The 71,982-nt window shown below is 37.2% G+C and overlaps 1 pseudogene; it reads right to left on the bottom strand.

The window, feature by feature from the left end:
- Positions 1-11,672: 11,672 nt before the first annotated feature.
- Aldoa-ps9 (aldolase, fructose-bisphosphate A, pseudogene 9) lies at positions 11,673-49,045 on the bottom strand (annotated as a pseudogene).
- Positions 49,046-71,982: the final 22,937 nt, after the last annotated feature.

The raw sequence follows: 71,982 nt of genomic DNA, 5'->3' as shown, positions 1-71,982 counted from the left end.
AACAAAATTATCAAAAAAGAAATCTCAAATGACCAGGAAGTACAAAATTTTGAAATTCCATTTCTTTTTGTATAATGCATAAGAGTGAAATTCTGTTTAGTTTTATACCCCATTTTTTGATTACATTGTTTGGTTTCTTGGAGTTTAGCTGCTTCAGTTCTTTATGTATTTCGGATATTAGCCCTCTTTCTAATGTGGGGTTGGTGAGGTTTTTCCCAATATGTAGGAAGCTGATTTGTTCTATTGATTTTCCTTGCATTACAGAAGCTTTTGAGGTTCAGGAAGTCCCATTTATCAATTCTTAATCTTAGAACATGAGCCATTGAGATTCTGTTTAGGAAATTTCCACCTATGCCAGTGAGTGGCTTTTTTCCACATTCTTAGATTCAGTGTATCTGGTTTTATGTTGAGGTCCTTGTTCTCCTTTAACTTGAGCTTTGTGCATGTAACAATTATGGGTCCATTTTCATTTTTCTACATACTGACTGCCAGTTAGACCAGCACCATTTATTGTCCATTGCATATTTTTGGCTTCTTTGTCAAAGATCAAATGTATGTAAGTGTGTGGTTTTATTTCTAGGTCTTCAATTCTATTCCATTGCTCAATCTGCCTGTCTCTGTACCAATACAGTGCAATGTTTTTATTTACATTTCAAATGTTATCTCCTTTTCCAGTTCCCCCCTCTTCCATTACTCGCCCCCTGCTTGTATGAAGACTATCTCCCACCAACCTATCCACTCCCACCCCAACACCCTAGCATTCCCCTATACTTGGGAAAGGAGATTTCACAGGACCAAGGGCTTCCTTGGATAGGAGTATTGATGCCCACAATGCCATCCTCTGCTACATATGCAGATGGAGCCATGGGTCCTTCCATGTGTAATCTTTGGTCAGTGTTTTCATCCCTGGGAGCTCTGGGGGTGTCTGCTTGGTTTACATTCTACTTCTGCCTGTGGGGTTGCAAACCCCTTTAGCTCCTTCAGTTCTTTCACTAACTCCTCCATTGGGTTCCCTGTGCTCAGTCTAATGGTCAGTTGCAAGCATTCTCATCTGTATCTGTACAGAGCCTATAGGAGACACCCATATCAGGTTCTTGTCAGCAAGCACTTCTTATCACTATTTCTCTATATTATAGCTTGAGGTGATGGATGGTGATTCCCCCAGAAGTTATTTTCTTGTTAAGAATTGTTTCACAATTCTGTTTTTTTCCCATATGAAATTGAAAAGTGCTCTTTCCATGTCTTTGAAAAGTTGTGGTAGAATTTTGATGGAGATTGCTTCTAGACTGCTTTTGGTAAGATGGCCATTTTTACTATGTTAATCCTACTAATCCATTAGCATGGGACATCTTTCCATTTTTGGAGGTCTTCAATTTCTTTCTTGATAGACTTGAAGTTCTTGTCATACAGATTTTTTATGTGTTTGGTTAGAGTTTCTGTGAAATATTTTATATTATTACTTGTTACTATTGTGGCTAACATGATGGCCATGGCCTCTAAAACCATCTGAATCAGTAAGTCCCAATAAACTTTCTGTAATTTGTGTTGGTGATGGAGTGTTATCATAGCAATAAAATATAACAAAGACAGAAGTAACTATAACAGCGTATATATGTGAATAAGCAAAAAGTGTGCTATATTACCTTCATGTTTAAAATATATATGAATATTGGAATAACTATAACATTAAGCAAAATTCACTTGATGGGTGTTTGCCGCACCCAACCTCGACCAGCAAGGAAGACACGACCACAGGAGATCTTCAAGCAGTTTTACTCAGGAACCTTGATACAACCTTCTGACCTCTATCTCTTCTGACTCTCTCTCCTCTGACTCTCTCTCTTCTGACTCTCTCTTTTTCTCTTTTTCCCTCTCTCTCTCTCTTTCTCCTTCTCTCTTCTTACTGACTCACTCTCTCTCTCTCTTCTGACTCTCTCTCCCCGGGGAACGCCTTGCACCATACTTAAATAGCTAGCACTGGCCAGTCCTAGCAAGCCACGTGGGTCATGTAGATAGGCTGTCACTATTAGGAAGCTAGTGGGCCAGGCAGACATAGCCAAATAAGGACTTGTTTACTGCAAGGACCGCTCACTGTTGGGAGGGTGGAAGGCGGAAACCAGCGCCATCTTTGAGGCGCGGCACCTCGCAACTCTCTACAGGTGTTAGAATTATTTTAGAGGCTTATGCTACTGAGGCACTGCAACATCTTTTCTGTGAGCCTCACATTCTTCCTGTTGCTATTACATAGCTCAATTTCATAAATAATATACTAATACATTATGTAAACACACATTTAGTTACTTATATTTATCACAATTTTGAAAGCTAATTAATCTTTTGATAGTCATCATTGCACATATTCTATGTGAAATCAACACATAGAGAGATTCAAAATATATCAGTATTTATTCAGTTTGGTTATAATTATTTTGAGATTTTATTCCTTATATCTCCCACAGTCTCTAGTTTGAGAAAATCTGCTATGAATATTTCAGAATTTACAAGGTATTCTTCATTTTTTCATTTATGAACATTAATTAAGTACCTTCAACATAACGGAAGTCTTTTACAATGTAGAAGACACATCCCTGAAGGATTTTTCTAATGCCTTGGAGTGCTCAGACGAGCACTGAATTTAGTAACTAGTGAAAACAGAAAGATTTGCTGTTCTGCCTTTTATCATTAGTACAGGTGGGGGCTGAATTTTAGGATGACCTGGACTTTGGCAGCTTTTTCAAAAGAAATTATGCAACCACATATTTCCTTTTGATTGTGTTAGCATGGATAATTATCACTTACTTTCAGCATTTCTGGAATTATAGTGTGTCACATTTTAAAACTTTTCTACTAGAATTTTGATTTTGTCACAATATATTCATTACAGATACTAGACATTTTTAATATATCCATTTTTTTCTTAGAAAGATAGACCTGAGAGCACAAAGCCAATTCTTGACAATCGTAATTAAATAGTAGAATTACCCACCTATTCTAAAGTCTAAATTCCCTGCATCAGAAATAGTAAAACTACTTACTTAGATATATTTAGAAATGATTACTCAGGTTATTTGTTTTACAGTAAGTTTTCATAGTGTGTTTACCCTGAAATACCCATGTTTAGTCTGTTTGCTCTCATGCTGCAGTTGATTTATGATGCTGTAGAGAATGAATGTGTTATTATCTTTATCGTCTCAGTATGTGACCACTTCATCTCCAGTTGATGACTTTAGGAAGGTTGTAGATGTTTAAGTGGTGCACATTCCCTGGACAATATTGATCACTCTAGGATAGCACTGAACATATAGCTCAACCTTACTTACTGGTCTCTCTCTGCCTGCTGACAATAGATGTTCTTTGACCAGTTGCCTCATGTACCAGATACTATGGGTTCCACGCCATATTAGGTTATATCCTTTTGAATAATAAGCCTAACTAACCATTCTTCTCCTAAGTTATTTATCAAGTGCTTCTTAACAGTATTGAGAAAAATAACTAATACACTGTATTCTTATATATTAATATGCATTGCTTATGTATTGAAGCAGTTAGTAATATTGTTATTTTAATATTTCTCTCTTTTATCCTTGGTCAGGCTAGCTAATGGTTGGTCATTCATTTATGTTTTAGAATATATTTTTTTAATATTCTATCAAGACATTTGTTGTTTCCTTTTAATTTGGTGTTTTATTAGCATCTTTTTTTTCTAGATTTCTTTTCCATTACTTTGCCACTTTGTTCTTATAAAAGATTAGTCAAAGCAGTAATTTGTCCTCAGGATGCTTCTTTAGTCTCCTCTAAGAAGTATGCTACATTTTCATTTTATTGTAAAATAATGTTCAACTTTGATCACTTCTCAGACTTTTTGCTATAATTTAAGTTTGAAGCTTAGTTTTGTCATTGAGATGGTTATGCTTTATTAATTATATATGAATTATTCAATTTCCAAATAATAGTTTAATTCAAATAACCTGTAGATATTTTAGCCTGAATTTTACTATGTCATGCTTTATATGAATGAAAACCCTTTACATTCATCAAGGTTTCATTTTATAGATCTAAATATTGTATGATGGCCAACATACATGTACAGTTGAGCAAAAAATTAGTGTTCTACTGTACCTGGGTAGACAGTAAATATCTGTCATTTAAGTTGGGTGACACAGTTGCTAAGCACATTTATAATCTTACCCGTTTTCTACCTACTCTTAATGTTACTATCAAAATACTTTGAAATTTGTTGATATCTTCATTGTATATTTGTGGTTCTCCTTATAGATCTGTAAGATATAATTAAATGAAATTTAAGCTACTGTTACTAAATACAAAATAGTTTACATGTTTAAGGTCCTCCTGGTGAATTATGTCATCCTTATGAAAAGGGGGTGTTTTGTTTCCTTTAAGAAGTCATTCTAGCATAAATTTACTCTAATATTAATATTGCTACTTTAGCTCCTAAGGGTAATGTCATAATACTATATTTTCCTATCATTTTACTATTAGACTTTTGATATTTTTCAAACATGTTTCTTCAGAAAATAGTAATATTTTCTGTATCTGAGAATTGTAATCTGTCTTTTTTTATTTGGGCTATTTAGACCAATTTCATTAAATTTTTTTACTCAAACCATTAGGTTTGAATATAATACATATCTATCAATTTAGTATTTTCCCATCTCCTCAGCATTTCCTTTTCACAGGTTTTCTCCTTTTAACACTGTTTTTATTCAAATTCATACTCTGTGTTATCTTGCTAGTTGTCTTACTTACTAGTTTTTCTATAATAAACCAGTAGCCATTGACAAGAGTTTTAATTAATTTATTATTTCTCTAGGTCTTCTATGACAGTCTGGATAATAAAAATAGCAGAAATCTACTTTTTCAGAATTATGTTGTGAAGTCCAAGGATAAAGTGAATGGCAGGTTTGACTTCATACCAAACATTTTTCTGTAACTCGCAAGTAGCCATTTTGTATTGTCTTTTCCTGTTATCTCTAAGCTAGTTACTGGAAAATCTTCAGATTCTTGTAAGGTAATGCACCGCTTATTAAAACACCACCTTTACAATCTATTTTTAAAAAATTCATCTCCTTTAGGTATCCTACATCCTCACTAGTTACAATAAACTTACCCAGGTACATTTTAAAATAAGAGTTGAGACTAAACTGGAATTTTGGTAGACTCAATTAAGCCCATAAGATCCCATAAGATTTTCTAGAGTATGCTAGTTTATAATTTTATCTTCTACTCTACCTTTTAAGGTTTTATAATATATAAATTTAAATTTCTGGCAGGGACATTATGCATGTACTGCTTGTAATCACTTGTGTGAATATGGTCACACATTGACTTCTATATTTACCATTATCTTAAAATATCTTCTTAATATCTTTATTTACATTAGCCACATTTTAGAGATATTTACATAATAATATCACTTATGGTCATTTATGTGATACAGTTCTATTTGCTATATTTGTTAAGGACATTAACTTGTTTTCTGTATGCTTGCTTTGGTATTTATAATTCTTTTAGAGGCCTATAGTGTTATCTACTGTACTTTCCCTCTAATGGGAGGCCTTTGCTGAATATCTGTAGATGAGCTATTTCTGGATTTGCAATTAATATATCTTATATTCATTTGATTTAAATATTTTTCTTAAAAATTCTAGGTTTACTGAACATAGAATTTACTGATTCCATTACAATGGCTGATTAGCAAGCCATGGGATCATTTGCTTTCCACCTCCTCTGCACTAAAATTATGGTTAATTGATACCATTCCAGGATTTTATGGATCAGTATTGGGGATCAAAACACAGTAATCCAAAGTTGTATCATAGGCATTCTTGACGTATTCATCTTCCTGGCCTTTAGGTTTACATTTTATTAAATATACAGTTTTTGAGTTTCATAGATCTCTGATTTTATCCAAAACATCTTCCATGGCTTACAAGAGGGTATGTACATGTCTTTTTGTGTTTCTCTGAGCTCGTTCCTTGACCCTCTTCACATTCCTGTAAGGTAATGCAAAGCTTATTAGAACCTCATCCTTATCTAAATTTAGATTGCATTTTATACATTGACTTCCTGTTTACAAGTCTTTCCTTTGACACATTCGTTTAATCTTTGGCTAAGGTTTCTGAAAACCTTAATTATTGTATAGTATAGTAACTGTTGAATATTTACCTAATAATTCAACATTTACCATCATTTCTGCTCAAAGCCTAAGGTTTCTTCCTTATCACTACTGCTGTTGTCATCAATTTCAAGTAAACAACTCCTTGTTGAGTTCTAGACATCTTTTTGTTTATTCTTTTCTATAGTTCTTGTTTTCATGATGAAAGTTAAAGAGAATGGAAGGGGTATTTTTTTAATTCATTTGTTTCTCAAAGATTTATTTATTATATCTCTGTGTATGAATATCTATGCACACTTTTATGTGCTTATGCTCACACATCAAGACAAAAACTCTGTGCTGTGTGCACACTTTTCTATAATTCTTTGTACAGTTGTTTTGAGATAGGGTTGCTCCTGAGCCTAGACTTGAGCTTAATTCAGAAAGCTCAAGAGATCTTCCTATCTCTTTATCTCTGAAACCTTGGATCACAGTTTCTTGTGGAAAAGCCTAACTTGGTACCTAAGTGCTGAAATCCTAATGCAGCCACCTCTCCAGTTAGTGCTTTTACATTTCTTAGACACACATCAAAATAACTTTTATTTCAGTTCTTTTACTTTTGAAATTAACACACACACACACACACACACACACACACACACACACACACACACACAGAGCACACAGTCCTTTCTAAAGGTCTATCCAATCAGTTCATATTTTGGCAAAATGAATTATTTTCTTTTATATTAAGTATCACAAAAACCAGTATTACACACACACACACACACACACACACACACACACACACACACACACACACACTTCCTGTTTTGACTTAAAGGAAAGGGGCTCAGAAAAAGCCTGGTCTTATCACTCTAACTAAGCTTAGTATATTCAGGAACAAATCATTCTAAAACAGAAATTCTGATTATGGGAATGGAAAGTTGTACAGTTTTTCTAGATAGTTTAGGAATAGCTGTCCAGACCCCTTATGCTGCTGCTGTGTCAGTTAGGGAGCATTCACATTTTCATTTTTATCCAAAGGAATGAAAAAGTTTGGGCCAGATGAAAAGGATGCACCTTTTATCTTTTGTTTTCCATGGACGTGTGTTTTGTTTGCCTATACGTAAGTGCATCACTTACTTTCAGTGACCAGAGAAAAGAAGAGGGAATCAGAACCCTGGGAACTGGAATTACATATGATTTCTCTTCCCAGGTGCATGGTGGGAAACAAATCTGGTCTTTCTGAAAGACCAACAGCTGTTTTTCGCCATTGACAAATCTTTTCAGTCCCAATAACAGCAAGCTAATGACTGCTACAACATAGGAATAATCTCTTTATCAGTATATAAATAAGTTGCCTCATATCCAAACAATAGGATAATATTCAGGGCTATAAAAGAAATGAAACAAAACATGAAACCACAAGAAAGAATTTCACATAAATTATTAACTTAAATCAGAATTTTCAAAGGATACAGACTATGATTAAAACTGCACAACATTCTGAAAAAGGCAGAATTATGAGAAGAGTGAAAAAGATCAGTGGTTGCCAGAGGGTAGAAGGAGGGGGTCGTGAGTGGATAGATGTTCCATTGAGGATTCTGGGGTATGGAAAACTTACTGAATGATACTTCAAAGATGGATACACACCATATATAGTCTCAGATCTACAAAAAATGCTATGCCAAGAGTAAAGTCTAATATAACTTATGTCATTTTCTTATAAAGGTTGGTGAAGAGGAAATTATGAAGCCCAGGTCTTTGAACTCTTGCTGTTTGAGTAGAATTTAAACATCTCAGATATTCCTCAGAGAGCCCTGTCTCATTAACTTCAGTATGGATTCTGTCAGCATGAAGACAGCATGATAAGACATTAAAATTAATTTCCTGGCAAGTTTAGATGAAATTAGATTCCACAGGATGGGGGAATATTTTTCATGGGACCTATGGGGCCATTTATTGGAGTTATATAAAATTTTAAGTAGATGTAACAAAGGTATAATATAAACTATTACCATCAAATACTGTGCATGTGCCCCTATAATGACAAATACCAGTGCACATTACTAATTCCATAGAGTAAAAGTTATTGTCATTTCTTAAAAAATTATCAGTTTTCCTCTATGTGCTACCATTTAATTTTTACCTTTATACTTTTATTTTGATCATAGGCATAAAAGTGTTAATCAATTTTTCTCTTCTTCAACATTTGTGTGTGCCTGTGTATGAAAACACACACACACACACACACACACACACACAGACATACACACACGTGTGTGTGTCTTCGCATGGGTGAGTGTCTTTGCATGGGTATGTGTACTCATTCGGTGGCCTGATGTTGATGTTTAGAAAAATCTTCCATTGTTCTTCCATCTCATTCACTGAAACAATATCTCTTTATTACACTAGAAGTTTGAAGATATGTTTAGTCTTACTGTCTCTGCATTCTTATGCTGCAATTAAAGTGGGATGCCAGATCCATTAGATATTTTTATGGATTCTTGTAATCTTAACACTGATCCATGTGAATAGTAAATAATTTGCATAATGAGCCATTACCCAGGACATCAATATTTAAACTTGGATTTAGACATTGATTTTTTGATGACTCCCAATCAGGGATAGTTTTGCCAATAATAATTATATTAATAATTTCCTTAGATTATCCTCCCAAGATTATATCATCAAATATAATACTATACATTTGGTAAGAATAACAAAAACTAGAAAGTACAAAAATTAAGCTATTTTTAATTAGTTGAATAATTAGTACACAATGTACTTTAGGTCTCTATTAATATTGTTTTGAATAAAATTTGTTCACTCTAAATTTTAAATGAATATAATCCCCCTGATATAATACTCCTGAAAATGTTGATGTAGAGGGCACAAAGTCTTTGTGTTCAGAGATAAGCTCTCGGGAAACCAGAAAGTTGGGAATGGATGTGATTAATAGCCTAATGACCTCTGCACTATGTGCATGAGAACATGAAACCCTCCTATAGGCCCTTACGATAATACAAGCAGTCAATCTATAGAACACAGTTTTTTCACTGTACTCAAATCTGTGTAAAATAAACATCCTGGTATCAAAGTCTAGGAGTGGGAAGCAGAGTCAGCTTCTAAGTCATGATGAACCCAACTTCTGTCCTGATGTTCGCAGAGAACCTCATGTGTAACATTGGTCTTTCAGAAGCTACTGTAGTAGTAGCTGCAATTCACCAGCAGCACAGGAAAAAGCCACTATTGTACATAAAGACTTTGTCAGTGAGGAATTCAAAAAGGCCATAGAAGCTCAAATTTTGCATGTACAATAATATCTAGGCTCTAGGCTTGAGGGATTGAAGTAGCAGAGGAAATTGATCCTTTAAAAACAAACAAACCAATAAACAAAAACCACCTTGCATGGAAGTCTGGCCATAGCAGGCTCTGAAAGAGAATTTTAAAGCCTTTCTCTATCAGGCAAATATAAAGAAATCTAATATTGTGTGTTGTTGTCAGAAGGACTGTACATCCTGATTATGCTCAGAAGACACATATTCATACTTTTTCTATTTTCCCTTGATTAAAGCAGTCATAGCTTTGTTGTGCTAAAAAGATCTTGTATCCTACCAATTACATTCTTTCATACATGTTGTAACAATTTCAAATTACTCCTACCTCCTTACCAATTAAAATTTAAAAATAACACAACTTCACAGAGAATACTTGAAGATAGAGTGAAACTTTAAAGCACAACCTTTAGAAAATTTCCAATTTTTTATTACAGAAATAATCACAATTTTCTCATTATACATATTTCTGATTTTACTACCTATATAACTTTATTGCTCTTTTTGCAAAATAACCAGTAAAGTTGGTTTCTTAGACTTTCTTTCTTGGCAGAAAAAAATTACTGAAGAACTTGAAGTCATGTTATAAAAATCACAAAATTGTGCATATAATTTTATATTTTTCTCTTTCCTGTAACATTACAGTTTAAGTATAAGATGTTTTTCTGTAAACATCATTTAAATATCTATTCAGCATGATCCAAGTCTTCTTGCCAAATTCTTGAATGTGGATGCAAATATCCCATTATATTGCCTAGATGATTTAAAGAGGAAAAAGTTAGCATCTGTTTATACAGGAGATATCTTCATAATAAGGAATCATGAGAGAATAAAACAACTTCATGGACATTTAGCTAGGTAAAATTATTCTGAAGCAGCATCTGCACATGAAAATACATCTTCTGCATTCCATGAAAATTACAGGGCATATTTAATTTCATAAATGAATAGTAGATGTTATGGGTGTATTTTAGCAAGGGCAATATAATATCTCAGAACCTACTAAACTGCAGGATTTCTGCTGCATCAGCCAATCTATATTTATATCTACAACTTTTTCCAAAGCCAATAAAGCAGAGAAGCTTATTCATCTCGCTAAGGGATTGTAAGCTCTATTTATTTAAAATATGATCTGGAGATTGGCTTTTTCCATTTTGATATCAGTTGTGTACCATTTTCATTCAGTGGCATCAAATGTTAAGTGTCAGTAAAACTGCCTTGTAGAAGAAGAAAATATGATGTTTCTTTGGTAATTTTTACTCAATTCCTAGATGAAAGAGGATCCTGGGAAATGAATTAGTTACATAGAATTTGAAAATGGCTTTACAATTCTGGCATTATGCCTAGAACTTTTCAGTTATTTAAAACTATTCTATTTTAGAATATTAACTAGGATAATTTAGCATATCAATTAGAGAGATCACTGAATTATGTGTAAATGGTGAATTCTATGGATGTAAAACACCAAACATGGTTACTGATTTGGACCTACAAATCATGGTTCTATCTCAAAATGTATCACATTTCTGTAACCTTATTTAAGGATGTTACTGAGGTTTATTTTTGATTGGTTGGTTTTGTTTTAGTTAGGGTTACTATTGCTGTGATGAAACACCGTAACCCAAGGTAAGATGGGTTAAAATGATTTATTTGGCTTACAGTTCCACATCACAGTTCATCACTAAAGTCAAGAGAAGAACTCAAACAGTGCAGGAACCTGGTAGCAGTAACTGATGCTTAGACCATGAAAGAGTGCTACTCATTCTTATAAAACTATAGGGATGATGATGGCACTGCCCAAAATGAGGTGGTGCCTATCCCATCAATGACTAATTAAAAAAATATTCTACAGGTTTTCCTGCAGTCTTGTATTATGGAGCCATTTTCTTAATTGAAGTTGCTTCCTCTCAAATGCCTTTAGCTTATGTCAAGTTGACATAAAACCATCCTGACAGATAATAATTCATCTAATTCTTTGTATATAGTCATTATTCTGTTTATATTGCTTTCCCCTCTACGATATAGTTTGAAAATATTTTATTAATTTCCCCCCTTAAATAGTTGTTTATTTGCAGTGGGCTGGAAGGGATGGCAAATTTAACATTCACAGAAAACACCACACATACAATGGCAGCCAGAGTGATTAAAAAAGAGCCTCAAGGCCTGTCTTCAAGAGCAAGTGGGTAGGCAAGGGTCTGGAATGTTGATGGAACAGCTTAGTAGGCATGGTTAGAGATGAAGAAAGGTTCACTGACTGTGGCTCATTACGTGGGGGTACACTTTCCTTGATAAGTGATGCTGTTGGCCAGGGCTCGCTTGATGCACTCCTCCTGGTCTGCCTTCAGGCTCTCCTTCTTCCCACCCAGGCCTTTAGAGCAGAAGCTTACAGGCCTCAATCATAGGCCTGAAAGCCAAGGCCCATGGCTTCATCAGGGGACATTAGTTGATAGAGTTGAGGTTGATGGATGACTCTTCCACACTCTGCTATCCAGAGAGGAAAGTGAGCCCAGGGAAACCAGAGGGCATTGTGCAATGAAGTGCTATTATAGTTGCTATGGCCCAACTCTTTACTAGAAAATTTCTGGGTGAAAGCACGGCAAGTGTAACCATGCTGGGCTTCAGCATTGTGCCTTCCAGATAGACATGGTGGTCACTCAGAGCCCTGTAGACAGGTGCTAGTATCTTCTCAGGTACATACTGGCCAGGCTTCAAATCATGATCCCCATCAGGGATAATTTCAGGCTTCACAATAGGTATAATGCCATTCTACTGGGAGATGCTGACATAATGCCCAGAACATTGGCATTTTTCATTGTAACAAGAGGTAAAGGAGTATGTTCCCCAATCTTTAGCACACATTGCCACTTGGCACATTTTTAGAAAAAGTCAAATATGCATATACCCTACTACAGCTCTTCTCCCATCTCAACTTAGTAATTTCTCTACATCTTTTTTTACAACCTGCATAGTCAAATTTGTGTTGCACATTTACACATGGGCATTAGTCCATCTACTAGCAGAGTAGAGTCAACAAGGGAGGTATTACTCCCTTAAAATTAGTGAACTTTTCTTCCTTGCAGCCAGAGATGGAAAGTTGTAGGACAGTCTAGATAGTTTAGCTGCTTGGTTTTGCATAGGTCTGTCTAGGACCTATAGCTGCTGTGAGTTCATCATTTCTGAGTTATTGGATGCCTTAACCAACCACTCAAAAGGAAGTTTCTCATTTATGATAGTGTTTGGTTATTCTATTGTTGTATGGAGGTCATTCACTTATTTTTAAAAAAATATTTATCACTTAAAATTGCTAGTAATTTTAATTTTTATTTCTTTTAGTTTTTAAAATTACAATGTAATATTTATTCCCTTCCTTTTTCCCTCAAAATCCTTCCATGCCCCAGTCCTTGCTTTTTAGAATCCATTACCTCTTTTAACATTAACTAGATATAGAAACAGAGAGAAAGAGAAAGAGAGAGAGAGAGAGAGAGAGAGAGAGAGAGAGAGAGAGAGGTTTCAGACAACCTTGGTATAATTTGATATCCTTTACCAAGGAAGAATCTAACATCTATCTAGAGAAGTGGAGACACAATGAAACTAATAGAGGTTATGAACCAGATGGATTTAGCAGGTATCTATAAAACACTTCAGAAAAGAATATACTTTCTTTTCAGCACTGCATGGTACCTTGTCTAAAATCAACCGTATAATTGGTGACGAAACAACCCTTTACTGATACAAGAAGATTGAAATAATCCCATGCACCCTATCAAACCACCATGGCCTAAAGCTGGTCTTCAATAACAGCAAAAGCAAAAGAAAGCCCACATACATATGGAAACTGAACAACTCTCTACTCAATGATAATTTGGTCAAGAATGAAATAAAGAAAGAAATTAAAGAATTCATAGAATTTAATAAAATGGTGAGACATCATATGCAAACCTATGGGATACAATGAAAACAGTGCAAAGAGGAAAATTCATAGCACTAAGTGCACTGGTAAAGTAACTGGAGAGATCTTACAGTAGCAACTTAACAGCACACCTGAGAGCTCTAGAACAAAAAAAGAAGCAAACTCACCAAAGAGGAGTAGACAGCAGGAAATAGTTAAACTCAGGACTGAAATCAACCAAGTAGAGACAAAAAGAACAATATGAAGAATCAGTGAAACCAATGCTGGTTCTTTAAGAGAATCAGCAAGATAGATAAACCCCTAGTCAAGCTAACTAAAGAGCCCAGAGGAAGTACCCAAATTAACAAAATCAGAAATGAAAAGGGGGACATAAAACAGAAGAAATTAAAAAAAAAATCATTAGATCCTACTACGAAAGCCTATACTCAATAAAACTGAAAAATCTAGATGAAATGGATAGTTTTCTAGACAGATACCATATACCAAAGCTAAATCAAGAGCAGATGAACTTCCTGAACAGGCCCATATCCCATAAGGAATTAGAAGTCATTAAAAACCTCCCAATCAAAAAAAGTCCAGGGCCAGAAGGGTTTAGTGCAGTATTTTACGAGACCTTCAAAGAAAACTTGATACCAATATTCCTCAAAGTATTCCATAAAATAGAAACAGAGAGAAGAGACTGCACTCTGCACACATCTCAGACGCCAGAGGAAAACACCAAACGCCACCTGGAACCCTGGTGCACTGAAGCTCCCGGAAATGGCAGCGCAGATCTTCCTGGTTGCTGCCGCCACAGAGAGCTCGTGGGCAGCACCCCGCGAGCAAACTTGAGCCTTGGGACCACAGGTAAAACCAACTTTTCTGCTGCAAGAGACCTGCCTGGTGAACTCGGGACACACAGAGGCAGAATTCCTCTAGGACCGGGCACTTCCTGTGTTTACCGGGAGTCCCACACCTACAGATCCTGGCCCGCAGCAGCTCTCTGCTCCCAGACCTCGTGGGAGAGAGACCTCACCGCCTGGTCAGGTGGGCACTCCTGAGGCTGCAGAGCGGAAGAGACCATCAACACTACCCACCCCTGCCCACATCCCTGGCCCAAGAGGAAACTGTATAAGGCCTCTGGGTTCCCGTGGGGGAGGGCCCAGGAGCGGGAGGACCCCTGCACCTGAGATACTGCCGGAACCTGAAGGAATAGACCGGATAAACAGTTCTCTGCACCAAAATCCCATGGGAGGGAGAGCTAAACCTTCAGAGAGGCAGACACGCCTGGGAAACCAGAAGAGACTGTACTCTGCACACATCTCAGACGCCAGAGGAAAACACCAAACGCCATCTGGAACCCTGGTCCACTGAAGCTCCCAGAAACAGCTGTGCAGATCTTCCTGGTTGCTGCCGCCGCAGAGAGCTCGAGGGCAGCACCCTGCGAGCAAACTTGAGCCTCGGGACCATAGGTAAGACCAACTTTTCTGCTGCAAGTGACCTGCCTGGTGAACTCAAGACACAGGCCCACAGGAACAGCTGAAGACCTGTAGATAGAAAACAACACGCCCGAAAGCAGAACACTCTGTCCCCATAACTGGCTGAAAGAATACAGGAAAACAGTTCTACAGCACTCCTGACACACAGGCTTATAGGACAGTCTAGCCACTGTCAGAAATAGCAGAACAAAGTAACACTAGAGATAATCTGATGGCTACAGGCAAGGGCAGGAACCCAAGCAACAGAAACCAAGACTGCATGGCACCATCGGAGCCCAATTCTCCCATCAAAACAAACATGGAATATCAAACACACCAGAAAAGCAAGATCTAGTTTCAAAATCATATTTGATCATGATGCTGGAGGACTTCAAGAAAGACGTGAAGAAGTCCCTTAGAGAACAAGTAGAAGCCTACAGAGAGGAATCGCAAAAATGCCTGAAAGAATTCCAGGAAATCATAAATAAACAAGTAGAAGCCCATAGAGAGGAGTCACAAAAATCCCTGAAAGAATTCCAGGAAACCACAATCAAACAGTTGAAGGAATTAAAAATGGAAATAGAAGCAATCAAGAAAGAACACATGGAAACAACCCTGGATATAGAAAACCAAAAGAAGAGACAAGGAGCTGTAGATACGAGCTTCACCAACAGAATACAAGAGATGGAAGGGAGAATCTCAGGAGCAGAAGATTCCATAGAAATCATTGACTCAACTGTCAAAGATAATGTAAAGCGGAAAAAGCTACTGGTCCAAAACATACAGGAAATACAGGACTCAATGAGAAGATCAAACCTAAGGATAATAGGTATAGAAGAGAGTGAAGACTCCCAGCTCAAAGGAGCAGAAAATATCTTCAACAAAATCATAGAAGAAAACTTCCCTAACCTAAAAAAAGAGATACCCATAGGCATACAAGAAGCCTACAGAACTCCAAATAGATTGGACCAGAAAAGAAACACCTCCTGTCACATGATAGTCAAAACACCAAACGCACAAAATAAAGAAAGAATATTAAAAGCAGTAAGGGAAAAAGGTCAAGTGACATATAAAGGCAGACCTATCAGAATCACACCAGACTTTTCGCCAGAAACTATGAAGGCCAGAAGATCCTGGACTGATGTCATACAGACCCTAAGAGAACACAAATGCCAGCCCAGGTTACTGTATCCTGCAAAACTCTCAATTAACATAGATGGAGAAACCAAGATATTCCATGACAAAACCAAATTTACACAATACCTTTCGGCAAATCCAGCACTACAAAGGATAATAAATGGTAAAGCCCAACATAAGGAGGCAAGCTATACCTTAGAAGAAGCAAGAAACTAATCGTCTTGGCAACAAAACAAAGAGAAGAAAAGCAAAAACATAACCTCACATCCAAATATGAATATAACAGGAAGCAATAATCACTATTCCTTAATATCTCTCAACATCAATGGCCTCAACTCCCCAATAAAAAGACATAGTTTAACAAACTGTATATGCAACGAGGACACTGCATTCTGCTGCCTACAGGAAACAAACCTCAGAGACAAAAACAGACACTACCTCAGAGGGAAAGGCTGGAAAACAACTTTCCAAGCAAATGGTCGGAAGAAGCAAGCTGGAGGTGCCATTCTTATATCAAATAAAATCAATTTTCAACTAAAAGTCATCAAAAAAAGATAAGGAAGGACACTTGATATTCATCAAAGGAAAAATCCACCAAGATGAACTCTCAATCCTAAATATCTATGCCCCAAATACAAGGGCACCTACATACCTAAAAGATACCTTACTAAAGCTCAAAACACACATTGCACCTCACACAATAATAGTAGGAGATTTCAACACCCCACTCTCATCAATGGACAGATCATGGAAACAGAAATTAAACAGAGACGTAGATAGACTAAGAGAAGTCATGAGCCAAATGGACTTAACAGATATTTATAGAAAATTCTATCCTAAAGCAAAAGGATATACCTTCTTCTCAGCTCCTCATGTTACTTTCTCCAAAATTGACCATATAATTGGTCCAAAAACGGGCCTCAACAGGTACAGAAAGAAAGAAATAATCCCATGTGTGCTATCAGACCACCACGGCCTAAAACTGGTCTTCAATAACAATAAGGGAAGAATGCCCACATATACGTGGAAATTGAACAATGCTCTACTCAATGATAACCTGGTCAAGGAAGAAATAAAGAAAGAAATTAAAGACTTTTTAGAATTTAATGAAAATGAAGGTACAACATACCCAAACTTATGGGACACAATGAAAGCTGTGCTAAGAGGAAAACTCATACAGCTCAGTGCCTGCAGAAAGAAATAGGAAAGAGCATATGTCAGCAGCTTGACAGCACACATAAAAGCTCTAGAACAAAAAGAAGCAAATACACCCATGAGGAGTAGAAGGCAGGAAATAATCAAACTCAGAGCTGAAATCAACCAAGTAGAAACAAAAAGGACCATAGAAAGAATCAACAGAACCAAAAGTTGGTTCTTTGAGAAAATCAACAAGATAGATAAACCCTTAGCCAAACTAACAAGAGGACACAGAGAGTGTGTCCAAATTAACAAAATCAGAAATGAAAAGGGAGACATAACTACAGATTCAGAGGAAATTAAAAAAATCATCAGATCTTACTATAAAAGCCTATATTCAACAAAACTTGAAAATCTGCAGGAAATGGACAATTTCGTAGACAGATACCAAGTACCGAAGTTAAATCAGGAACAGATAAACCAGTTACACAACCCCATAACTCCTAAGGAAATAGAAGCAGTCATTAAAAGTCTCCCAACCAAAAAGAGCCCAGGTCCAGACGGGTTTAGTGCAGAATTCTATCAGACATTCATAGAAGACCTCATATCAATATTATCCAAACTATTCCACAAAATTGAAACAGATGGAGCACTACTGAATAACTTCTATGAAGCCACAATTACTCTTATATCTAAACCACACAAAGACCCAACAAAGAGAGAGAACTTCAGACCAATTTCCCTTATCAATATCGATGCAAAAATACTCAATAAATTTCTGGCAAACCGAATCCAAGAGCACATCAAAACAATCATCCACCATGATCAAGTAGGCTTTATCCCAGGCATGCAGGGATGGTTTAATATACAGAAAACCATCAGCATAATCCATTATATCAACAAACTGAAAGAACAAAACCACATGATCATTTCATTAGATGCTGAGAAAGCATTTGACAAAATTCAACACCCCTTCATGATAAAAGTCCTGGACAGAATAGGAATTCAAGGCCCATACCTAAACATAGTAAAAGCCATATACAGCAAACCAGTTGCTAACATTAAACTAAATGGAGAGAAACTTGAAGCAATCCCACTAAAATCAGGGACTAGACAAGGCTGCCCACTCTCTCCCTACTTATTCAGTATAGTTCTTGAAGTTCTAGCCAGATAAATCAGACAACAAAAGGAGGTCAAGTTGATAAGATCGGAAAAGAAGAAGTCAAAATATCACTATTTGCAGATGACATGATAGTATATTTAAGTGATCCCAAAAGTTCCACCAGAGAACTACTAAAGCTGATAAACAACTTCAGCAAAGTGGCTGGGTATAAAATTAACTCAAATAAATCAGTAGCCTTCCTCTACACAAAAGAGAAACAAGCAGAGAAAGAAATTAGGGAAACGACACCCTTCATAATAGACCCAAATAATATAAAGTACCTCATTGTGACTTTAACCAAGCAAGTAAAAGATTTGTACAATAAGAACTTCAAGACTCTGAAGAAAGAAATTGAAGAAGACCTCAGAAGATGGAAAGATCTCCCATGCTCATGGATTGGCAGGATTAATATAGTAAAAATGGCCATTTTACCAAAAGCAATCTGCACATTCAATGCAATCCCCATCAAAATACCAATCTAATTCTTCAAAGAGTTAGACAGAACAATTTGCAAATTCATCTGGAATAACAAAAAACCCAGGATAGCTAAAACTATCCTCAACAATAAAAGGACTTCAGGGGGAATCACTATCCCTGAACTCAAGCAGTATTACAGAGCAATAGTGATAAAAACTGCATGGTATTGGTACAGAGACAGACAGATAGACCAATGGAATAGAATTGAAGACCCAGAAATGAACCCACACACCTATGGTCACTTGATTTTTGACAAAGGAGCCAAAACCATCCAATGAAAAAAGGATAGCATTTTCAGCAAATGGTGCTGGTTCAACTGGAGGTCAACATGTAGAAGGATGCAGATCGATCCATGCTTATCACCCTGTACAAAGCTTAAGTCCAAGTGGATAAAGGACCTCCACATCAAACCAGACACACTCAAACTAATAGAAGAAAATCTAGGGAAGCTTCTGGAACACATGGGCACTGGAAAAATTTCCTGAACAAAACACCAATGGCTTATGCTCTAAGATCAAGAATCAACAGATAGAGGCCTTATATCCAAAATATACAAAGAATTCAAGAAGTTAGACCGTAGGGAAACAAATAACCCTATTAAAAATGGGGTTCAGAGCTAAACATACAATTCAGAGCTGAGCAATGCCGAATGGCTGAGAAACACCTAAAGAAATGTTCGACATCTTTAGTCATAAGGGAATTGCAAATAAAAACAACCCTGAGATTTCACCTCACACCAGTGAGAATGGCTAAGATCAAAAACTCAGGTGATAGCAGATGTTGGCGAGGATGTGGAGAAAGAGGAACACTCCTCCATTGTTGGTGAGATTGCAGACTGGTAAAACCATTCTGGAAATCAGTCTGGAGGTTCCTCAGAAAATTGGACATTGAACTGCCTGAGGATCCAGCTATACCTCTCTTGGGCATATACCCAAAAGATGCCCCAACATATAAAAAAGACACGTGTTCCACTATGTTCATCATAGCCTTATTTATAATAGCCAGAAGCTGGAAAAAACACAGATGCCCTTCAACAGAGGAATGGATACAGAAAATGTGGTACATCTACACAATGGAATATTACTCAGCTATCAAAAATAATGACTTTATGAAATTCGTGGGCAAATGTTTGGAACTGGAAAATATCATCCTGAGTGAGCTAACCCAATCACAGAAAGACATACATGGTATGCACTCATTGATATGTGGCTATTAGCCCAAATGCTTGAATTACCCTAGATGCCTTGAACAAATGAAACTCAAGACAGATGATCAAAATGTGAATGCTTCACTCCTTCTTTAAAAGAGGAACAAGAATACCCTTGGCAGGGAAGAGAGAGGCAAAGATTAAAACAGAGACTGAAGGAACACCCATTCAGAGCGTGCCCCACATGTGGCCCATACATATACAGCCACCCAATTAGACAAGATGGATGAAGCAAAGAAGTGCACACCAACAGGAGCCGGATGTAGATCGCTCCTGAGAGACACAGCCAGAATACAACAAATACAGAGGCGAATGCCAGCAGCAAACCACTGATTTGAGAATAGGACCCCCATTGAAGGAATCAGTGAAAGAACTGGAAGAGCGTGAAGGGACTCGAGACCCCATATGTACAACAATGCCAAGCAACCAGAGCTTCCAGGGACTAAGCCACTACCTAAAGACTATACATGGACTGACCCTGGACTCTGACCTCATAGGTAGCAATGAATATCCTAGTAAGAGCACCAGTGGAAGGGGAAGCCCTGGGTCCTGCTAAGAATGAACCCCTAGTGAACTAGACTGTTGATGGGAGGGTGGCAATGGGGGGAGGGTTGGGAGGGGAACACCCATAAGGAAGGGGAGGGGGGAGGGGGATGTTTGCCCGGAAACCGGGAAAGGGAATAACACTCGAAATGTATATAAGAGATACTCAAGTTAATAAAAAAAAAATAGAAACAGAAGGAAGACTACCTAATTCATACTATGAATCCACAATTACTCTGATACCTAAAGCACACACGGACCCTACCTAAAGAGATAATTTCAGACCAATCTCGCTTATGAATATCGATGCAAAAATACTCAATAAGATTCTTGCAAACGAAATCTAAGAACACATCAAAACCATCATTAACTATGATCAAGTAGGATTCCTCCCAGGGTTGCAAAGTTGGTTTAATATACAAAATCAATTAACATAGATACCATTTAAAAAAACTCAAAGAAGAAAATCATGATTATCTCCTTTGATGCAGACAAAAAATCTGACAAAGTACAACATCCTTTTATGTTAAAAGGATTGGAGAGATCAGGAATTCAAGGCCCATATTAAAACATATTGCAAACCAACAGCCAGTATCAAATTAAATGGAGAGATACTTGCATCTATCCCACTAAAATCTGAAACAAGGCAAGGATGCCCACTCTCTCCCTACTTATTCACTATAGTATTCAAAGTGCTAGCTAGAACAATAAGAAAAATAAAGGAGATCAATGAGATACAAATTCGCAACAAAAAATTAAAGGTATCACTATTTCCAGATGATTTGATAGTATACATTAGTGACCCCCAAAATTCTACCAGAGAACTTCTCCAACTGACAACTTCAGCAAAGTGGCCAGGTATAAAATTAACTAAAGTAAATTAGTAGCCTTCTTTATACAAATAATAAACAGGCTAAAAATGAAATTAGGAAACAATTCTCTTCACAAAAGCCATAGATAATATAAAATAAATTGGGATGACTCTAACCAAACAAGTAAAAGACTTTTTTTTATTAACTTGAGTATTTCTTATTTACATTTCGAGTGTTATTCCCTTTCCCGGTTTACGGGCCAACATCCCCCAGCCCCTTCCCCTCCCCTTCTTGATGGGTGTTCCCCTCCCCATCCTCCCCCCATTGCTGCCCTCCCCCCAACAATCACATTCATTGGGCGTTCAGTCTTAGCAGGACCCAGGGCTTCCCCTTACACTGGTGATCTTTAATAAGAACTTCAAGTCTCGAAAGAAAGAAATCTGAGATTTCATAAAATGGAGACATCTCCCATGCTCATGGATTGGCAGAATTAACATAGTAACAATGGCCATTTTACCAAAGACAATCTTCAGATTCAATGCAATCCCCATCAAAATCACAACACAATTCTTCAAAGACATAGAACAATTCTCAAATTCATCTGGATAGGCCAAAAAACAAAAAACAAAAACAAAAACAAACAAACAAACATTAACCAGAATAGCAAAAACAATTCTTAAGGATAAAAGAATGGCTGGGGAATCACCATCCCTGAATTCAAGCTCTACTACAGAGGAATAGTGACAAAAACTGCATGGTATTGGTACAGAGACAGACAGGTTGATCAAAGGAATAGAATTGAAGACCCAGAAATAAAACTACACGCTTACACACACTTGAACTTTGACAAAGAAGCCAAAAATATACTATGGGAAAAAAGCATCTTCAATAAATGTCACTGGTCGAACTGGATCTCTGTATGTGGAAAAATGAAATTAGATCCATATTTGTCACCATGAAAAAAAGCTTAAATCCAAGTGGATCAAGGACCGCAACATAACACCAGATACACTGAATCTAGAAAAAGAGAAAGTGGGAAAGAGCCTTGAACTCATGGACACAGGCAGAAATTTTCTAAACGGAACTAGGATGACTCATGCGCTAAGATCAAGAATTGATAAATGGGACCTCATGAAACTGGAAAGCTTCTGTAAAGCAAAGGACATAGTCGATAAGACAAATCAGCATCCTATAGATTGGTGAAAACATCTTAACTAACCTCACATCAGATAGAGGGCTAATATCCAAAATATATAAAAAAATCAAGAAGTTTATCACCAAAAAACCAAACAACCCAATCAAAAAATGGGGTATAGAACTAAACCGAGAATTCACAATAGAGAAATCTCGAATGGCTGAGAAGCACCTAAAGAAATGTTCAAATCCTTACTGATCAGAGAAATGCAAATCAAAATGACCCTGAGATTCTACCTTACACCAGTCAGAATGGCTAAGATCAAAACCTCAGGTGACAACATATGTTCGTGAGGATGTGAAGAAAGAGGAACACTCCTCCATTGCTGGTTCAATTACGAACTGGTACAACAACTCTGGAAATCAGAGGAGTTTGGAGGTTCCTTAGAAAATTGGAAATAGACCTAGCTAAAGATCCAGAAATACCACTCTTGGGAATATATTCCAAAGATGCCCCACCATGTCATAGGGGTACATGTTCTACTATTTCATAGCAAACTTATTTGTGATCGCCAGAGGATGGAAACAACCCAGATGCCCCGTGACAGTAGAAGGAATACAGAAAACGTGGTTCATTTACACAATTGAATACTACTCAGCTATTAAGAACCAAGGACATCCTGAGTGATGCAGGAAAATGGATAGAATTAGATCATACCATTCTATGTGCTGTAACTGAGACTCAAAAGGGCATACATGGTTTGTTCTCTTTAATAAGTGAATATTAGCACACACACCTAAAAAAAAGTACAGAATACACAAGATACAGTCTACAGAACTCAAAAAAGTCAGCTAGCTGAAGAGTTCAAGTGAGGATGTCTCAGTCCCACTTGGGAGGGTAAAGATAGCATCCACTAAAGTAGGGAGGGAGGGATAATGGAGGGAAGAGAATGGGGTTTGGGTGAGAGGGGGACATGATCTGGTATTGGTTGGTGAAAAAGGACTGAAGCCCTGAGGGCCAGCAGAAAGAATGAAAACAGAGGAAGATGGTTGGAAAGACTCTCTATAATGTATCAGATACCTGTGCTGTGAGAGACTCTCAGAACTCAAAGTGGAGGAAACCTAGTTGAAAGTCCCTACAGTGGGGAGAGGGGACTTAATGAAACCACTTCCAGTAGAAAAACAGGGCATCAAGTAAAGGATTGGTTTGCTATCCCACAGCCAAAACTCTACCCCATAATTCTTCATGTCTGAAAGAAATGCTGGGATGACACTGGAGAAGATCCTGAGGAAAAGAAGGACCAGTGATAGGTACAAAATGGGCTCCAGCTCAAGGGGAGGCACCAAGACCTGATACCATTACTGAAGCTATGTGGCGTCTGTTCCCAACCAAGGAATAGAAGCATCTGACCCCTCTGGTTGAATTAGAAAATAGCTGTAGGAAGTTAAGTTCGGGGGGGGGGGACCAGTAGGAGGACCTTCAGTCTCAATTAACCTGGACCCCTGAGATGTCCTAGACACTGGACCACCAACCAGGCAACATATACCAGCTGAGATGAGGCCTCCAACACATATACAGCAGAGGACTCCCGGGTCTGAGTTCAGTCTGAGAAGATGCACCTAACCCTTAAGAGACTGGAGGCCCCAGGAAGTTTAGAGTCTGACATGGTGGGTGGGGTTGGTGACATCCTTATGGTGATGGGGGTGGGGAGTGCAGCGGGGAGGAGGTATGGGTTGTGAAACCCTGGAGGGGGGCAGGAGGGTAATAAACTCTGGAGTGTTAAAATAAATAAATATTTTTTTTAAAAAAAAGAAAACCACAACTGAACACAATGTAAAGAACCAGGTGTCATGGGAGCTCAGCTCTTGAGGTTACATACAAATAAAACTTTCTGCGTCTACAGCTCAATTAATGCTGATAGAAAGGAAGCAAAAAGATTTAATGGCCAGAATCCCAGGAAATTTTCTGTGAAACAGTCCTTTCTAGAAATGGCCACATAGACAAAACTTGAACTATGAAATGGCAGTATCAATAGATATATTAATATAAAGGGAAAAAATTTATTGGGGTCTCAATCTTCCAAAAAGTAAGCAACTAATGACTTCTTGGAGAAAATGAATTAGCTCTGATCTTCTTATTAGTTGTTTAATGCAAAATCATCATCTCTGAAATTATATACACACTAACAACAAAAATAGGCTCACAAGATCTTATTTGAATATTATACATCTACGTATGTATGTATACATAGATTGTTAGGTAAGTAAAAATGATAAAGAAAAAGAGGTTAGTAATTGAGAGTGGAGCCTGGGAACGGCTGGGGTAATGAATAGAAGGAAAGTGGAGGGAGAAAATGCTGTAATTCCATTAGAATTAAAAGTATAAGGTTGGGGATTTGGCTCAGTGGTAGAGCGTTTGCCTAGGAAGCGCAAGGCCCTGGGTTCGGTCCCCAGCTCCGAAAAAAAAAATAAAAGTATATATTTAATACTCAAAAACTGAAAAATTGCCACAGATGAATAAAAACTAAAAAGATACCACAATTAAATGTAGAATGCAGTACTAACATAGAGGGGAAAGAAAAAAAAGTATTTTGATGAAAAAGGAGATGAGGTACTAGTGGAATTTTATTTAATTATTTTGTTTTTCTTGAATATCTTACATATTTACATTAAAAAATGTTATTCCCTTTCTCCCATCTCCCATATCCCCTTCCCCCTCCCCTGCTACTATGAGGAGGCTCCTATTCCCCTCACCAACTCCAACCTCAATGCCCTGGCATTACCCTACACTGGAGAAATGAGCCTTCACGGGACCAAGAGCTTTTCATCCCATTGATGCTGGACAATGGCATCCTCTGCTACATAAGTGGCTGGAGTCATGGGTTCCGCCGCATGTACTCATTGGCTGGGAGTTTAGTCCCTGGGAGCTGTGGTGGGGTTTGGTTGGTTGAAATTGTTGTTCTTCCTATGGTGTTGCAAACCCCTTCAACTCCTGAAGTCTTTTCTTTAACTCCCCATTGGCATCCCTTTGTTCTGCAACCATCTTTATCTATATCAGTAGGGCTCTGCCACAGCCTCTCAGGAGACACCCATATCTGTCTCTTGTCAGCAAGCACTTATTAACATCAACATTAGTGGCTGGGTTTGGTGACTGCATATGGGATGGATCCCCAGATGGAGCAGTCTCTGGATGACCTTTTCTTCAGTCCCTGCTTCACTCTTTGTCCCTGTATTTCCTCCCTTGAGTATTTTGTTCTCCCTTCTAGGAAGGAATGAAGCATCCACATTTGGTCTTCCTTCTTCTTGGGCTTCATATAATCTGTGATTTTTTTCTTAGATACTTCAAGCTTTCCTGAACAGAACACCAATGGCTTATGCTCTAAGATCAAGAATTGACAAATACAATCTCATAAAATGGCAAAGCTTCTGTAAGGCAAATGCACTGTCAATAGACCAAATGATAGCCAACAGATTGGGAAAAGTTCTTTATCAATCCTACATCCAATAGAGGACTAATATCCAATATATACAAAGAACTCAAGCAGTTAGACTCCAGAGATTCAAATAACCCTATTAAAAAAATCAGGTATAGAGCTAAACAAAGAATTTTCAACCAAGAAATCTCAGATGGCCAAGAAAAACCTAAAGAAATGTTGAATATCCTTAGTCATCAGGGAAATGCAAATCAAAATAAACCTGAGATTCCACCTCACACCAGTCAGAATGGCTAATATCAAAAACTCAGGTGACAGTAGATGCTGGCAAAGATGTGGAGAAATAGGAACACTCTTTCATTGTTGGTGGGATCGCACCCACTCTGGAAATCAGTCTGTTGATTCCTCAGAAAATTAGATATAGTACAACCTGAGGATCCAGTGATACCACTCCTGGGCATACACCCAAAAGATACTCTAACATTTAACAAGATGACAAGCTTTCCTATGTTCACAGCAGTCTTATTTATAATAACGAGAAGGTGGAAAAAACCCAAGATGTCCTTCAACATAGGAATGGATACAAAAATGTGGTACATTTACACAATGGAGTACTACTCAGCTATTAAAAGCAATGACTACATGAAATTCTTAGGCAAATGGATAAAACTAGAAAATATCATCCTAAGTGAGGTAAACCAGTCACAAAAGAACACAAATGGTATGCACTCACTGATAAATAGATATTAGCCCAAAAATTATGGATCTTTTAATTAACTGTAATAGTTTACCAATGTTAGTGTCCTAATTTTGACAAAATAAGCACATGAATAGAAGGTAATCAAAACAAAGAATCTCTGTAGAAGTCATGTTAATATTCACAAAGCTTTCCCATGAATGTGAAAACAGTGCAAAATAAAATCTTTACACAGACACACACACACACACACACAAATGAACATACACACAAAAACAATAACAAATGTTTAATAAAATTAAATGCCACCATTCTTATGCCATCTTTCTTTTTGTCTTTTTGTGACTTTAATATTTTTGAATTAAATATGTTTTACTTATCTGGTACTATTTAACTTTGGCAGGATCATCTGTATCTAACTCATCATGGCTATAGCACTGACATAAAGTCTGTTGAATAGATGCTTAATATCTGCTTTAATTCTCAACTTTACAGTTGAGTAGGTTGAAATACGCTCACTAACTTGGTATAGTTTTCTAAGTAAACACATCGGTCATAAATGTGGGAAGTTATTGATGACCATGAAATGCATCCTTGTAGTATTAACTATCAGATTAAATGTTGGATTGGTACTACGGTAGCAGCAGTAGGTTACAGTTATTAAGGAATATAGCATGTTAGCTTCTAATGTAAAGTCTTATTCACAGACTATATTATTTAGTCATTATTGAAATCCTTGGGGTATATATCCATACCTTCCTTTTACATATATAAAAATTGAATATAGAGGGAATATTTAATAGAAATTGCCCATAAGACAACAAAAGTGATAGAGTTGTGATGCTGGTTTATATTATCCAGGTATCTTCATTCACGATGCTTTATAACTAATAAGGAAACTTAAAAAAATCAATAAAAAGATAAAGTATACAAGTATAAAACTATGTAGAATCCATGTTAGCTATTTATACCCTTTCTGTAAGAAAATGGCTGACAAAAGCAACTTAAAGAAGAAAGCATTTATTTTTCTCCATGTTTGGACAGTTACCATATTTTATGAAAGTCAGGGCGGTGGGGCGAGCTCTCCATTATTGTAGAAGTACAGCAACTCGTCATAGTGCATATGCAATCAGCAACTGGAGGAAAAGGCCCCTTCCTTTCTCCCCTTTGATTCTTTCTCAGACTCCAGGCACTGAAACTCTGTTCTGCTTCTCTGGAAATGTCCTCACAGATATATGCAAAGCCATCTCTCATATGTCAAGAAATACAGTCAAGTTTACAATGAAAAGTAGCTATTATACATCTACCAGTTGTCAACTTGACAACAAAGCATATAACTCAAATTCATTTTTAGATTTATTTATTTATTTTATGTCATATTTATGAACATTTCGTTTACTGCACACTCACAAACACACACACACACATATAAACATATAGGTGTTCATGAGTGAATGTGCATGTGCATGCACATCTACTTCTCTGTGTATATGTGTGCATGTGCCAGTATGTGTGTGTAATTATGTGCATATCCCATGCTAGTGGAAATAGGAAGTGGTCAGATTCCCTCCAACTCTCAGTACAGAGGGTTGTGAATTACCATGTGAGTTCTAGGAACCAAAATTATTCTGCAAGAAGAGCGGGTGCTTTGAACTACTGATTTTTCTTTCAGTCCCTAAACATATTCCTTTTAATTATAATTTTTTTACCATTGGTACTCAGAGACGTATAGCCATTTTAAAATGAAAAATAAAATCAAGTCATTTGTAAGATTCTTCTCAAATCTCAAGAGTTGAAATTTCTCAAATACTGAGGTCTAAGGTATCTTTTAATACTCAAGGCAATCTTGAGTATTAAAAGATACCTTGAGAAAGAGAGAGAGAGAGGGGGAGGGAGGGAGAGGAAGGGAGGAAGGGAGGTAGGAAGGGAGAGAGAGAGAGAGAGAGAGAGAGAGAGAGAGAGAGAGAAGGAATACTTCCACTTTATAATGAAACATAAATATTTTCATTTCAAAAGGTAAGATTGGATCATAAAAAGATCTATCAGAAAAATATAAGACAGAGACCCAACAGGGAAAGCACAATGTACAACAGGCAATTTGTCCATCATATAGGGCTCGTAGTGGCATCATCTGATGATAATACCCTTAGTGAGTTCTACTTGTCTGGAGATCTTCTTTCTGCATCATATTGTAACTTCTCTGCTTGGCCAGTTATACTCTATGTTTGCACATTCTCTTGGTAAACATCATGTTTTAGAGTCCTACAAGCTCTGTTGTAACTTAAGCTTAGCTTCTCAGCTTCACACAATGATATTTGAGGGCCTTTTGGAGGGTGAGCTGCTCCTATCTCACATTTCTTATTTTAGCAGTTTTCTGGAACCTTGTTTTAAGCCCCTGTTACCCTACTACCTTGTCACTTGAAAGGCAGTGCCAAAAACTGCTTTCAGCTCAAGATAGCCTCATTTACTCCTACTCTGCTCTGCTCTAGGCATATTGGCAGCTAACACGGGAAACCAGTTGTACCTTTTCTTGCAGGTTTCCCTACTGTAGCATTACCATTTCAGATGCTCCTCTTTTAGGTGAATTTGCACTATCACAGGTTGGATTCTCTGTTAGTTAAGTGTTCTACAGCTGTGGCAAAAACAGTTTGAGAATGAAGGGGTATATTCCATATTACAGCTTGTATTTCATCTTCCAGTGGTGTTGTGTAAAGAAACCTAGAAGGAGGAACAGATACAGAAGCCATGAAGAAATATGGTGGTCCGGCTTGTTCTCAAGGGCTTGCTCACCTTGCCTGGGGATGGCTCACTGACAATAAACTGGGTTGTTCTACAGTAAACACTAAAGATGTCCTACAGACTTGTCTATAGGCAAATCATATGGATGTATTTTATCAGTTGTGAGTTCTTCCCTAATGTCTCTATCTTGGACCAAATCTATATAAAATTGCCAAATAATCTGTGATGGGTAGACAGATTTTGCTCCAGTGGAACATTGTTCTATTGTTTCATTGCTGAGAACCACTTGTCTCTTTAATGGTTCTAATCTATTTAATGATTTGTCAGCATTCATTTCTCTACACCTTCAAATCTGTGCATAGTGTTTTCCTCACCACATTACACAAAATAATAACTTTTTCTCCTATCATTGACAACCTGAAAACAGTGAGCACTAATCATGATACTGCCTGTATGTTATTGCATCTTCCTCTGCCAAAAATTTTACTGTATTATTTATTATATTACTCAAAATTTCACAACACAGTAGAATACAGTTTGACTCTTTTCCAAAATGTATTGTGAATGGCCGCTAGCCCAGATCTCAATGGACTTTCTCCTATTCTTTGAAAACTCAGACTTTCTATTATGCTTTGAAACCTTCACTATTCATATTTCTATTTGCTTTCTAGTTTTCAAAGTTCTCACCAGAATGGCCTATTTCTCTTTGCTTACTTTGGATGCCTCATCTAGATTACAATTCTAACTTGTTCTGTTTTGCTAACCAGTTTTAAAGGCCCACCAAGTACCTATCACATAATAGCGATAAATCCTGCTTTCAGTTCCAATTTTCTATGTAAGGTTCTTTTTTTTTCTTTATTAACTTGAGTATTTCTTATTTACATTTCGATTGTTATTCCCTTTCCCGGTTTCCGGGCCAACATCCCCCTAGCCCCTCCCCTCTCCTTCTATATCAGTGTTCCCCTCCCCATCCTCCCCTCATTACCACCCTCCCCCCAACAATCACGTTCACTGGGGGTTCAGTCTTAGCAGGACCCAGGGCTTCCCCTTCCACTGGTGCTCTTACTAGGATATTCATTGCTACCTATGAGGTCAGAGTCCAGGGTCAGTCCATGTATAGTCTTTGGGTAGTGGCTTAGTCCCTGGAAGCTCTGGCTGCTTGGCATTGTTGTACATATGGGGTCTCGAGCCCCTTCAAGCTCTTCCAGTCTTTTCTCTGATTCCTTCAACGGGGGTCCTGTTCTCAATTCAGTGGTTTGCTGCTGGCATTCGCTTATGTATTTGCCGTATTCTGGCTGTGTCTCTTAGGAGAGATCTACATCCGGTTCCTGTTGGCCTGCCCTTCTTTGCTTCATCCATCTCGTCTAATTGGGTGGGCCACATGTGGGGCAGGCTCTGAATGGGTGTTCCTTCTGCCTCTGTTCTAAACTTTGCCTCCCTATTCCCTGCCAACGGTATTCTTATTCCACTTTTAAAGAAGGAGTGAAGCATTCGCATTTTTCTCATCCGTCTTGGGTTTCATGTGTTCTGTGCATCTTTACTTGTTGTGTTAAAATTAAATCAACTGAAGGAAAGGGGGTGTTATTTTGACGAGTGGCTTGAGTGTATATAGTCCATCACTGTGGGAAAGTCTTAACAGCCAAAAGAGCTAACACGCTTAGCTGTAGCAAAAATGTAAAGCAGCTACATGCCTTCCATCTAGTCAGGAAGAAAAGAATGCTACTGCTCCTCTCATCTCCTTTTGACATATTTCTCCTGTGTAAAACCCCAGTCTTGGTACACAACCATGTACTGTCAGTTTGAGGGTTTTCTTCTCAGAAAAAAATATTTCTTGAAGTACCTGCTTGTTATCACAAGTGATTCTAAATCCAGTTGTCACTGAACATTTACCATCGTGGATGGCTAACAGTAAAATGAGTTTTAGTTCATTCCTGCTGTATATTTGAGTGTTTGTGTGTACCAACTAAAACTGATGGGCAGCAGATATATGACCCTTTACAGTTTAATACAGGGAAAAGGAACAGAGAACCTAAGCAGGATAGTACATAGCTACTCTTTACACTAACAGGACAAGCTTTAAAATTATGGACACATTGTTGGGTGGGTAGTTATACCTTGCTTAAATGAAGAAGGACATTTTGTGAAATGTTCTGTAACTCTCAAATACTTGAATAAAATTTGAAGTGGCTTTCTAGGTTTCATTTTAGAAGACTCTAACAGGCAGGAATTTACATCAAGCAGAATTTCTTAAGGACAAACAGTGCTAGTCTGCTTTTCAAAATATTTTTACCTTTTTCTTATATACTTTGTACTCAATAAATAGCCAGAAAATAAGTTAGACAATGCCTGTTTTACAACTATCAGCTAAATACTTTGTGAGGTTTTATTTTCTATTTTCAGCTGTAATTAGTAATATCTGGTTTCTTTAATTTGTGACATGACTTTTCTGAAGATGGTCAGATATTTGTAGAGATGCAGGCTCATGTTTTTCATTTAAAAACACTCCTCCCTCCCTCCTTTGCTCCCTCCTTCCCCTCTCTCTTTCCTCATTGGAACCCAATGAATCCAATGACTGTTGGTCCTATGTGAATGGGTGTGTGTGTTTGTATACTGCAACCCAAGGAACTATCAGAGGTAACACACCGAAGGGAAAGTGACTCTGTAAGTAGCTACAAATTGCCAGTCACTACAAAACTATAAATAGGATCTCAGGGGCCCTTATTAAATGCATGTTTGAAATTTTAGTTGTCTTGCTAAAAAAATGTTGAAAATCCTGTGTCACTAACCTCAGGTCCTCTGACTTCATTTGTGCAACATTAATGTTCTGTCTGGAGGTCAGCATTTCACAGAATTCCTCTACATTCTCCTTCTAGTTTAGTCTTTCTATCTCCTCTTGCACACGGTTCCCTGAACCATGTGGATAGGGTTTTGGCATAGATATTCCATCTATGGCTGAACATTCAAAGTCATTTATCAACATTTTGGACATTAATGTATATGATATATATGCATTAATCACCACCCACTGAAATAAGCTTTGCATATTAGGTTTAGGACACACAATCTGTGGATGTAGCTATAAATTAGGAGGCTATTTAACAGGCTGACTATTCCACAAAACAATAATGTTTTCTGTCCTGTGACTTCCCTGGCCATTGTTTTTTTATAGTACTATGCATGAATCTCCTTCTACCCAATCAAGGGGACAGTTTCACCTTTCTTCCTCTTCCTTTCCAAATTTGATTTTTCTTTTACTCCTTTTACTTCTCCTCTTCTTCCTCCTCCTCTTTCTTCTCCTCTTCCTCTTTCTTCTCCTCTTCTTCCCTTTCCTCTTCTTCATTCTTCTTTGTCCACTTTAAGTCCAGTTTGTTTTCCATAACTGGACTCCAGAATTAGCCCTACCCTGCCAAAGGTGCTGTGCCAAACAGAGTTCATATGATAGAAAGTTCACTGTCTTCCAGAAAGTTTCAAATTTCAATAGTTTCTCAGGCATTGATGAGATTTTGTGCCCTCCTTCCTTTCTTTTTTTTCTTTTTTCTTTTTTCTTTTTTTTTCTTTTTTCTTTTTTTTTTTTCAGAGCTGGGGACCGAACCCAGGGTCTTGCACTTGCTAGGCAAGCGCTCTACCGCTGAGCTAAATCCCCAACCCCTGTGCCCTCCTTCCTTACTTTATGACTTATTTTGTTTGGCTTAATCTTGAACTTATACAAGTCAGGTTCATGTGTCTACAATCACTGAGAGTATATGTATGACTGCTAATGTGTTTGGAACCTTTTCCATAAAGTGACCCACTACTTCTACCTTTTACAGTCTTTTTTTCCCCCTTTACAGTCGTTTTGATCCATTTTCCATGAAGATCCCAAAGCATAGAAAGAAGAATGTGTAACCATTTAGGACTGAGCACTACATAGTTTCTTTTGTTTGTAGGTACTGTACTTTTTTATTTTTTTAGATTATAACATAATTATATCAGTTCCTCCTTCCATTCATTCCCTCCCTCCAAATACTACATATAGTCCTACTTTTTTCTCTTTAAAATCTCTGATTTTGTTTTTATTAAATGTTATATACATTTATTCATAAAAGTAATTTGCCTAGTCATATAATATTATTTGTGTGAACATATCCTGGGCTGATAATTTAGTATTAGATAACCAGAATTATTTTGGCTACCCAGGGTAATTTATAGTCCCATATACATTTTTAGAAATTTCTTTAATTTTCTATGAAGAATGGATATAGATTTTTATTTAGAGTATATTGAATCTGAAAATAATTTTGATAAAATGGTAGAATCACAATATTAATTCTACCAATACATAAGCATGCTATGTCTTTCTATTTTCTCATGTCTTTCTCTATTTTTATCTTTATATCTTTATAAAGATATAAAAAATTCATTGTAGAGGTTCTTAATGTCCTTGGTTAGCTGTATCCTAGGATAGTTTATCTCCTCTGAAGTGATTTTGAAAAAGACAGTTGTCAATGACCTCTCTATATTTTCTGTTGGTGTATAGATAAGCTATTTATTTTTGCATGTTGATCCTGCATATTGCGGCACTGTGGAGTATGTTTATACTTCTTAAAGTTTTCTGGTAGAATTTTGTGATCTGTCATGTACATCATGATATTATCTGCAAAGAAGGACAGTTTTTCCCCTTTTCTCTGTATCCTTTAATATTCATGATTTTCATTATTGCCTCATGTTTATTTAGAGCACAGAATTGAAAAAGAGTGGAGACACTGCATACTTTGTCTCATTCCTTACTTTGCCAATGATGTATGTATATATACATATATACACATATATAAGTATATATACATATACATACATACACACATTTTATATATATATATATATATATATATATATATATATATATATATATAATACTGGCTGTGGGTTTCTCACATGTAGTTATTATTGTACTAATGTGTGTTCCCTGTGGTTCTACATTCTCTGGAAACTTTATCAGGAAGGTATGATAGATTTTTGTCAAACACATTTTTTCTAAATCTACAATGTTGATGTCCTATCTACACTTAAGTACATTAATATGGTATATTATATTCAGTAAGTTGATATTGAACCTCTCCACATTTGAGGGATAAAGCCAAATTGGTCTCTTTAGATATCCTTGTTGATATATGTTTATATCATATTTGGAAGTATTTTATTGAGTATTCTTTAGTGTGTGTTCATCATGGTTACTGTCCTGCAGTTTTAATTTTTGTTGTTGTTTTCATCTGATTTTTAATGATTTCTGGTAAAGATTTTATTATTTTAGGATATCAGTTGTGTTTATCTTTTAACTAAAGGTATTTGGGAGCTTTATATTTGCCTTGAAGTAATCCTTTCAAAGTCCCTAGACGGTTCCAAAGGTCTCTCTCTCTCTCTCTCTCTCTCTCTCTCTCTCTCTCTCTCTCTCACACACACACACACACACACACACACACACACACACACACACACACAAAGAGGCAGAGACAGACAAAGATAGACAGAGTTTATGTTTATTTAATCCAGGAAGTTTTTATTTTATTTTGGTTTGATTTTGATTTTGCTGGAGGTGGTGATGTTTTTTATTTGTTTGTTTGTTTGTTTTGCTTTGTTTTGTTTTGGTTTTGTCTCTGAGTCATTCATCATTTAGTAATGAGTTGGTAAGCTCCATGATTAGGCAAGGAATGACAAAGCAGACCAGGACACTGAATGTGGGGCTCAGGCTAAATCTGGAGGCTTGAGGAGTGGGAGTGAAAAGGGACAGCCAAAAAGACTAACTAGACCAGAATCTGTAGAGAATGTGGGGCATTTGGCAGTGTAAAGAATTTGGATATAGAACTGGACGTACCTGTCAGTATTGTCATGCCATCATTTCTTATTTTCTTCACATTGACCACCAGTTAAAAGTATCTGTGTTATGTGCCATCTGCTGCAAGGAAAATGAAGTCTGATAAACATCAAGATTCTTTTCTACAGGCTTATCAATCAGTCATTAGGAATTATCTTAATCTATGTCATTTTGCAGAATGTAATTGGGTTCATTTCTCAGGATCTATAATATATCTGCTCTTTTATTAAACTATAATATTTGCTAAGAACATTTGGCTAATCAGAAAGAAATGTTAGTGAATATTGCTACATATTATATGAGGTATAAAATGGCCTTATATACAGGCCAATCAAAACATAATTTATAAAACCAAGCAAATAACACCAGAAAAAATATTTCTTTTGGTGAGAAATTTAAAAACCATAAATATAAAATTCAAAATTTTCACAAAGAAAGGTTATGCATTTGGAACCAAATTTTCTCTTAGAGGAAATATGAAGATATGGCCTTCTGTTATATATCTGCAACATGCCCAAATGGTATTTGCTGATTTTGAAAACTATTTAATTTCTTAAATATGAGAAGTGTTTGAAAAGAAAATGTCTCTAATACAAATCATTACATCATTGATGTAAAAAGGACACTATGGTTACCTATGAAGAATGTATTCTAAAGTACCTTAACCGATATTAATGGCAAATCAGTCTACAAAGATGGTCTGTCCTAGAGATTCTGCTCTTGATATCACAGTTTTATTGTCCCCATAAAAGCCATAAGTGAGTTCTCCATAATCTTCTTTAGCTAATTCATGCACATGTAAATTACCATAAAGGGTATTCAGTTATTATTTGAACTGTAGAAATAAAGGAGATATAGGGAAAATGTGTTCACCATGTCAGGAACTGCTGTAAAGATTGTCAAAAATAAAATTTCCTTAGTGGTGCTGATTTACTTCTGGACTTTCAGTCTGATTTCATTGATCAACCTGTCTGTATTTATGACAAAACCATGCACTTTTTATTAGTATTGCTCTGTAAATTAGCTTGAAGTTGGGCATGAGGATACCTCAAGACATTTTTTTATTGTTCAGAATTGTTCGAACTAACATGGTTTTTGTTGTGGTGGTGGTACTTTGCTTTTGTTTGTTTGTTTGTTTGTTCATTTGTTTTCCAAATGAAGTTATGCATTGTCCTTTGAAGGTCTATAATGAATTGTGTTGGTATTTTGATGAGAAATCATTGGATCTGTAGATTGCTTTTGGAAGGATAGTTCAATTATGTTAATCTCACCAATCGATGAATATAGGATATCTTATCATCTTCAAATGTCTTCTTCAATTTCTAAAAAAAAATGAAATAATAATCATGCAGGTTTTTCACTTGTTTGGTTAGAGTTACACAAATATATTTTATATTATTAGTGGCTAATGTGAAGGGTGTTGTTTCTTTAATTTCTTTCTTGGCCTATTTTTATTTGTCTAAATGCAGGCTGCTAATTTTTTTTCTGTGAATTTTTTAACCAGCTACATTCTTTTTTAACTCATTTTATTTTTCTTGGATATTTTATGTTTACATTTCAAATGTTGTCTCGTTTTCTCCCCTTCCCATGCCCCCTTCCCTCCCCCTACTTTTGTGAGTATGTCCTATTCCCACCCTAAACTCAAGGCCATGGCATTACCTTACACTGGGGAAACAAGCCTTCACAGGATCAAGGACTTTTCCTTTTATTGATGCAAGACAATGCCATTGTCTGCCACATATGTGGCTGAAGTCATGGGTCCCTCTAAGTGTACTCATTGTTTGGTTGTTTAGTCCCTGGGAGCTCTAGTGTGGTTTGGTTGGTTGACAATGCTGTTCTTCCTATGGTGTTGCAAATCCCTTCAGTTCTTCAGTCTTTTTTCTAACTACTCCATTGTGGTCCATTTGTTCAGTCTAATGATTAGCTGCAGCCATCCTCATCTGTATCAGTAGGGTTCTGGCAAAGAGTCTCAGACACCCATATCTGGCTCCTGTCAGCAAGCATTTCTTGGCATCAGCAATAGTGACTGGGTTTGGTGGCAGCACATGGCATGGATCCCCAGATGAGGCAGTATCTGGATGACCTTTTCTCCTTCAGTCTCTACTCTACTCCTTGTCCCTGTATTTCTTCCTGTGAGTATTTTGTTTTCCATTCTAAGAAGGAATGAAGCATCCACATTTTGGTCTACCTTCTTCTTGGGTTTCATATAATCTGTGAATTTTTTCTTAGGTATTCCAAGTTTTGGGGCTAAATCCACTTATTAGTGAGTGCATACCATGTAGGTTCTTTTGTGACTGGCTTACCACACTCAGGATGATATTTTCTAGTTCCGTCTATTTGCCTAAGAATTTCATCTAGTTATTGTTTTTAATAATTGAATACAACTCCATTGTGTAAATATACCACATTTTCTATATCCATTCTTCTGTTTAGGGACATCTGGATTCTTTCTACCTTCTAGCTATTATAAATAAGACTGCTATGAATGTAGTGGAGCATATGTACTTGTTATATTTTGGAGCATCTTCTGGGTCTTTGACAAGGAGTGGTATAGCTGGGTCCTCAAGTAGAACTATGTACAGTTTTTTGAGGAACTGCCAGACTGATTTTTAGAACTACCAGCTGGCCATCTCTCCAATAGTGGAGGAGTGTTACTATTCTCCACATTCTCACCTGCATCTATTGTCACCTGTGTTTTTGAACTTAGCCATTCTGACTGGTGTGAGGTGGAATCTCAGATTTGTTTTGATTTGCATTTCCCTTATGACTAAGGATGTTGAACATTCCTTTAGGTGCTTCTTAGCCATTTGGTATTCCTCAGTTGAGAATTCTTTATTTTGCTCTGTACTCAATATTTTAATAGGGTTATTTGAATCTCTGGAGTCTAACTTTTTGAGTTCTTTGTATATTTTGGATATTATCTCTTTATCAGATGTAGGATTGGTAAAGATCTTTTCATAATCTGTTAGTTGCTGTTTTGTCCTTTTGAGATTATCCTTTGCCTTACAGAAGCTTTATGATTTTATGAGGTCCAATTTGTTGATTCTTGATCTTAGAGCATAAGACATTGGTGCTCTGTTCATGAAATTTTTCCCCATTCCTATGTCTTTGAGACTCTTCCCCACTTTATTTTCTACTAGTTTCAGTATCTAGTTTTATGTGGATGTCTTTGATCCACTTGGAATTGAGATTTGTACAAGGAGATAAGAATGGGTCAATTTTCTCTCTTCTGCATGCTGATCTCCTGTTTAACCAGCACCATTTTGTTGCAAATGCTGGTTTTTTTTCATTGCATAATTTTAGCTCCCTTGTCAAAAATCAAGTGACCACAGGTGTGTGGTTCATTTCTGGGTCTTCAATTCTATTCCATTGATCAACCTTCCTGTCTCTATATCAATACCATGCAGTTTTTATCACTATTGTCTGCAATACAGTTTGAGGTCAGGGTTGGTGATTTCCCCAGAAGTTCTATTTTCTTGATGAGAATAGTTTTTGTTATCCTAAGCTTTTTGCTTTTCCAAATTTTTCTTCAAATTGCTCTTTCTAATTCTATGAAGAATTGAGTTGGAATTTTGATGATGATTGCATTGTATCTGTAGATTACTTTCAGCAAGATGGTCATTTTTACTATATTAATCTTGACAGTCCATGAGCATGGGATGTCTTTCCATCTTATGAAATCTTCTTTAATTTCTTTCTTCAGAGATGTAAAGTTTTTGTCATACAGATCTTTCACTTGCTTGCTTAGAGTCACACCAAGTTATTGCATTCTTTGTGGCTATTGTGAAGGGGGTCATTTCCCTAACTTTTTCTTGACCTGTTTGTCCTTTGAGTAGAGGAAGACTACTGATTTGTTTGAGTTTATTTTATATACAGCCACTTTGCTGAAGTTGTTTATTGAGTTTAAGTGTTCTCTGGTAGAAATTTTGGGGTCACATAAGGATACTATCATATCATCTGCAAATAGTGATATTCTGATTTCCTCCTTTCCAATTTGTGTCCCCATACCTCTTTTTGTTATCTAATTGCTCTGGCTAGGACTTCAAGTATTACACAGAATAGGTAAGGAAGGAGTGGGCAGCCTTGTCTTGTCCCTAAATTTAGTGATATTGCTTCAAGTCCTGCTACTTTCTTGAAGCTGTTTATCACCTGTTGAAGTTCTGCAGTGGAATTTCTGGGGTCACTTATGCATATTATTATATCATCTGTAGTGATCCTTTTAGTTCTTCCTTTCAAACCTGTGTTCTCGTGATCTCTTTTGTCTTACTGCTCTAACTAAAATTTCAAGTACTAAATTTGATTGATTCATAAGGAGTGGACATCTTTGCTTTCTACCAGATTTTAGTGGAATTGTTTTAAATTTTTCCTCATTTAATTTGATATTTGTTTTAGACTCATATATTGCCTTTATTGTGTTTAGGTATGTACCTTGTATCCCTGTTATCCCTAAGAGTTTATTATGAATGGTGATGGATTTTGTCAAAGTTTTTTTTTCAAAGTGTAATAAGATGATCTTATTAGATGATCAACCAAAGAACTTAGAGTGCCTGAACTTAGGCCTCTTTATACATATGTAGCAGTTGTGCAACTTGGTCTCCATGTGGATCCTGAAGAATTTTAATGGAGGCTATCCCAAAAGTTGTTGCCCGTCTGTGGGATATGTTCTTCTAACTGGGCTATATTGTCTGGCCTTAGTGGAAAAGTGCCTAGCCTACCAGAGATTTGAAGCACCAGTGTGTGTGGATTCCTAGTGAGCCCCTACCTGCCCAGATGAGAAGGGCAGGAGCCTGGGGGAAGGAATGTGGGAGGGCTGACTGAGAGGGGCCAATGAGAGGGATGTATACTGAATAAGTAAAAATTAAATTAAAATAAAACATAAACAAAAAAGATGATCACGTGTTTTGTTTGGTTGGTTTAGTTTGTTTTTATGGTGGATTATATTGATTCATTCTTGTACGTTGAGCCATCTCTTTATCTCTGGGATTAAGCCTGCTTCTATAAGATTATGTTTTTGATGTATTCTTGGATTCAACTTGCAAGAATTTTATTGTGTATTTTTGCATCAATGTTCGTAAGGAAGATTTGTCTAAAATTTTCTTTCTTGGTTAAGTTTATGTTAAGTTTAATTATCAGGGTAACTGTGTCCTCATAAAAATGAATTTTGCCATGTTTTAAGAGTATTGGAATTTTCTCTTTTTTGTAGATTTGATAGAATTCTGCAATAAAGCCTTCTGGCCATGGGCTTTATTCTGTTGGGAGACCTTTAATGACTGATTCCATTTCTTTAGGTTTGTAGTTGTATTTGTATTTTTTATTTTATCTTGATTTAGATTTGTTAACTAGTATCTATTTAATAAAAATTTTGATTCAAAATTATAAAGAAACCGAGAAACTAGACAGCAACAAACCAAATAACACAAATAAAACTGAAGTAGAAACCTAAACAGAGAATTCTCATCTCTAATTGCTAAAAAGCTCTTAAAGAAATGTTCAACATTATTATTCATTAGGGAAATGCAAATCAAAACTACTCTGGTATTCCATATTATACACATCAGAATGGTTAAGATCAAAAACTCAAGTGACAACGCATGCTTTGAGGACATGGAGCAAAGAAAACACTCCTCAATTGCTAGTGGGAGTCCAAACTAGTTTAACACTTTAGAAATTAATTGGTACTTTCTCAGAAAATATGCAACAACTCTATCTCTAGTACCACTTATAACCCACATAGGCATATACCCAGATGAATATCTACCCTACCACAAAGACTCTTGCTCTGCTGAGTCTTCCACTTTTTTATGGGAAGAATGGGAGGGGGATGCAGTTGGGGTGGGAGGGAGAGAATAGGAGGAGGAAGAAGGGAAATTGTGATTGGGTTGTAAAATGTATAAATAATTTTGTCAATAAAAATTATTTTCATTGATTTTTATTTTTTATTTTCTATAATGAATTCTTTATAAAGTTATAAAATTTATATGATTCAGTCCTCAATCCTAAGAATATTATGTTTATTTGCAGATTTGCCTAGCTTCTCTTCAGAGATCATTATTTCAGAATGTACAATGTAGTAACCTTTGCATGAATATCTCTTTAAACCTTCCAGGATATATAATAACCTCAAGACAAGCAGACAGACAGATAGACAGACAGATAGATACATAGATACTTAGATGCATAGATATATACAGAGATACATACATAGAGATTGACTAATCTCTCATCTTATTTTTGTATGACTTTATTTTATAAAAGCTCTACTATAGGAAGCCCAAGTCTATTTTCAAAATTAATGTTATTTTAAAGATAAGCATGGAATTTTGTGAAGTGATAACATTTACTCTTTTTGCATTTTGCACTTGTGTAGTAGATGGAAAGATTTTTTAGTGCATGTGTATATTTTTGAGTGTGTGTGTGTGTGTGTGTGTGTGTGTGTGTTTGTGTGTGTATGTGAAGTTGTCTGAGTGTGTGTGTTTTGCTGGAAACACAGATAGCAATGTATGGTTTGTGTGTGTTTGTATGCAAGTGTGTATGTATGTGTCTTTTGGTGGAAGCACAGAGAGTACTGTTGTATTTTGTGAGTATGTATGCGTGTGAATGTGAATGTGTGTGTATGCGTGTGAATGTGAATGTGTGTGTATGCGTGTGAATGTGAATGTGTGTGTATGCATGTGTTTGGATTAAAGAACAATACTTTTGTATTATTTGTATGTGTGTGTGTGTGTGTGTGTGTGTTTGTGTGGTTTTGCTTAAAACATGATAGTACTGTTGAATTGTGTGTATTTGTATGTAAGTGTATATGTGTCTGTGTATATGAACATGTGTGTTTTTTTTTTGGAATCACAGAGAGTACTTTTGTATTTTGTGTGTGTGGTGTGTGTGTGTGTGTGTGTGTGTGTGTGTGTTAGAGTGTATGTATATGTTTTGCTGAAAGCTCAGAAAATACTGTGATATTGTGTGAGCTTGTGTGTGCATTTACATTCATAAAAGCTTTGTCTGTATGCCAGTGCCACAGATAGGATCTGCGAAGTAGTCAAAAAACAGTCCATGTGAATCATCCTTAAAATGTCATTCACACAAATCTTGTTACCAGAGTGTCAGCTAGCTGTCACCTTTTTATTTCTATGTAACTCTGAATTAACTGGAATACATATTTTGAGACTGTTCATAGACGTCGTTTTTTCTATGAATGTCATTTCTTTCCCAAAGCAATCATTTTCTTCAAATTTAAGTGAAAGTAATGCATATTTTAATTAAAATTGTATAATTCTTTTACTTTCATATTTGTAAACTTTATAATAAACTTTTGCAGTTATGACCTTAACAAACCAGTTTTATATTTTGACTGTACAAATGACATACATCAGAGTGACAGTCTAGTACAAAATGTAAAACTATCGAAAAGCAAATATATCAGAGCAACTAGTAAAGATCCTACTTCCTTTTCATTGATAAACAAATGTCTACAACTTATCTTGAATGCTACAAAATCTAATGATATAATTAATTAATAAATATGCAGTATTAACAGAGACAAAGGGAAGCAGTTTGCTCCCTATTCACTCATTGAGAGAGCAACACCAACTACTTAGGTAGCCTTTTGTGTGGGCCTTGACCAAATCTATTCCCCTTGGATCACAAATGCTTCATCAGTTTCTGGCGCTGTCTTCTTGGTGAAAGTGTCAGATCCCACTTGAATCTCAGTCCCATGAGATTATCACTCTTCAGATATCAGTGGCAAGTAGTTTCTCACCTAAATTTCTGACTATCAGCCTACAAATAGAGGCTTGTAATTCTTTTTCTGAGGTTATATTAACATAGTTTAAGACTCACAGAAGTCAGAGAAACTCTTACACTTAATATTATGTTATAAATGGTTTTAGATTGTATACAGAAGAACATACAGGTAGAGATATAAGAATTCTAAATTTTATATATATATATATATATATATATATAGTGCTCATCTCTGTTACAGTCTGTGCAAGTACAAATGAGTGTACCAGGGATTCCAGAAGCAGGAATCTAATCCTTTGGTGCTAAAGTTACAGATAGTTGTGCAATACCCAGAATAAGGTGCTGGAAAATTGACTGAGGGCCTCTGGAAGAGAAGTATGAATTCTTAGCATCTGAGCCGTCTTGCCAGCCTTGGTGAGTACTTTTTTCATGCTGTCTTCTACAAATACTTCCTTACAAATACTTCCTAAAAAGTGCATTGTTAGATTATATTGATGATGCCTGTAATTGTTGGTGGTAAACTGTGATTCATATAACATCGACGATTGCATTTAATTGGGTCTCAATATTTTGGGAGACCAGTCCCATTCTGAAGTGAGCTACTTGTCCTCATTTACCAGTTATTTTATTAGCAAACACCACTGGAAGGGATTTTGATTATGCATAATAGTAAACAATAATTCACAAGAAGCAAAGAAAGAGTATATGATTTTTATTATATCAAAAATACATCTAGATATATGCATATATTTTAAAAGATTTAAAATCCCAAACTATACACTTTAATGGATGGAATATCATTAGGTAATAATAAAGCATGTGCATAATAGAGGAGCAATTGATATTTCAAGAAAATATTTTTCTAAGCCTTAATTTTTGAAAATTTTTCATAAAACATCTCATATTTTAACATAGAACTTTCTTCCATTAGATACATGTATTTTTGTAAACATTTACACATATTGTTTCCTAGCAAAAACTTGTTTGCCATCTTAAAATGTCCAGGGTTATATACTTTGCAGAAACTGTGTGAGAAACCTTGAACATTTTATAGACAAGATGCACCAGGCTGCATTTCTGCAGTGCTGCTGATTGTATGACCCATTGGAATTTGCCGAGCCTTACTGTCATTAAAATGAAATACAGATCTGCATGAGAAGTCTTAAGGCCCTGAGGAGAGTAATATTCAGGACAACTCCAGGAGTTATCCAGTAAGCTCCCAAAATAAACCAGCTGGGAGCAGTGAATCTTGCCAGATTTCCAACAATCATACAAAATAAGTTGCCTTCTTCACTATTCTGAAAGAGAAATATTATTTATTAAAACAAAAAAACAGGCATAGCTTCCACGAACAAGTGTATTTTCTACATTACATTTTTATATATTCTTAGAGAATTTCATACATGTTTATGATATATTTTGATCATATCCACCTTTCTCTTTATTCAAACTCCTGCCTGATCCAATACATCCCCTTACCAAGTTAATACTGCCTTTTGATTTTTAATCCACTGAATCTAATTCGGGCTGATAGTACAAGACCTGAACAAGATCAACCCAGGGAAAATCCTAGCATTCATGAAAGAACAGTTCATAAAGCTAACAAGCTATTGGTAGAGTATGGCTATGGCTGCTGGGAGACAGAAATAGGTTTTTTTTAAATTTGTTTGTTTTGATTTGTCTTGTTTTGTTTTTTGAAGTGTGGTGTCTGTAGGTCATTCATGCTCCAGCAGATAGCTGTGGGGCATTGAGCTGTGAAAGATACCCTGATTCCTGTTTGAGACAGGTCGAATCCCTGTAAACTCAAACGGGGATGGCCAGCGATTTCCCAGCGTCCCAAAACAAGGCCTCACTAGCTGCAGCCCCCCCGCAAAGCCCTGTAGAGAAGTTTGAGACAGATAAGTCATGTAGGGCAGTGCCCCAAACCTATCCTGTACAGGTGAGGACATGCCCATAGGTCAAACAGGCTCAAGACAGATCAGATAGAGAAGCCGGACCATGACCCCAAATACATACATGCGGTCTTCCCAAGCTCTCAGGCCAAACCAATAAAAAGTACCTGCTGTCAGACACTGACCAATCCAAAAACTGTAAAGTATCGTGTTCAGAATTGAAGGTGTGCAGGAACTATTCCATTGTCTGAGAGCTTCTGTTATAAGAGCTGTAACACGGCCACTTGGGGAAGAGATCTGCTCTCCCCAAATCATTGCTGCCAGAAGTTCCTCTGTGCCCCTTGCTGGCTAGTCAGTCTCCTACTGGCTCAGCCAGGCCTGAGCAACCTAAGCAGCAGTGGTTGAAAGGAGCAGAACCAGCACCTGAGGTGGAAACGGTCCCCACTCCCTGCCTGAGTTCTCTCCTCCTTACCAGAACCCACACACATAGCTGGGTGAGAGACCACTGTGGAGAGCCCCAGGTGCACAGAGCCCCACAGATAGCTAGATATATATTCTTGCACACATGGGCAGTGCTAATTAAGATAGGTAAGCTACAATTAAGGAGAATATTAGTTTTCTAAGTCCATTTATGAAAAATCAAATAATAAATAAAATGACTATGGTTACTATGTGAAAAATGAACACTCAAGTGGATTTAAGTTTCATATTCTGGTTAACACATTGAGATTGTATTATATTTGTTTAGTCTCTGTCTTTCTGTCTTTCTGTCTCTTTGTACCTGTCTCTATCTGTTTTGTCTGTTTCTCTCTCTCTCTCTCTCTCTCTCTCTCTCTCTCTCTCTCTCTCTCTCTCTCTCTCTCTGTGTGTGTGTGTGTGTGTGTGTGTGTGTGTGTGTGTGTGTGTGTGTGTGTAGGACAAAGGGCAACTTATAAATGCCAGCTCTCATCTTCTGCCATGTGGTGTCTGGGACTTTACTCACGTTGTCAGGCTTAGTTACAAGTGCCTTTGCCTGTTGAGCCATCTTCCCATCCCACACTGAGGCTTTTGATAGTATAAAACGATAGGTCTTGAGATGGCATTCTTGAGCAAGGACTCTTAACGCTGAGTATATGGAAAAAGGAGGATGAGTGGATCTAGGGGAGAGGGGAAAGAAGGATCAGAAGACGTGGAGTGAAGAGTAACTGGTTTGAATGTATTGACAACAATAAATAAATGGAAATATCCTAATAAAATAAAAAATAAAATCAAAATAGAATAAATTCCTCTTTCACTTTTCTAGACATAATATATCCTGATTATAGTTTCTCTTTCATTAATCCCTTCTAGCTCCTCCTCTCTCGTCTTGATGTGAAATCTTTCTGTCCTTCATCAGAAAAGGAAGACTTCTATGAGATAATTATGAAATAAAATAAAAACCTAACATAAAAAAAATCTAAACTGGAAGTGAGAATATATTTTAAAGTTAGTTCAATATAATTTCAAAACAATGGTGAGACAGAACTCAAATTGGGTACTTCTTGTTACCCAATGAGGCTTCTACTACAGGGATTTGGTTACATAATTGAGTTGTTTACCAAAGGGGTCTCACAGGAACACCCAACGACTCAAGCTGTTGCCAATAACATAGGTTTCTCTCTGCAAACTGACAAGAAGGCATCATTGCTAAAGACAACTGAACAACTCATTAAACAGATAGACGTTGAGCTGGTGCCTACATAGAACCTTCACACTACAGAACAGTCTAGTGTATTTGCTACAGGAATGTATGCTGCAAGCTACAAGAAAGGAAACAGAAACACCAAGCCAGCCACAAACAATGTAAGCTACAATTATGTCCTGTCTGCAAATTATTCCACAGCAGTGATGGCCCAAAGCTTGTGGGAATAACCAACCAATAACCGATTTGATTAATGTACTCCACAAAATGGAACATATATCTGACACTGCTTAGTAAACCAAGAACCAAGAACCTGAGACCTGATAGTCAGGCTAAACCAAATGCTGTATTCTCTCTCTCTCTCTCTCTCTCTCTCTCTCTCTCTCTCTCTCTCTCTGGTTAATTTATTTATTCACCTTATGTTAGAATTTTAGATGCCTGCTTTCACACCTCCCAGTCCACTCTCAACCACTGTTTCGATTTCTGCCATTTCCTATTCAGAGAAAAGGAGTTCCCCACACCATGGATACTAATGTTGAAGCAGAACTAAGTGCATCCTCTCTTGCTAAGAGTGAACAAATGAATTGGTGTCTGATTCTTGTGCCTTCCCTTGGTATATTTTCCTTTTGCTTGTTTCTGGTGTTTAATTACCATGTGTTAATTTCAGTTTTGTTTTGATATATCTTGTTCAGAAAATACGCCAAAGTTACTTAATAAAAAAAAAAAAAAGAGACAAAAAAAAAAAAACCAAAAATCTAATCAACCAACAAACAAAAGCAAAGATAAAGGAAATAGATCAGTGGTAAAAACACTTGCCTCCATGCATGAAACTCTAAATTCAAGCCCTGCTAAAAATTAAAAATAAATTTAGAAATGACTGAAAATGGAAAGAATTTAGGAATGAAAAAGATAATTTAAATCAAGTCACTAATAACTCTGGGAATGTTTACAGTTCATGTATGAATTTTGCTAAGCAAACAAGAGGACATATTTATTATACTGTGATAAACCCACAAACTATAATTGGTTTAAGTATTCACAATAATAATGCTACGTGGTCACAAAAATATCACAGAAAAATCTATTGATCCCCTGGTTTCTGGTGAAACTATAACAAAATCACTCTCACACAAACACACTCACACACATCTGCAGAGTGTGTGTGTTGGGGGCCAGCAGCATGAGAAGTCTTAGAAGATGTCCCGGACAGAACTAAACTATGGTAATTTAAAATGACAGTGATTTAGTCCATGCATTTGTGCTGTAAATGAGATGATATTTACATCATTAAATATCTCTGGTGATATTTCTGAAAAATTGCCAGAAGACACATACAAAGACAGTAGGGCCTCAAACAGTCTTTAACTATACTGGACACAACTCAATTTCAGCATTCTATAGTCACAGAACTTATGGAATTTCTCTATACAGTAAGACAAGTTATTGGAATAACATACAATCTAGAGTCCAATTGACCCAACAACAGGCAGCTGTAAGTCAAAGAATCTAGTAGTTGCTCAGTCCCACGAGGATCAGTGTTCCAACTGGTCAATGTATAAGCTAGAATCCTGAAGAAGTAGGTTCCAACAGATATGCTGGCAAGTGAGTGCAACCAGGCAAAGAAGAATGGACCCTTCCTTTTCCCATTGTCCTTATGTAGGTCTCCAGCAGTAGGTATAATCCAGATTAAAAAGGTAGGCACTAGCTCTCTTTAGATGTAAACCATAATTCTCTTATCCTCCTGAATATGAAGTGGAACTTATCACTCTGTGGACCACATAGCTGTTTACAAGCTGAGTGTACACACAACTCTGCTCTTTTGAGACCAAAATTATTTTATGATGACAGAAAGTGTTTTAGGCTGTCTATTAATTACTTTCTCCTGTGACAAAATAGAAAAAAAAACATAAAATGACCAGGTTGCCATCATGATGGACATGGTTGCCTCTGGGTTTTACAAGTTTGGCAAGTATGACCTGAACTTCAAGTCTCTGGATAACATCAGCAGGTACATCACACCTGAGCATCTGGCTGACCTGTACAAGTCTTTCATGGAGGATTATCCAGTGGTTTCTATTGAAGACTCATTTAACTAAGATGACTGAGAAGCTTGGTAGAAGTTTACAGCTAGTGCAGGCATCTGGGTGGTGGAGGATGATCTCACCATAACCAACCCTAAGCAGACTGTCAAGGTTGTAGACAAGTTCTCCAACTCCCTCCTGCTCAAAGTGAACCAGATAGGTTCTTGAACTGAATCTATGCAGGTATATAATTTGGCCCAGTCCAGTGGCTGGGGCATCATGATTTCCCATCAGTCTGGGAACACTGAGAATACTTTCATTGGTGACCTGGTAGTAGGACTCTGCACTAGGAAGATCAAGAATGGTACCCCTTGAGGATCTGAGCGCCTAGCAAAGTACAATCAGATCCTTAGAATTGAGGAAGAGCAGAGCAGCAAAGCCAAGTTTGCTGGCAGGTCCTTCAGAAAGTCCCTGGCCAAGTAAGGCATGGACTGGAGATCCTTGGATCCACCAGCTGCTTGGTCCTTCCTTGTCCCCGATGTCATTAAAGTAGTTCAAGTCCAGCCCAGTGCTTGCAATTCCCATGTCACTTCTTCCTTAGAAGACCAAAGAAATGCCTGAGCACCTGGAGTTCAGCTGGAGAATCAAACTTTGTAATCATGTGATTGATTTAAATCATTGTTTCTTTCACCTGACTTCCCAGGTATTGTCTGGAGCCCTCAGAACTCTAGTGTATTCTCTAGGATGACCACAGGCAAGACTTCCCCTCGTTCACAGTGGTTATATGCAAAGTAAAAGCTGCAGAAAGGAACAAAAAATTGTGTATATACATCTACAAGTAGATGTAAGAGCAAGTATTTAAAAAAGAGACCTTAAATTTGAAAAAGCAGGAAGGAATATATGGAAGATTTTGGAGAGAGAAATGAAGCAAAGGAAAGATGTAATTGTATTATAGTCTCAAAAAGTAAAATAAATAAAAATTATTTATTCTTCTCTTATGTATGACTTCCTGTGGGCAGTTTCCCCTCTGTCTTTTCCCCCACATCCATCTCCCAACATTCCCTCCAACCTACTTCATTCCTCTGTTTTTCTTTAGAAAAAGACAGGCTTCCCATAGATATCAACAAAATATGGGATTTCAGTTGTTATTACACTAGACACCTCCCATGGTACTAACGCTGGACAGGCCACCCTCTATGAAAAAAAAATGGTGGTAAAAGAATCAGAGACAGCTCCAAAGTAATTTATTACTCTCCTTAATATAATACATCCCTTTCACAGGTTCCCTTTCCTCTGCTATTCCCAGTTTTCCCAAATTCCTCTTTCCTTGATCGACCCTTTCTCTCCCAGAAAAGAGCAGCCCTCATAAGAACATTAGCTGAACATTGAATAACAGAACACAATAAGGCCAGGCACAAAATTTCATATTAATGCTTTGCAAGGGAAACCAGTAGGAGGAAAGGAGCTCAAAGGAGTCAAAAGGACATAAAAGGTCAGAGATGCCCTCACTTTCACTATCATGAATTCTAGAAAAACACCAAGCCAAAGCTATACCACATATACAGAGGACCTAGAGAAGACACATGCAGGTGCCACAATTTTGCTTTATTTTTTTGTGAGCCCCAATGAGACTGCATAGCTGATTGCTCCAGCTGTGGTCTACTGATGTCCTAGACCTCTCTTTTTCCCACAATTCTTCCTGTGCACAGCCTAAAGTGGTTCTAAATTAATGTCTCTGTTAGTTGATTAACTGTATTTGCTTTTTAGAAAATGAAAATGAAATACTTAGTATGCCCAGAAGGTATAGAAAGTAATTCTGTATGATGCATCAGACAAAGTAATGCTGGCAGACCTAGAAACATAAATTGTGTGTGTGTGTGTGTGTGTACATCTTGTTCAACAACTACTCTATGTAATAAAATGTGAACTATGTAACTTCGTGGCTTATATAAAAGCATATAGAGAAAATATATAGGTTAAATAGTGTTAAAATCTGTCCATGATAAGTGAATTAAGACAAAGTTTAACATTTGCCTGTGAAGGACAATTCTAAAGAAACATAGCATTGAAGTGACTATGGAGAAGAAAATAATGAGAACATAGAGCAAAAAATCAGATTTACACTTATTTTCTTGTAGTTATCATCTTATTTATTACAAATACATCCTGAGGTTGTATAGTATGTAGTGTGATGCCTTCTGGACCAAGACAATGCCCCAGACATTTGAAATTCCAGGGTAAGATTTTCTCAATAGACATTAATTTAATTATTTTTTAGACACAAGCTCAAATGTACAATTATGGAGAAGGACAACGATGCGGGAGTCAGGGTTCACTTTGCAGGATCCTGTTCTCTTTCACTGAGGCAAACACAATGATCATTTAGCTTCTTTATGAACTGAGCCATCTCAAGCCACTCTCTGACTTCTATGTACTTTATTACCCTGCAGCAGTTTTCTTTATAATAATATAGTTCTGCTTAAATGACGAGGTCTAACAATCTCCTACTCGATTTTGGAGTCTGTGGGCAAGATTGCGGTCAGCCTTAGCAGTCTGTGTTTGCACATGGAACACGAGATAATCAACACAGGCTGATCGGTGCTGGCTAACTAGACGTGTAAATCTCCCAATGATGAAATTCATATAAAAGCCCAAAGCTGATGCATTTGGTCTCTGAGATATAAGTCAAACCTTAGATGAAGAAAAAAGCCAAATTGACTGCACTGCATGAGAGTTTGCTTTCATTTTATTAAATATCATTAAATTGGTGGGAGATAGGTAGACAAAATTAACATACAGTTCAGTTTTTGTAATTCCCCACCCGTTTTGAAAGGCAAGACTAAGTTTTACTTTTAAATGATCACAAACATACCTATAACATGTAACAAATGTAGTCCTAGCATATAGTAATTTGGGTTATGATACACTAAGGGCAGCCTGGACAAACATATTTTGTGTCCTAAAATAGAAAGGGTTGACTACTATAAGGCTGGCTGCTGCTTCATGAGAGTTACAAATATCTACTTACTACTTTTTCATTGACAATGTTGCTGACCTTTAAGAAATTGTGAAGGAACAATTTACCCCCTTTCTTCAATGAATTGTATTTTTTCATAGTAGACTAATAAAAGAAAAGTCAATATTGACACATGTTATCTGCATGAACACATAAAAATAAACAGGTAACATATACTCCATAAAGACATACAAGGTAAGAGATAAAATTTCAGGTACAGAATAAGTCTGTACAAGAAAGTTAGATTAGATAATCTCAAAAAGTATAGACACATACAGCAGCATAGAGAAATAATTTAATGTATTCTAGAATAGAACTCTAGCTTTGTGGAAGTCCTACTCTGTGGGAGGCATCTCCCTTGATAATTCACAGAACAGGCACTTCCACCTCCTATCCAATTATCTGGAGGTTTTCTTGGATTCCATTACATGTTATAGATGCTTAGATGTTTTAGCAATAAGCCCACCTTCTAACCATGGGCAGAATCCGTGGGCTATCTGAAACTGACCCTTCCATCAAGAACAGCTCCTCCTTCTGCACTTTGCCTTTCATTATTTCTGAAAACACAACTCACTTTCTCTTCATCCCTCATCACACATTACCACATTTACAAAGTAGTCCATGTTCTTAACATAAAGATATCTGATTCCTTAAACAAACAAACAAACAAACAAACAAACAAACAAACAAAAACCAATTTGTTCTTTTACAACTTTCGTGACTTAGTAAAGATGACCGCATTGTTGGCTCTTTGCTCTTTACTGCTGCTGGAATTACTGGAAGAAGTGAACAATTATGGATAAACAAATTGAGTATTCAAATTTGACAAATGTTAATTTCACTCTATAACAACCTGTCTTGTACCCTGGTTTGTTAAAATTTAAACTCTTGTCTTGGATCTAAAAATATATTTCCACTCACATCAAAATAGAACAGCACTGAGTTGATTAATCATAAATTTTCTTCTGCTTCTGAGCAGTATTTCTTATTTATTTTGGTACTTTCTTGATAAGGAATCTTAGAACATAATAGTTTGTAAAAAGGTTGGTCATATAAATTTCATCAGAATAATATTCTCTGTGTGTGTGTGTGTGTGTGTGCGTGTGTGGTGTGTGTGTGTGTGTGTGTGTGTATGCGTGTGTACTGTAGTGTACAGGATTTTATGAATGAACTTGGGTGAAGATGGAAACCAGAGATCAGTCTCAGCTGTTGTTCTTCAAGAGACACATTTTTTTAGAGGACATGTCTGAGATATTTCACTAATCTAGAATTCAACAGCTCTGCTGGTTCACTAACCTAGAATTCAACAGCTCTGCTAGACTGGATGATCAGCAAGCACCAGAGATCTTGTCTCTGACTTCTCATTACTCTGATTACCATTATACCTGCCTTCTTCTTTTCTTTTCTCTTCTTTTCTTTTTTCTTTTCATTTCTTTTTTCTTTTGTTTTCTTTATTTCGTTCATTTTTTCTGTCTATCTGTTTTCTTTTCTTCCTTACTTTCTTTTACTTTTTGTTTCTTTTATTGCAATTATTTCAGAAGATTTAACACATACCAGGCAACTCATAATCATCTGTACCTCATGTTCTAGGAAATTCAACACTCACTTCTAGTCTCCATGGGCACCTTTACACATGTGACAAACATTAAACAGAGGCACACATTTATACATTTAAATTAAAGTGAAACATTTTATATAAAAAGAAGGTTCAGATTGCACAGAGATTGCTCTGGGACCAGCATCCATCTACTAGCATTTCATCCTCTTGATGATGTGCAGCATGGCATCTTGACTTTATGTCCCTGTATGGTCTGAGAAGTGGAAAATCATTTTTCACAACCAAAACTAGAGACTCTTTAAGAAAACCAAGATGGAATATGGATTAAAAACCGAATGCCATATGTCACATCTCTTTGATTTGCTAAATGGTTCTCCAAAGAAACAAAGCTCTAACAAAAATAAGAAAATAAAATTCTTTTGTGAAAATGAGTTTTTAAATAACAATGAAGACAGTTATGATACAATTGTTAATGTTTTTTCATTTGATTTATGATTCATAGTTTGTTATGTGACCTAACTAATTATATCACTTAAGTCAACATTTCTTATGTTAAAGACTTGTGTTCTAGGGGGAATTTTAATATTCTCCTCATGTGTTTTAACTCACATATAGTCAAAAATCATTAAATATATGAGTGACTATATAAATTTTAATGTGAATCCAGGCATGGTGGAAATCCCAGAAGTGAGATGTCTAAATCATGAAGATTATGTCTTCAAGGTCAGGCAAAGATACATAGAAAATTTGAAGCCAGACTGTTATGTAATATGTCTGTAACTTAAAATAGTCATTTTCCTTATTATGTATAAGAAACAAAATTCAAAGAAATTAAAAAAATTCTCTCTGCTGTGATCCAAGACCACTGATTTTTTAGAACAGTAGTCATTACATTTATAGCAACATGTAAAAAAACAGATTGACCATACCAGCATCACTGTACACAATTTGCACAAGCCATATTTGAGACCATTTTATACCTGTTGAATTTTGAGAGTTGAGTAGTCTTAAACTATTAAAAGATTGCTTCAATATCATATGATTCTCAAAAGTATCATGGACATGTACATCTATGGTTGCAGAGACATATATAATACAAAACAAAGATGACCCATATTTGTATCTATTAACTATTACTACAAATCTATTATACAACATTTCTGGAGATTAAAATAGGTCTCAGTGGAACAAAGTAAAGGTATCAGAATGAGTGGATTTCTTTTTGAAAGCTCTACAGTAGAGTCTAAATTCTTACTTGCTTTTTTCTTAGAAAATCTACTTAGAAAATCAGCAAAAACCAGTGGATTATTCCCAGAGATATCAGGCTAAATGTGGTTCTTTTCCCTTTTCACTTTAGTTGATATTGGTATGCATTATTCTATACACTTGAAATGTTGATTGCCACATTACTCTAGTAACAGAAAACAGAAAAAAAATAGTATGTATTCAATGTGGACATTTAACTAATTCCATAGAGTTCAATAACGCAGGCTGGGTTTGCATATAACCGCACTTAGCATAATAGCAGTGACCGTTCCATAAAGGACTTCAGATGGATTCTGAGTAACACAATTCATTCAATCTGGAGAGGAACCCAAAGAAGTTATACATAAGAATGCCGATGTTATATGGTCCAGAGTTTTATAGAAAAATTCTCTTGTTGTAACACAATCATGGAGGGTACAAGAAGCTTGTTGTAATGACCTAGGCAAAAGATGATACCAAGTGAGATTTGGCTATAACCACTGGGATAATTCAGAATTATGAAAGATGAATGAGTCAAAGCTGCTTTGGTTATTTATCAGATAGAAAGGATGTGGGTCTTTTCAACAGACTAATGAGTAGATATGTTGTTCAGTGGAAGAAACAGGCTGCTGAAAACAGAGGAAATAAACATTAGATTGGGCGCAATAATAACTGACAAGAGAAAGGACTGGGAAAGATGCCTTGTTGCTTCAGAGCTTTGGTAGAACTGCTTTAAGAGAAACAGCAATTTCTAACTAGGGTTCTTGTGAACCCTAGCAGTGGTCTTGTTGGGCACCAATGGAAAGAGAAGTCCTTGGTCTTGCCAAGGTTGTACCCTCCCCCCTCAGTTTAGGAGAATAACAAGGAGGGGAAACGGGGTGGATGGGGAGGGGAACACCCTTATAGAAGATGGGGAGGGGGATGGGATAGGGGACTTACGTCCAGGAAACTGGGAAAGGCAATAACATTTGAAATGTAAATAAAAAATATCCAATGGAAAAAAAAGCAACTGAGAGCTTATCACCAACCAGAGAGGGCGTATGTGAACCACAGAAAACAACAGGTGCCACAAACTGCTTTCTCTTCTACAGTGACAAGCTGCCTGTGTCACCTGCATGTGCTGAAGTCATGCAAGGGCTCACCTGGAGATAGGACTTCAGTGGTCACCACTGTGCCACAAAGTCACAGTAAGGGATTCAACAACTTTGAACCTATGAGTACATAATAAGAAAGGATGGTGAAGAATGATATAAAGGAGATACCCTGCACCCCCTCCCAAAGGCAACTTGCAAAAGAACCAGAGAAAAATTAACACACATAAAAAACTGCCAGGAGCTTTGCAGACTCAAACCCAAAAGAAAATAGCATCTAAGGTAGAACAGTAGAAGTGAAATTTTGACTCTTTTGGAACAAAAGTTTTCCAGAGGTTTCCGGAGATAACCACACAAAGCTGTAGGTAGAAACTCACACACACACACACACACACACACACACACACACACACACACACCCACCCCACTGGGTTGCAGAGAGATATTTGTATGACTAGACATAATCACAAATCTTTTCATCCTAACATAGCATGCAGAAATCGCTTGTGTTAACTTGCTAGTTAAGTGTCAGTACTTTACTCTGTCAGAATCACTCCGTTCTTTCTGGACTGATTGTGTGAGTTGAGAATACAAAGGAAAAGCAGTGAGTTACTCTTTTTGGTAACTCAGAAAGGAGGAATAGGCTCATGCTAGCTCAAGTGTATGTGTGCTTAACATAAGTCCTTCAACTTCACTTGATATAAATCATCCTATTGAATATTTTATTTATTTACACTTCAAATGTTATTCCCCCTTCCTAGTTTCCCCTCTGGAAACTCCCTATCCCAACTTCCCTCCCACTGATTCTATGAGGGGTTTCCCCCTCCCACCCACCCACACATTCCCACCATCCTGCCTTGGCATTACCTACACAGGAGCATCAAGCCTTCCCAGGACCACGGGACTTTCCTGCCATTGCTGTCTGACAATGTTACATATGCTGCTGGAGCCATGGGTCCCTCCATGTGTACTCTTTGCTTGGTGGTTTAGTGCCTGGGAGCTCTGGAGGATCTGGTTGGTTGATACTGTTGTTCTTCCTATGGGGTTGCAAACCCTGTCAGCTCCTTCAGTCGTTTCTCTAAATCCCCTACTGGGACCCCATGTTCAGTCCAGTGGTTGGCTGTAAGCATTTGCCTCTGTATTAGTCAGACTGGCAGAGCCTCTCAGGAGACAGGTATATCAGTCTCCTGTCAGCAAGAACTTCTTGGCATCTGCAATAGTGTATGGATTTGGTGTTTGTATATGGGATGAATTCTCATGTGAGGCAACTCTAGATGGCCTTTCCTTCATTCTCTGCTCCACACTTTGTCTCTGTATTTGCTACCTTGAGTATTTTGTTTCCTCTTCTAAGAAGACTGAAGCATCCACACTTTGGTTTTCCTACTTCTTGAGATTCATGTGGTCTGTGAATTGTATCTAGGGTATTCTGAGTTTTTGGGCTAATATCCACTAACCAGTGAGTGTATGTCATGTATGTTCTTTTGTGATTGAGTTGCCTCACTCAGGATGATATTTTGTAGTTCTATCCATTTGCCTAAGATTTTATGACATGATTGTTTTTAGTAGCTAAATAGTACTCCATTGTGTAAATGCATGATATTTTCTCTATCCATTCCTCCATTGAAAGTCATTTGGGTTCTTTCCAGTTTCTGGATATTATAAATAAGATTGCTTTGAACATAATGGAGCATGTACCCTTGTTATATATTGGAGCATATTTCGGGTATATGCCCAGGAGTGGTATAGCTGGGTCCTCAGGGAGTAGTACTATGTCCAATTTGATGAGGAACCACTAGACTGATTTGTACCAGTTTGCAATCCCACTAGCTGGAGAAATGTTCCTCTTTCTCCACATCCTCACCAGCATCTGCTGACACCTGAGTTTTTTATCTTAGTCATTCTGACTGCTGTGAGGAGGCATCTCAGGGTTGTTTTGATTTGCTTTTCCCTGATGACTAAGGATGTTGAACATTTCTTTAGGTGTGTCTCAACTATTTGTTATTCTTCAGTAGAGAATTCTTTCTTTAGATTTGTACCCCATGTTAAATAGGGTTATGTGGCTTGATTGAGTCTAAATTCTTGAGTTCTCTGTATACATTTGATATTACGCCTCAATCAGATGTAGGCATTTCCTAAACAGAACTCCAATGGCTCACGTTATAAGATCAGGAATTGGTAAATGGGACCTCATGAAACTGGAAAGCTTCTGTAAGGCAAAGGACACAGTCAATAAGACAAATCAGCATCCTACAGATTGGGAAAAATCTTCACTAACCCCGCAACTGATAGAGAGCTAATTTCTAAAATATATCATGAGCTCAAGAAGCTTACCAGCACAAAAATTGAACAACACAATCAAAAAAATGGGATATAGAATTAAGCCGAGAATTCACAATAGAGAAATCTCCAATGGCTGAGAAGCACCTAAAGAAATGTTCGAAGTCCTTAGTGATCTGAGAAATGCAAATCAAAATGACCCTGAGATTCCACCTTACAGCAGTCAGAATTTGGCAAGGATGTGGAGAAACACTTCTCCATTACTGGTAGGATTGCAAATTGTTACAGCAACTCTGGAAGTCAGAAGACTTTGGAGGTTCCTCAGAAAATTGGAAATAGACCTACCTAAAGATTCAGAAATACCACTCTTGGGAATATACTCTAAAGATGCCCCACAATGTCATAGGGGTATATGTTCTACAATGTTCATAGCAGATAGCCAGAAGCTGGAAACTACCCAGATGTCCCACAACAGAAGAGTGAACATTGAAAATGTGGTTCATTTACACTGGAATACCACTCAGCTATTAAGAACCCTCGAGGACATCCTAATTTGGCAGGCAAATGGATGGAACTAGAAAAATGTCATCCTGAGTGAGGTAACTCAGACCCAAAATTACATGTATGGTATATTCTCACTAATAAGTGGAGATTAACCCCCCACCCCCACACACACATTACAGAATACCCAAGGTACAGTCCACAGAACTCAAAAAGGTCAGCAAGCTGAAAAGCCCAAGTGAGGATACCTCAGTTCAACTTAGGAGGGAGAAGAAAGCAACCACAAGAGGGGAGGGAGGGAGCGACAGGGTATGGAAAGGGAATAGAGGTGGAGGGAAAGTGGAACATAATCTGGTATTGGGTTGGAGAAAAGGACTGAAGCTGAAGCAAGCAGAAAGAATGGAAACAGGTAACCTCAGAAGGAAGGAGGTTGGGAAGACCCTCTAGAATATACCAGAGACCTGGGGAGTGAGAGCCTCTCAGGACTCAAAGTGAAGGATCCTAGGTGAAAGAGCCTTCAGTGGGGAGAGGGAACTTATTGAATCCATCTCCAGCAGAAAGATAGGGCATCAAGTGAGGGATAGGTTTGCTATGCCACAGCCAAATCTGTGATCCATAATTCTTCCATTCTGAAGAAAATTCAGGGATTGAAAAGAAGAGCCTGAGGAAAAGAAATTCCAATGACAGGCCCAAAGTGCTTTCCAGTTCAAGGGGAGGACCCTGATACCATTACTGAAGCTATGGGGTATTAACAAAAATGGACTTACCAAGACTTCTCTAAAAGATCCAACAAGCAGCTGATAGAATCAGATGCAGATATGTGCACCCAACCAATGAACAGAAGCTGCTTACCCCTCTGGTTGAATTAGGAAAAAACTGGAGGAAACTAAGGAGGAGACAAACCCTGTAGGAGGACCAGGAATCTCAATTAATCTGGACCCCTAAGATCTCTTAGACACTGGATCACCAACCAGGCATACACCAGCTGAGATGAGGCCTCCAACACATATACAGCAGAGCATTCCGTAGTCTGGGTTCAGTCAGAGAAGATGCACCTAACCCTCAAGAGAGAGAAGGCCCCAGAAAGTTTAGAGGTCTGGTGGGGTTGGTCTGTGGGCACATACTTGTAGAGACAGAGGGGAGTGCTCTTGGCGGGGGGTATGGGATGTGGAACCCGGGGGGAGTGGAACAGGAGGGGAATAAAAATCTGTAGAGTAAATAAATAAATAAATAAATAAATAAAATCTTAAAAGGCCTGAAAGCAAGACTCCTGAATTGTTGAAAATTTAGAGAACTTATCACCAAATTAAAGACTCTGCTATCCAACTAAGAACTGTCTAATTTATAGGTATACTTTGATTAGAAATAACACATAAATTTGCATTTATCTGAAAATATTTTCCTCTGAAGAAACATGAAGAAGATGCTGGTGTCTGTTCTGACTCTGTGTGTCTTCTAACATATTGCAAAAGGGCTGCTACTGTGTGTGTGTGTCTCAGATTCCTCACAAGGAAAAGGAGTAACAGAGGGGCAACCACATCATTTTTCTGAGCGTGCTGATGAGATATTAGTACATCATTTAGCCACTCATGTCTACAAGAGAAATTTTTCAGTACTCAGATTGTATTTAGACAAAGTGAGTCTTTGCATTGTATGAGACAACCTGTAACATCTGTCTCAACGTTACTTATTCAGAAGCAAAAACAGTATGTGCTGCACATCAAAATTTTTAACAGAGAAATGAATATAAAGGCAGTCAGTTACTGGTAAAGCCAATATCACTGGGAGCTTTCAGCGAAGTTAGGCAGCAATTACCTTCAGATATTTATTTGCTGCATATTACAGAGCAAGAACGAACTAGCAGGATATCAGGGTACTTATTATTTTTTTTTGAAATGCACTGATAACTATTTTAAGGTAATCAGTTTGCAAAACCCCGGGTCTACTTCTGTTTAAATTCACTTCTCCTAAGCACTGTTTCAAATAGAGAGCAGTAGGAAGTTTTAGAAAAAGTCTGGGAGCAAGGTACAATGAGAACCACAAGGGATTTTTGAGGAACAAAAGCTGGTCCTTCTGTAATGTAAATCACTTGGCTCCATTCAAGTAGTGTCTCCCTCTCAGTGGCCACCACAAAAAAAAAAAAAAAAAAAAAAAAGAAGCAAAGGATAGTGTTAGATCAAGTAACTGACAACATCTGCTACCCACCAGAAGTACTGACATTTGTTATTTGTTTGGCTAAATAAATGTGTGACCACAGGGAAATCACTGGCAAATTTACTGATATCGCCATGGTGTTTCAGTAGCAAACTTGGGAGTCATCTTATGCTACAAATGTCTGCAGCAAGGCTATGCCACAGTTGGCTGTTGGAAATGAATTATCACACCAACAGATTTGAATTCTAAAGTGATTCTGACTTGCCCATGGTAATTGACTATATCTTAGTGAAAGCATTATGCTGTTATATTTACCAAAGAAGGACCTGTAAATATTCCCCAAAGAGTTGAAATGTCAGCCTTAATTGCAGCACTTGCTTTTCTACTGGGGACTATTGCAAGACAGCAGCCATAATGATATTCAAACATGCTCAAATCAGTTCCCTTTGAACTCATCTATAATAAAAGTGCTTATATTTTCTGTTTTTTTCCTCTATCAAAATGGTTTGCCACTACCATAGTTTCTTTGAATTTTATTAACTCCCTTAATCCTCCTATGAGACAATGCCACATAAAATAAATAAACTCAAATGGCATACTTGATAGAAAATAAAAAAAGTCTTCTATTTGATTCTGACTAATAGAGAGAAACGTCTTTGTCCTATGGTTTAGAAACATGCTCAAATTATTAATATATGATATCTCTGTCTGTGAGATTGAATATATGAGTAATTCTTTATTTATTGGTTGCTGGCATATTTCACTGATGACATAATTTTGTATTGTCTTGATTTGTTATGCTTTATTGGCTTGTTTTGTTTTTCTTGAAACTGCCTACTATAACCAATCACATTGTAGATTGGTATAAGTATGTGCGGATAGGTAGATATAGAGATACAAAGATTTGACTAATCCTTTATTTTTTTTTTTATTTTTTTTTAATTTTTTTTTAATTTTTTTAATTATTTTTTTTATTAACTTGAGTATTTCTTATATACATTTCAAGTGTTATTCCCTTTCCCGGTTTCCGGGCAAACATCCCCATCCCCCCTCCCCTTCCTTATGGGTGTCCCCCTCCCAACCCTCCCCCCATTGCCGCCCTCCCCCCATAGTCTAGTTCACTGGGGGTTCAGTCTTAGCAGGACCCAGGGCTTCCCCTTCCACTGGTGCTCTTACTAGGATATTCATTGCTACCTATGGGGTCAGAGTCCAGGGTCAGTCCATGTATAATATTTAGGTAGTGGCTTAGTCCCTGGAAGCTCTGGTTGCTTGACATTGTTGTACTTTTGGGGTCTCGAGCCCCTTTAAGCTCTTCCAGTTCTTTCTCTGATTCTTTCAACGGGGGACCTATTCTCAGTTCAGTGGTTTGCTGCTGGCATTCGCCTCTGTATTTGCTGTATTCTGGCTGTGTCTCTCAGGAGCGATCTACATCCGGCTCCTGTCAGTCTGCACTTCTTTGCTTCATCCATCTTGTCCAATTGGGTGGCTGTATATGTGTGGGCCACCTGTGGGGCAGGCTCTGATGGGTGTTCCTTCAGTCTCTGTTTTAATCTTTGCCTCTCCCTTTCCAGCCAAGGGTATTCTTTTTCCTCATTTAAAGAAGGAGTGAAGCATTCACATTTTGATCATCCGTCTTGAGTTTCCTTTGTTCTAGGGATCTAGGGTAATTCAAGCATTTGGGCTAATAGCCACTTATCAATGAGTGCATACCATGTATGTCTTTCTGTGATTGGGTTAGCTCACTCATGATGATATTTTCCAGTTCCAACCATTTGCCTACGAATTTCATAAACTCGTTGTTTTTGATAGCTGAGTAATATTCCATTGTGTAGATGTACCACATTTTCTGTATCCATTCCTCTGTTGAAGGGCATCTGGGTTCTTTCCATTTTCTGGCTATTATAAATAAGGCTGCGATGAACATAGTGGAGCACGTGTCTCTTTTATATGTTGAGGCATCTTTTGGGTATATGCCCAAGAGAGGTATAGCTGGATCCTCAGGCAGTTCAATGTCCAATTTTCTGAGGAACCTCCAGACTGATTTCCAGAATGGTTTTACCAGTCTGCAATCCCACCAAAAATGGAGGAGTGTTCCTCTTTCTCCACATCCTCGCCAGCATCTGCTGTCACCTGAGTTTTTGATCTTAGCCATTCTCACTGGTGTGAGGTGAAATCTCAGGGTTGTTTTGATTTGCATTTCCCTTATGACTAAAGATGTTGAACATTTCTTTAGGTGTTTCTCAGCCATTCGGCATTCCTCAGCTGTGAATTCTTTGTTTAGCTCTGAACCCCATTTTGTAATAGGGTTATTTGTTTCCCTGCGGTCTAACTTCTTGAGTTCTTTGTATATTTTGGATATAAGGCCTCTATCTGTTGTAGGAATGGTAAAGATCTTTTCCCAATCTGTTGGTTGCCGTTTTGTCCTAACCACAGTGTCCTTTGCCTTACAGAAGCTTTGCAGTTTTATGAGATCCCATTTGTCGATTCTTGATCTTAGAGCATAAGCCATTGGTGTTTTGTTCAGGAAATTTTTTCCAGTGCCCATGTGTTCCAGATGCTTCCCTAGTTTTTCTTCTATTAGTTTGAGTGTGTCTGGTTTGATGTGGAGGTCCTTGATCCACTTGGACTTAAGCTTTGCACAGGGTGATAAGCATGGATCGATCTGCATTCTTCTACCTGTTTCCCTCCAGTTGAACCAGCACCATTTGCTGAAAATGCTATCTTTTTTCCATTGGATGGTTTTGGCTCCTTTGTCAAAAATCAAGTGACCATAGGTGTGTGGGTTCATTTCTGGGTCTTCAATTCTATTCCGTTGTTCTATCTGTCTGTCTCTGTACCAATACCATGCAGTTTTTATCACTATTGCTCTGTAATACTGTTTGAGTTCAGGGATAGTGATTCCCCCTGAAGTCCTTTTATTGTTGAGGATAGCTTTAGCTATCCTGGGTTTTTTGTTATTCCAGATGAATTTGCAAATTGTTCTGTCTAACTCTTTGAAGAATTGGATTCTTATTTTGATGGGGATTGCATTGAATCTGTAGATTGCTTTTGGTAAAATGGCCATTTTTACTAAATTAATCCTGCCAATCCATGAGCATGGGAGATCTTTCCATCTTCTGAGGTCTTCTTCAATTTCTTTCCTCAGTGTCTTGAAGTTCTTATTGTACAGATCTTTTACTTGCTTGGTTAAAGTCACACCGAGGTACTTTATATTATTTGGGTCTATTATGAAGGGTGTCATTTCCCTAATTTCTTTCTCGGCTTGTTTCTCTTTTGTATAGAGGAAGGCAACTGATTTATTTGAGTTAATTTTATACCCAGCCACTTTGCTGAAGTTGTTTATCAGCTTTAGTAGTTCTCTGGTGGAACTTTTGGGATCACTTAAATATACTATCATGTCATCTGCAAATAGTGATATTTTGACCTCTTCTTTTCCGATCTGTATCCCCTTGATCTTCTTTTGTTGTCTGATTGCTCTGGCTAGAACTTCAAGAACTATATTGAATAAGTAGGGAGAGAGTGGGCAGCCTTGTCTAGTCCCTGATTTTAGTGGGATTGCTTCAAGTTTCTCTCCATTTAGTTTAATGTTAGCAACTGGTTTGCTGTATATGGCTTTTACTATGTTTAGGTATGGGCTTGAATTCCTATTCTTTCCAGGACTTTAATCATGAAGGCGTGTTGAATTTTGTCAAATGCTTTCTCAGCATCTAATGAAATAATCATGTGGTTCTGTTCTTTCAGTTTGTTTATATAATGGATCACGTTGATGGTTTTCCGTATATTAAACCATCCCTGCATGCCTGGGATGAAGCCTACTTGATCATGGTGGATGATTGTTTTGATGTGCTCTTGAATTCGGTTTGCTAGAATTTTATTGAGTATTTTTGCATCGATATTCATAAGGGTAATTGGTCTGAAGTTCTCTTTCTTTGTTGTGTCTTTGTGTGGTTTAGGTATAAGAGTAATTGTGGCTTCGTAGAAGGAATTCGGTAGTGCTCCATCTGTTTCAATTTTTTGGAATAGTTTGGATAATATTGGTATGAGGTCTTCTATGAAGGTTTGATAGAATTCTGCACTAAACCCATCTGGACCTGGGCTCTTTTTGGTTGGGAGACCTTTAATGACTGCTTCTATTTCCTTAGGAGTTATGGGGTTGTTTAACTGGTTTATCTGTTCCTGATTTAACTTCGATACCTGGTATCTGTCTAGGAAATTGTCCATGTCCTGAAGATTTTCAAGTTTTGTTGAATATAGGTTTTTATAGTAAGATCTGATGATTTTTTGAATTTCCTCTGAATCTGTAGTTATGTCTCCCTTTTCATTTCTGATTTTGTTAATTTGGACGCACTCTCTGTGTCCTCTCGTTAGTCTGGCTAAGGGTTTATCTATCTTGTTGATTTTCTCAAAGAACCAACTTTTGGTTCTGTTGATTCTTTCTATGGTCCTTTTTGTTTCTACTTGGTTGATTTCAGCTCTGAGTTTGATTATTTCCTGCCTTCTACTCCTCCTGGGTGTATGTGCTTCTTTTTGTTCTAGAGCTTTTAGGTGTGCTGTCAAGCTGCTGACATATGCTCTTTCCTGTTCTTTCTGCAGGCACTCAGCGCTATGAGTTTTCATCTTAGCACAGCTTTCATTGTGTCCCATAAGTTTGGGTATGTTGTATCTTCATTTTCATTAAATTCTAAAAAGTTTTTAATTTCCTTCTTTATTTCTTCCTTGACCAGGTTATCATTGAGTAGAGCATTGTTCAATTTCCACGTATATGTGGGCATTCTTCCCTTATTGTTATTGAAGACCAGTTTTAGGCCGTGGTGGTCCGATAGCACGCATGGGATTATTTCTATCTTTCTGTACCTGTTGAGGCCCGTTTTTTGACCAATTATATGGTCAATTTTGGAGAAAGTACCATGAGGAGCTGAGAAGAAGGTATATCCTTTTGCTTTAGGATAGAATGTTCTATAAATATTCGTTAAGTCCATTTGGCTCATGACTTCTCTTAGTCTGTCGACATCACTGTTTAATTTCTGTTTCCATGATCTGTCCATTGATAAGAGTGGTGTGTTGAAATCTCCCACTATTATTGTGTGAGGTGCAATGTGTGCTTTGAGCTTTAGTAAGGTTTCTTTTACGTATGTAGGTGCCCTTGTATTTGGGGCATAGATATTTAGGATTGAGAGTTCATCTTGGTGGATTTTTCCTTTGATGAATATGAAGTGTCCTTCCTTATCTTTTTTGATGACTTTTAGTTGGAAATTGATTTTATTTGATATTAGAATGGCTACTCCAGCTTGCTTCTTCTGACCATTTGCTTGGAAAGTTGTTTTCCAGCCTTTCACTCTGAGGTAGTGTCTGTCTTTGTCTCTGAGGTGTGTTTCCTGTAGGCAGCAGAATGCAGGGTCCTCGTTGTGTATTCAGTTTGTTAATCTTTGTCTTTTTATTGGGGAGTTGAGGCCATTGATATTGAGAGATATTAAGGAATAGTGATTATTGCTTCCTGTTATATTCATATTTGGATGTGAGGTTATGTTTGTGTGCTTTCATTCTCTTTGTTTTGTGGCCAAGACGATTAGTTTCTTGCTTCTTCTAGGGTATAGCTTGCCTCCTTATGTTGGGCTTTACCATTTATTATCCTTTGTAGTGCTGGATTTGTGGAAAGATATTGTGTAAATTTGGTTTTGTCATGGAATATCTTGGTTTCTCCATCAATGTTAATTGAGAGTTTTGCTGGATACAGTAACCTGGGCAGGCATTTGTTTTCTCTTAGGGTCTGTATAACATCAGTCCAGGATCTTCTGGCCTTCATAGTTTCTGGCGAGAAGTCTGGTGTGATTCTGATAGGTCTCCCTTTATATGTTACTTGACCTTTTTCCCTTACTGGTTTTAATATTCTTTCTTTATTTTGTGCGTTTGGTGTTTTGACAATTATGTGACGGGAGGTGTTTCTTTTCTGGTCCAATCTATTTGGAGTTCTGTAGGCTTCTTGTATGTCTATGGGTATCTCTTTTTTTAGGTTAGGGAAGTTTTCTTCTATGATTTTGTTGAAGATATTTACTGGTCCTTTGAGCTGGGAGTCTTCACTCTCTTCTATACCTATTATCCTTAGGTTTGATCTTCTCATTGAGTCGTGGATTTCCTGTATGTTTTGGACCAGTAGCTTTTTCCGCTTTACATTATCTTTGACAGTTGAGTCAATGATTTCTATGGAATCTTCTGCTCCTGATATTCTCTCTTCCATCTCTTGTATTCTGTTGGTGAAGCTTGTATCTACAGCTCCTTGTCTCTTCTTTTGGTTTTCTATATCCAGGGTTGTTTCCATGTGTTCTTTCTTGATTGCTTCTATTTCCATTTTTAATCCTTCAACTGTTTGATTGTGTTTTCCTGGAATTCTTTCAGGGATTTTTGTGTCTCCTCTCTATGGGCTTCTACTTGTTTATTTATGTTTTCCTGGAATTCTTTCAGGGATTTTTGTGTCTCCTCTCTATGGGCTTCTACTTGTTTATTTATGTTTTCCTGGAATTCTTTCAGGGATTTTTGCGATTCTTTCAGGCATTTTTGCGATTCCTCTCTGTAGGCTTCTACTTGTTCTCTAAGGGAGTTCTTCACGTCTTTCTTGAAACCTCCAGCATCATGATCAAAAATGATTTTGGAACTAGATCTTGCTTTTCTGGTGTGTTTGGATATTCCATGTTTGTTTTGATGGTAGAATTGGGCTCCAATGGTGCCATGTAGTCTTGGTTTCTGTTGCTTGGGTTCCTGCGCTTGCCTCTCGCCATCAGATTATCTCTAGTGTTACTTTGTTCTGCTATTTCTGACAGTGGCTAGACTGTCCTATAAGGCTGTGTGTCAGGAGTGCTGTAGACCTGTTTTCCTCTCTTTCAGTCAGTTATGGGGACAGAGTGTTCTGCTTTCCGGCGTGTGGTTTTTCCTCTCTACAGGTCTTCAGCTGTTCCTGTGGGCCTGTGTCTTGAGTTCACTAGGCAGCTTTCTTGCAGCAGAAAAGTTGGTCTTACCTGTGGTCCCAAGGCTCAAGTTCGCTCGTGGGGTGCTACCCACGGGCTCTCTGCAGCAGCAGCAACCAGGAAGACCTGTGCCGTCGTTTCCGGGAGCCTCAGTGCACCATGGTTCCAGATGGTCTTTGGCTTTTTCCTCTGGCGTCCGAGATGTGTTTGCAGAGAGCAGTCTCTTCTGGTTTCCCAGGCTTGTCTGCCTCTCTGAAGGTTCAGCTCTCCCTCCCATGGGATTTGGGTGCAGAGAACTGTTTATCCGGTCTGTTTCCTTCTGGTTCTGGTGGTGTCTCAGGCACAGGGGTCCTGCCGCTCCTGGGCCCTCCCCCACGGGAGCCCAGAGGCCTTATACAGTTTCCTCTTGGGCCAGGGATGTGGGCAGGGGTGAGCAGTGTTGGTGGTCTCTTCCGCTCTGCAGCCTCAGGAGTGCCCACCTGACCAGGCGTTTGGGTCTCTCTCTCACAGGGTCTGGGGGCAGAGAGCTGCTGCGGGCCGGGATCTGACTAATCCTTTCTGCATGTATAACAGTGAATAGAAAATAATCTCAATTTTGAAAACTCTCCTTTGGTAACAATTTACCTTCCGAAAAGTTTAGTGATTTTAATTATTCACAGTTACACACAGCATATGTTTATATTTGTTATTTGTTATAATTTTATTTTGATAACAAAGAATAATCTGTTTACAGAACAATGATTAATGTTCTGTAAGAGTTAATGATTAATATCTCATTAAAAACAACAGAATAGTTCTAGCAGGTTGTACTATAAATCTCCCCTTTCTACAGAACAGTATTCTCAGTCCATAGGGCTTGGTGTTTCAATTGAAGGACTGAAAATGTCTTCCCAGACAAATAGTTCTCAGATTCTTCTAAGTTTTTAACAGGATACAAACATAGTAGAACTTACAAGCCATTGTATAACTGGAAATCATTTGAGTTTTAAGGAAATACTTATTGAACTATTTTATTTTGTTATTTATTTATTCATTTCTCTATTTTCGTGAATATGTCTGTAGGGATACATGTTCCACATTGTGTGTAGAGGACAACTTGTAGTAATCATATTTTCTCCCACTATGTGGGTTCTAGTGGTTGAATATAGATCTTCAGGATTTGGGGCAATCTTTATTAACCACAAAGTATCTCATGGACAGGTAGCTAAGTAAATATTTGATAAACCCATTACCTAGTTGATACCTAGCATTAGGTAAACACATTAAACTCATGTAGTCAAACAATATATTCACTAAGTAATATATTCAGCACCCATTATTTATCACTTTAAATTGTAGGAAAATGAATGTAGACTTTTGAACTAACAAAAGGGATTATAAAGAATCACACAAATTTATAACTCCAGAAAGCACTAAGCTTTATTAATTTTCTCAAGGACAAAACAGTCCAGAGGCTAAGGCACAACAGGGAGACATCTATGATGCAAAGGCAGACTCACTCTTCTCATTCTTTATTAACATCACTCATACACCTCACATTATTAATATAAACTATAATTGTAGAGACTTTAAGGCAGCTATGATTCACTGAATTATAGAGTTTGTGAGATCTTATTATAAATAGATCACTAATCAGTGATACCAGTTAAGATCTTTCACAGACAATTATGTTCCTCCCATCAAACATTATTTCTCATATTTAGTAAGAAATCTGGGTTGCATTGTGCTCATAAGGAGATTAGATAATACTATGTACAACTTTAGTTTTTCTCTAGCATGATGACTCCCAATAGTCCTGATTCTGCCGCCATTTTAATACAACTTCTGTGTTATTGTGACCCCACCCACAGATTTCTTTAGTTGATGCTTTATAGCTGTAATTTTTCTACTTATGAATCACAATGTAAATATTTTATATGCAGGAATCTGTTATGTGACCCCTGTGAAAAAGTCATTCAATATCCAAAGGTGTTGTTACCAATAGGTTGAAAACTGATTCTCAAGAGGCACGTTGGTAATTTATATGCATTTTTACGAAACCTGCTTAACTTTTCTTATGGAACAATATGAACTCTGAGTCTCTTTGCCATGTAAAGATTGAAGAGCTGACTTGTCTGAAATATTTTTCTTAAAACTATTTAGTTGAAACTAACACTTACTTGAGATTGGTATGCTATGCAATAATAATGATCTGTATAAGATCTGATAAGTGTAAAACTGAGGTGAGGACCACAAGGAGAATAGTATCATAAGGAAAAACCCAGTTAATTTTATAGAAGAAACCACTTGAGAATATGCAATGGGTTAAGAGTAGACTGTTTTCTGTCCTTACTGAACAATCAACTACAAAGTCACACTGTACACAACTTACATGCAATTAGGTGTACTCAATAGATTTCATGTTGCAGTGGTGAATTAAACTCCTTTCTGCATGCAGGTTGTGCATATAGCGAAGAAATTAATCATTTTAGAGGTTAGTTATTGATTCTGGTTATCAGCCAGTGCTCTTATTTGATTCAGTTTAGTGGAAGGAGTGCTCTACAAGTGGATGAATATCAGTGTCCAGTGACGCATCATTAAACCCTAACAATGGAAAACAAAAGAGCTGTGCTATCTGCTTGATGCCAGGTACCAATTCCAGGCCTGCTAATTATTAGTTTGGAGAGTCTAGGAAATGCTTTGCTTTTCTACTTTAGCAACAAATAACCCATCTCCTGTAAAAAGAAAACTTAAAAACCCATGTTTGTTCATTTGTCTGCTCATGTAAAAAATATTCATTAAGACCATACTAAATTTAGTTCAGATATTTTAATTGCCACTAGAGAAAGCATGAAGAATGAGATGGTAGAAACCAGTTACATTCACCTGAGGCTTTTGATCAGTCATCCGATAATTAAACATGTAATAGATATGGCATCATCTTACATTTCTTACTTATGTTTATGCAGTACTTATGTCTTTGTCATGTTAAGAATTCTGATATCCAATCTGAGCTTTATCTCTTACTTTCAAAGTCATAAGTCCACAGTTACTGGAAGGAACTCTTCAAGCCTATGAGTCACAGCAAAAGGATGATTTATTATTCAGAGAAACAGTACCAGTCAGAGGATCATCCACCTTTGTTCTTCCAGCTGCAAATTTCTAAGGAGGAACATGATAAGAGAAAGTTATTTTCCTGCACATGAGACATGGGGCTTTTGGAGTGGCGCCAATCTTACATAGGCTTTGCTACCAAAACTGTTCAGAGATAAATAACTTGATTTTATTTCTTGGAATATCAGCAAACCTGCAATAAAGAGGGATATCTCCAGTTAATATTATATCTTCATTATAAAACAATACATTTTAATTTATTTATTGTATGTACAGGTCCATTGTGTTTGTGGTTATGTGGGCATACATTTATGCAAACACAGACATGCCACATGTCTATGTATGAGTCAGAGAACAACTCGCAGAAATAGCCTTTTGCTTTTCATAATATATGTCCTAATGATGGATTTGGACTCACTTCAATTTTGTATTATGTCATCAGTGTTTATCTACTAGTCATTTCTCTTGCCTTGGAGGAAGGTATTTCTATATTCACAATTCTTTTTCAAATTAATTGATCTTTATTTCTACCTTTCTCCAATCATTGACTGACACAAATATTTCTTTAAATGATGACCTGTATTTTCAAAGCTATACCTATAAAGTTTCCCCAACATGACTGCCCGAATATGAGCTGTATGAGGATATCACCAATGGACCTGTCAAAGCAGAATAGAAAGGCACACAAAGCTTCAATCCTACAGGATTGTAGGTGACTGACAAGAGCTAGGAGCAGGGAAGAGCATGCCAATTGGTTGTCCAGTGACAAACATACATATCTTATCATATGGATACAACAGGCTATATTTAGGAATATCCACAATATACACACATATACGCATGTACTATACAAACATGCCGTAACAATTGATGAAGGAGGTGACCATGAATTTGAAGGATGATAGGATATATGGAAAAATTTGGAGGGAGGAATAGAAAGGAAAAATTGTATTTGTGTTATTTTCAAACAAAAAATTGGAGATTAACTCTCAATAACTTTGTATGTTGAAAGGTGAAAAATTTGTGAAAACCTACCTTGAATTTAATTTAATAAAAATAATTTTATATTTCCATATTTTAGGTGAATTTTTCTTTGAGAATAAGACACTAGTTTTTAATTGGAGTCACTATATTGATTACCTGTGAAATACATACATTTCATTTCATCAACCCAAATCCTTCAAATTCGAATCCCTTTTCATACCCACTGTAGCATGTTTCATTTTCTGTTTTATTTTGTATTTTCTCCATCACGTGTAATATAGATGTTCCATTTACGGACCAGCACTCCATAGTCCCTATATCTCTGCAAAGTAACCTCTCAGGGTCTGTATTGATCAGTAGATGCTGTAGAAGGAATTTTCTCTGATAAGGTTTGAAAGGTGCATCTATGGACATAGGTATAAATCATTAGGGATAGGTTTAATGCTAGGTTCACACATCGCACTAATTAGTAATAATTTCTCTCTTAGGGTGGATGTACTGTCTAGCAAAAGGCTTTGGCCCAAACAATGGTTCCAGTTACAGATTTTCTCCTCTGGAGCTAGATTCAGAGCTAACCAGAAAGTGACTGTAATGTCCCTCCCAGGTGGCATGTCATACCAGAGTTTTCATTACTGCAGCTCTTG

Source organism: Rattus norvegicus, chromosome 3, assembly GCF_021556685.1.
Source record: "Rattus norvegicus strain SHRSP/BbbUtx chromosome 3, alternate assembly SHRSP_T2T, whole genome shotgun sequence".
NCBI lineage: Eukaryota > Metazoa > Chordata > Mammalia > Rodentia > Muridae > Rattus > Rattus norvegicus.
This window is presented reverse-complemented; position numbering and strand designations above follow the sequence as displayed.